Source organism: Eumetopias jubatus, unplaced genomic scaffold, assembly GCF_037043125.1.
Source record: "Eumetopias jubatus isolate StellerSeaLion01/CBP00866 unplaced genomic scaffold, mEumJub1_p1.0 scaffold_3, whole genome shotgun sequence".
NCBI lineage: Eukaryota > Metazoa > Chordata > Mammalia > Carnivora > Otariidae > Eumetopias > Eumetopias jubatus.
Window position 1 is genome coordinate 2,294,274 of NW_028274809.1, and position 69,228 is coordinate 2,363,501.

Sequence of the window (69,228 nt, forward strand, 5' to 3'; positions counted from 1 at the left end):
CAGTTCAGGGCCCATCCCAGATCTTCTAAGTCACTCTGGCTCCGCGGACTAGGACTCTGCATTTCGGTCGAGCAGGAATTTTCGATTTAGGGAAAAATCTGCTGAAAGACCTTCGTTTCCAGAACCGCATTCCCACCCTAGCATACAATTCCACTATCATTCCTAAAAGCTGAGAACCAAATGGAAGTTAAACGGTAGAAAACTTCGGGGGTTAAGAACCACGAGCCCGGCAACGTGCGATGCTAAAACCCTTCGGAACGTGAGGCTGGTAGGAAAGCAAGCTCGCGTTGAAGTCAACTCGTGCTGACCTGACCCCTGGGAGGACCGCAGTTATCCGAGAACCCACGGCGCTTGGGTGTTCGGGCGCCATCCGAGGTGTTACAGGCCCTAGCAGGCCTGGGGTCCCTCGAAACCCAGCCGGGAGGACGAGGACACAGACCCCTGCCCAGCACCCTGGGGCGGAGAGGCCACGTCCATCATCATGGCTGCCTCCGGGCCCTGCCCCGCCGGGTCCCGAGCTACCTCCCGGGCTCGGACGGGCTTCGGGCCACCGAGGGAGGTCCAGGTGATTTTCAGGTCTGCACTTGCCAGCCCGGGGTATGTGGGAGGGCGGGGGGCGTCCCGGGCGCAGCAGCTGCCAGCCCAGGGGAGGCCTCGGCTCCGCGCCCCGCACGACCTCGGAACCCCCGCAGAGGGTCTCCAGAGCCTCTGTCGCGGCCCCAGGCCCAGCTCGGGCGGCCGGACCCTGCCAGGCCCAGGCGGGACGCAGGCGGGGGGGGGTAGCGAGCCCCAAGCGGCCAGAGGCCGGGAGCCCACACCCCGCTCTTGGCGCCTGCGCCCGTCGCTCGGAAGCTCCCGGCAGGCGCCGCCCGGGCACCTCGGCCGTGACGTCACTGCGGCGCGCCGGCCGCGGAAGAGGACCCCGTCGCGACCGCGTCCCCTCGGGTCCTTGAGCCGGTGCCGACCGCGGAGCAATGGCCTCGAGGCTGCTGAGAGTGGTCCCCGCGTCGGCGTCGGCGTCGGCGTCGGCGCAGGGCCTGGCGGTGGTCGCCCAGCGCGTGGTGAGGCGGGGAGCAGGCGGGCGGGGGGTGGTGCTGGCCTGTCCTCCCGGCGCCGACCCTCCCTCATCTGCCCGGGCCTTTGGGCAGCGGCTCCTAGGGTCACTCTCTGGGGGACCCCCGCTGCCCTCGGCACTTTTGGCCCTGAGTGGCGGCAGAGCGCAAAGGGGCCGGGAGCTTCCCCAGGTCATGTTCTCCAAGCGGAACGCTGGCGACGGAGGTGCATCGGCCGCCTGGCTGCCTTGGTGTGGGAGGTCAGCTTGCAGGTGCCTCCGTGCAGTTGCGCGCTGGACGCACGAGCAGGTGTGGGTGAGCCAGGGAGAGCCTGGGGTGGTGGTGATCCACTGCTGAGCGTCGCGGCGCTGTCACACCCGGGTAGGGCTCAGCCCTTGCTATAGGCGCCGCGGGGATGTGACGTGGGGCAAAACCCGAAGAGGCTTTTCGGTTAGATCAGAACGGCTTAGGAGGACTTCCCACGGCAGACAACAGCGGGATGACATCAACGCAGAGGGAACACAAGCAGCAAAGGAACTGAGGCCAGAAACCTTACGAAACTTTATTTTATAACCGTGCTTGTAGAATCGCTTCTTTGCTTGCTCATGCCTGGCACTGCGTCCGTGTCAGATCGATTGTAAAGGGACTTGCTTGATCTCCGTGCTAAAGAATCTGTTCAAAGGATTTGAATAATAGTCTTGTTAAAAAGTCATATACGTGTTTTCAGGAGCTGATTCAGGCCACCAAAGAGGAGAAGCATAGAAAAGTGGTTACCTTTTTAATATCCAGTGTCCTGGGAATTGTGTTAGTGGAAGTGAGGGGCCCAGAATAAAGGGGATGATACTCTGCGGCAATGCAAGCACTAGACAGACCCCCTTGTAACAGTGTGTTCACTTCCTGGTACTTTCTACAGGGGATGTAGATGAACTTCAGTAAGTCCGGAGGAAAATGAGTAAGATGGAAAGGGTATATGCCTTGTTACTTAAATAGTGGAAGGAATTGGACATGTGTCATGAAAGATCTATTCTGCATGATTCTAGAGAGCGGTAAACAGGACGGAGGATGGGAAGTTATAGAGAATTGTACCATAACTCTATAAAAAAGCACTTTCTAAAGATTTCTAAAGATTTCAGTACGTGGCTGATTGCTTGATCAAACATTACTGTGCACCTGCTTTGTGCCAAATCTTTGCTATGATCAAGTCGTGGACACACATGGAAGCAGTTTGTACATGGCTCATAGGTAGCCTGGAGGAAAGAGTGATTAATTTGTAGGGTGCAAGGTACGTTATGGTTAACACCCCCTTACTCACCTCATCTGTTCCCTAGTCCACTTGGCATAAGCTGCACTGGCCTTGCTGATCTTGCAGTGCTCTTGCCCCAGGACTTTTCTGCTTACTGTTTCCTCTGCCTGAAAGACCCTCTTCCAGATGTCCACTTGGCCAGTTCCCTTGGCACCTTCCAGTCTTTGTTCAAATGTCACTCTTCAAAGGCTCCCTGGCCTCCCAGTATAGCCTATGGCCCATCCCATATGCCATGCTGCCCTCCACGGCGATTATTTAATATGCTGTGTACGGTGGACTCCTGAACAACACAAGTTTGAACTGCATGGGTCCACTTACTTGATGATTTTTTTTTAACAAGTACAGTATTGTAAATGTATTTTCTCTTCCTTATGACCTTCATGTTTTCTCTAGCTTACTTTATTGTAAGAAAACAGTGAATAATACGTATAACAAAATATGTGTATTCAATTGTTTATGTCATCAGTAAGGCTTCCAGTCAACAGTAGGGTATTAGTAGTTAAGTTTTTGGGGAGTCAAAAGTTGTACATGGATTTTCAAGTGCACAGACGAGAGGAGGTCAGCACCCCTGCTTCTGCATTGTTCAAGGCTCAACTGTAATTACTTCTTTGTTTTGTTGTCCGATTGACTCCTTTGGCTCATTTCCATATCCCCGTTGTCTAGAAAACATGCTTTGCATTGTGTAGGCTCCTAATAAATACTTGTTGAATGAATAAATAGTGAATATTTTTTTTGTATGGTTTTTGGCTATTTTTAATCTTTCAAAAGAAGCTGTGCATTCCTGTTTTTCCTTCTTCTATCAGTATTTCCCATTGATCCATACAGTCTATAGACGCTAAGGATTTTCTTAATTTTTTGCCTTTTGATTGTGTTTCTTTCTTGATGTGTGTGTGTGTTTTGTGCGTGTGGTGGTGGGGGTAGGTCATTTGCCTTTTGAGCAGAGAGTAGACTGGATTTGTTGGAGATAGGACATGAGGCAGGCATTGCACCGTAGACGAGAGGTGTGAGATGTCTGCAAAATCCTTGTGGTGGGGATAGGGAGGGGACGGTTGGCTCCAGAGAGGTTTAAGAGTTAAGGTCAGCAGGATTTTGTGAGTGATTATAGGGTTGGAGGAAGGTGGAGGATACCTAAGGTGATTCCCATGTGTGCTCCGATTTGCTTGCTGGAGAGTGGATAGGGAGCGTGGGAGGGAAAGCATATTCGGGGGTTAGGGTATGGATGTTAAATTTCAGTTTTAAGCCTGCTAGCTTTCAGATATTTTCAGGACCTCTAGATGGAGCTGTTTAAAGGCAGGTAACCGGGTCCAGAGCTCAGGATAGAAGTCTGGCCTAGAAAAATGCTCTGTTCCTTTCCTCTCTATTTCCCTTCCTAACTCCCTGCCTTCCTTTCATCCATCCATCCATCCATCCATCCATCCAACTTTTATTGAACATGGTCTGCATATTCTGTTCCAGGCCCTGTTCCAGGCCCTGAGGATTTAGCTGTGAATAGAACAGACAGTTCCCCTATCCTTGTGAACTTACACTGGGGGTGGGGTAGGGAGACCGGTAATTAAACAAGTAAATAGGTAATAAAAATGTAGGTGTTGGCATTTTTGTCACCAAGGGTCTTCTTGACATTTTTACCTAATAGCTGCAGGTGTCTGCAGTAACCAGATGCTGTTGTGTTTTTCAGGGAAGAATTCATACAAGTGTACAATGCAAGCTACGGTATGGCCCTTTGGCCTACATACTCGGCGAAAGAACAACCAAAAGATTCACAGAACACAGCAAAGTGATAACTGTAGATGGCAATATATGTTCTGGAAAAGGCAAGCTCGCGAAAGAAATAGCAGAGAAATTAGGTACGGACTTCTGTCTTGTGGAGTACCTTCCTCCCAGGTGCACGGTTGCTTGTCTGAGTTCGATTTTACTTTCACATTGACTAGGTAGAATTGGGCCCTGGGTACGTATTTTACATTTTTAAAATACATTAAAAGCTGTTTTTAATGTGTTAAGTTTAATGAACATTTAAAAAACCCCTACTGGTTGTCAGTTTGAATTGGAATTTTTTCTTCACAATGTCCGCAGAGCATTTTCGCATGAGCGGTCTTATTTGAGCTTTGTAGCATTCCTCTGAGTAGGGCCGTGATTACTGCTGTCATTCGCAGATGGATAAGAAGCTGTTGTCACACGGCTGGTTAGCGCAAAGCCAGGCTTTGAACCCCGTTCCCTGACTCCTGGTGGAGATGTTTGTCCGTTGTACTTTTCTGTAGTAGTTGACTGGCTGGTGCCCACTCATACACGAGGGGCTCCTGCAGCACTGGGCCTGCTCTCCTTTCGGGAGGGTCTCCCATGGGGGCACCAGGGGGACCCTGTAACGCAGCTGTTCTGGACACATTGTCTCCAGCGTCCTGTGCAAACGCAGGCGTGAGGGTAACTTTGCCCGGGTCCTAACCGACCAACCTCTGCGGTGTGTCCGGATGGGGCTTTGTTTCTGTGAGTACCGGCTGCCCGCGGAGGGCAGGTGAGGCGCTCATGTCGCATTTCTTCTTCTCAGGCTTAAAGCACTTCCCGGAGGCAGGGGTGCATTACGCAGACAGCACTACGGGAGATGGAAGGGCCCTGGACATAGAGCTCAGCGGCAGCTGCAGCGTGGAGAAGTTCTACGACGACCCGAGGAGTAATGACGGCAACAGTTACCGCCTACAGTCCTGGCTGTATGCCAGCCGCCTCCTGCAGTACGCAGATGCCTTGGAGCACTTGCTGAGCACGGGTGCGGCCCCTGTTTTGCAGTCCCGCCATGTTAGGTTGCCACTAAGTAGGGCTTTTCTTTGAGGGTATTCGATGAGGCAAGTTCTGTCTTCTTAATAAGATCATAAATTCCCCGAGGTTCACATCATTCCTGCTTCAGAATAAAGTGCGCTTACTATTACTTCATTCCTGTGCCCTGGGGTGAGGTTTATGGAGTGTCGGGAATTTCCGAGCCGCTGCCCTAGGCTTCCGGGGGAGAGGTATCCACAGATGCAGGAAAGAGAGCCTGTAAAGGTCTGTGACGAAGAGGAATCCCACCCGTGCGGTAGAGCTGTGGTCACGCAGAGATGGGACCCCCAAACGGGCCTGTTTCTGAGGACCAGAGCTGGGCCGGGATTCACTGTCCCCTGGTTGCAGCTAACCCTGGAGAAAGTGCAGAGGTGGGGAGGGAGAGCACACGGGGCCCCACGGGCCCGTCCAGTGAAAGGGGGGTGTGTTTCTGGAAGCCGGCAAGAACTGGGTAAGGGGGATATATGGGGACAGGCACTGTTCGGGGTCGGGGAGACAGGCGGCAGTGGTCAGGGCGTAAAGTCAGCGCAGAACAGGGTCCGGTCCGGGAGGGACGGCAGCATCCTGGGTACCCGCAGTGTGCGTTAAACTCGGCCCCTCCCGCGGAGCGTGCGGGGGCGCGCAGACACTGCCGTGCTTGGCCAGAGCGCCCAGGCCTTGGAGGCGCTGAAGCTGTGGGTGGCAAACGGTGTGTTTGTACGCAGGAGCCTTGTGCCCGCCTCTTACGGCTGTGGTGGCCACACCAGGGCGGCCGTCAGTTACTCGGTGAGCTCATTTACGGACAGCCCTGCTGCCGCCTCGAGGGTATGCTTCGTGGGTGTGAGCGGGAAGGTCTTGTAACGAGGGCCCCCGGCAGCGGATGGCACTGTTCACAGACCTGCGCTGAGCCAGTGGGGTCCCTGTATGCAGTGCGTGCCCCGAGGTGCAGGAGTCGCTTTATCTGAACACTTACAGAGGAGTCTAGTGACTGTCTCGCTTTTCCAAAATTTTCTTAGTGATACTTTTCCTCAGATGAACATAAGCCCTGATTTTGGTTAGTGCTGCTCCTGAGAAAGAATGCGGTCTCCCGGGTGCCTGGGTGGCTCAGATGGTTAAGCGTCTGCCTTCGGCTCAGGTCATGATCCCAGGGTCCTGGGATCGAGTCCCGCATCGGGCTCCCTGCTCCTCGGGAGCCTGCTTCTCCCTCTGCTTCTCTCTCTCTCTCCCCCTCTGTCTCTCTTGAATGAATAAATAAAATATTAAAAAAAAAGAATGCGGTCTCCCTTCCGATGGTCTGTACCAGGACCTGGCTCGCAGGAACTGCTTGGTCTTTAGACTTAATACTGAGACTTGGCTTACCCCAGATTCCTCTCGAAGCATACTTCAACCCTATCTTAGGACTCCCTATTTCTTAGAGTGAAAAAGGAGCACTTTAAATGAAACTCGTTTCTTCTTGTGTTCCACTAATCATTGCACATTGTGTGAGTGCCTGCCGTGGGCCAGGTGCGTTCTAGGAGCCCGGGCGGAGGAAGCGCAGGCTACTGCCTGCTGGAGCTGACACTGTGGTCAGGAGAGAAAGTGTAAATGTGCGTACGTTCAGTGTCGCGTCTGGGAATGAGAAGCTCGAAGGGCTTTGCGGTGGGGCCGGGGCCGTGCTTCCAGGTGGGGAGGTGGGTGAGGCCTCTCTGCTGACACAGCAGGGCTGAGTGCAAGGACACTGGCTGGAGCCCAGTGGGGACAGTGCTCAGAGCGGCTGTGGTCACAGGAGGCCACTGTGACGTGAGTGCCGTGAGTGGGCTGGGAGTGGATGGGATGGGGTCAGAGAAGTTGCCTGGGCAAGGTGGCTTTTCCTCTGGAGGTGTAAGCTGGCTCAAGCTCTGACAGTGCCCATCTGTTGCTGGGAGAGTGGCCGGGGGCAAGGGTGGAGGCAGGGCCTAGCTGGCGGCTGGGGCTGGGAGCTTGCCAGCAGCAAGGAGGCCTTGCTCTGGAGGGGGAGCTGTGGAAGCCGAGCACAATGGTCGGGTTCAAGATGTGGTTGGGGGGCACCTGGGTGGCTCAGCGGTTGGGCGTCTGCCTTCGGCTCGGTTCGTGATCCTGGGGTCCTGGGATCGAGCCCCGCATCGGGCTCCCCGCTTGGCGGGAGGCTTGCTTCTGCCTCTCCCTCTCCCCCTGCTTGTGTTCCCTCTCTCGCTGTGTTTCTCTCTGTCAAATGAATAAATGAAATCTTAAAAAAAAAAAAAAAAAAAGGTGGTTGGGAGGAAGCTGGTGGTTCACTGGTGAATTGGGCATGGGGCACAGAGGGAGAGTTGTGGATGCCGCTGGGGTCTGGCCGAGTGGTCGGGCCGGGGCGGGATTGGGGTGGGTAGACGGGATGGGAAAGCTGTGGTTTCAGACAGAAATACCTTCCTCCTAACTGGCTAGGTTATAGCTGACAGGGTGAGACAGGATGTTACATCGCCCAAACCAGTAGTGTTCTCGCTTTTGAAAATGATTTCTCACTTAGAAGAGCACGTCTGTGCTTTTGAAAATATTTAGCATGCAAAGGGTGTCGTAAATAACTTTTGCCTTTCTAAAATGAAGTTACTCGTTTCCAGTGCCTTGGTTTTTATCTGACTTTTGATTCTGTTTTCCTGTTTCTAACAGGACAAGGTGTTGTATTGGAGCGCTCCATCTTCAGTGACTTTGTTTTCTTGGAGGCGATGTATAACCAGGGATTCATCCGGAAGCAGTGTGAGTCGGGGCTGCAGGCGGGCCTTCCTGGATGGGTTGTGTCGCTTCGTAAAGGCTCTCGCAGACTTCCTGTGCAGTTAGTGTGCACTTTGCACGTCTGTAAAATACACGTATAGGTGCCATTACTTGTTACATTAACAGGAAGAAAGAGGGTTCCTTCCACCCTCTTTTCCTCCTAAATTCATATCTCCCGGTGAAAGCATAGGGGCTCCACCCACCCTTGCCCCAAATCGTGTCTCCCCGGCCCTGTCTCTCTTCAGCCTTGCCACTGTCTCTGATCTAGTTGAATTTCACTGAACTAACCAGTTTCTAGTGTATGATTTTGTATGTCATTAGGACGTCTATTTTTCTTGTGCCTGCACCTGCGTGACAGGCAGCATCTCGTTGTCTTTTCCTTCTGTCTGGTGTGGCCCTGCTCTGGTGCTTCCAGACATAGCGGCACCGTGTGGGGTCGTTGGAGGTCTGGCAGTGGCCATAGACAGGTTGGGGGCTGGTCAAAGGTGGCCTGACCGAAGAGTTAGGGAAGCATGTCAGGGTGGGGTCGGGGTGTCTAAGGAGGCGTGTGCCAGGGCAGAGCTGGGGGGCCCTGTGCTCGGTCCGCCCGTGGACATTATTGCCTGAGTGCTCGGTTGCCTGCAGCTGGCGGCCAGCTTAGCCCTGGGCGGCCGAGTCCGGGGGGCTGGTTAGTGAGTGGGGAGAGCCAGGCAAGCCAGAAGACCATTTGGGATTGAGGCGCTCCGCTCTGTCTGCTTCCATGTTCTGCTGTGAGGGCGGCTCGCCTGTGCTTGCAGAAGCAGCAGCCAGTGCCCTTGCTTCTGACCAGGGCACTGGTCCTCACCGGGCTCTCCGAGCAGCAGCTGAGGTCCGTTGGCCAGTGTTTCTGGGTTGCCAGGCTCTGACCTTGCTGCCAGGGGGAAGACGATAGAAGATAAGGAAGGCTCTTGACGTCCTGGCCGGGGTGGGCATGAAAAGCAGCATCGATGCCTGTTCCTCCAGGGCTGTGGGAGCTCACAGGAGGACTCTTCACTGGCCGGGAGACGGGGTGCTGTCAGCAGCGTCCTGGAGGAGGGAACCCGGGGCAGCAGGGCAGCAGGGAGGCGGCTTAGCTAGGGGAAGCGTGGCTGGAGGCGCCTGCGGTGTTGATGGTGGGAAGGGCCAGTGCTACCGGGGGGTGGCCCGGGAGAGGCAGATGGGGGGAACAAGGAGAGGCTTGTGCTCCCACGGAGGATGCTTGGATTTTCCCTGAAAGTACTGAGAAGCCACCGAAGGTGTTAGGTGTGGGAAGGATGTGGTTGTGTCGAGTTCGTTCATCTGAGGGATGCGTTTGGGGAGGGGAGTCAAAGGGAAGGAGACTTGAGGTGCGGGAGGTCAGAGCAGGACGGCGCACGTTAGGCTGATGGCCGCACTGGGCGGGCAGCTTTGCGGGAGGAAGGCGGGGAGTAAAAGTCGATTCACCAGGCTTCTTGCCCCGTGAATAGGGTGGGAAGTGGCGGCGGGCTGGGAGGGAGGTCCTGCGCAGGTGTGCTGAGTTTGAGGTCCCCACGAGATGGCCAGAGGTGAGATGCTGGCAGGTGGCTGCGTGTCACAGATGTGGTTTGGAGGGGTTGCCCTGGACCAGAGATGCACTCGTCCCTGGAAACCCCAGAGTGAGAGGCAAGCACTGAGGCCAGGATTCTTGGGCTTCTGGGTTTCTGGGGAGGGAAGCCTGCTGCAGGATTAAGCTGAGTGGGGTCAGTGAGGGTGGCAGGGGGACAGTCGTCACATGGAGTGTGCAGGGTCTCGTGGGACAGGAACTGAAGAGGGCCCTGGGGGAGGCCAGTGACCAGTGAGAGTCGTTTCTGTGTTGGGTCGGGGGGAACAGAGGACTTCGGAGTAGATAGTACCGCGAGGTGGAAGGTCGTCTCCGAAGTGGGAGCGCTCCCAGGAGCACAGAGCGGGATGCTTACCTGAGGGCGGGTGTGGCTGGCCTGGCTTCGGGCTACCCAGGCAGGAAGCCGAGATGAGGCCGGGTGTCTCCTGCGCAGACAGGAGAACCCCCACGGGAGCCGCGGTCACTCACTGTGATGGCACCACCCGTGTGTCTTTGTATTCCTCCAGCTCAGACCCTTGCTGACCTGGGTCAAAGGTCTGTCTCGTGTGGCCGCTGAAGCCGGACTCACTGCAGTGGTCACCTGAACATTTCCTCTAGAGCAAAATGGTTGTCTTTCTGTGGCTCCTAGTGTGAGCCCCGAAGTTGGTCGCTTCTGGAAGTTTCCACCATGTGAGCTTCTGCAGAGATGGCAGCTTCTTGATGTTGCTCTTGTGACAGGCGAGGGTGGTGGTTTCATTCCAGTGAGACCCAGAGTGTGTGCTGCCTTTCTAGTAAGGTCCTCGTACGCCAGAGGACGTCGAGGTGCAGTGTCCTCAAAACAGCACATGTGTTCTTTAGCACCGCAGGTTGTACGTGGCTGTTCTGCACAGCAATAACCCGGGGAGAGTGATCTCTCAGCGTTACTTGTTTTCTGTTCTATTTTGTGTTACTAAATCTGCCTCAGTAGGTAGTTCTGTGTAGCTGGCTAAGTTTACTGAAGTACATTGAAACCAGGTAAATGTAGCTTCCCATTTTTCAGTTGAGTTATTTGAAAAAGAAAGGAAGAAGGGTCTGTGCTCGCTAGAGAAGATACAGCAGGTGTATATGATGCCTTCCGGCCAAAGGCTACCAAAGTGGACACTCGTGTGCCCTCCCCTGGCCTTCTCTGTGGCCAAGATGCCCTTAGAATCTGGCCTCTAGAGTGTTCCGAAGACCAGCGTGTAAGTCGCATCATCCCGCTCTGTGGCTGTGACGTGCGGTCTCTGGGCCCGGTGCTTGCGTTCTGCGGGGATGAGAAGCGCTGTGGGGTGGGGGCTGCCGGGAGGGCCACGGGTGCCGGGCGCCATCCTGGGCACCTGCAGGGGGTCCTGTGTCGCGTGCGTGCCGCCCGTACTGACAGCTGTGCTTTCTGTGATTCACCGATCGACACGTGGCTCTGGGCACTGCGTCTCTCTCTGCCCTTTTACTCGCGAGGGCGCGTGTTGGGAGCGCCTGTGGTGGCCTGTACATGACAGACGTGCCTCTCTCTCGTGTGCAGGTGTGGACCACTACAATGAGGTGAAGAAGGTCACCATCAGGGAATATCTGCCTCCGCACGTGGTGATCTACATCGACATGCCCGTTCCAGAGATCCAGAGTCGGATTCAGAAGAAAGGCAACGTAATTCAGCTCTTCAGTTGCAGACCACGCTCTTTCACGTGTCCTCGTTAGCTCGACGTGTCCTTGTAGATCAGCCCTTCCTGGTGGTGGTCACGGCAGTTTGCTGTCAGGCGCTGCTGGCCTTCACAGAGATGGGCGGCCCACACAATGGGGCCCCTGAGCGTGGGCCCTTGTGCGGAGGATGGAAGGGGCCCCGGTCAGTCACTGCTCTCCAGCAGTGCTCTGCAGCCCCGAGCACCGTCCCGCCGTCGCCCCATCCCCTAAGCCACCCCGGGAAGAGGGGCTAGTGTCCCCGTGGCAGGCCCCCCTGCCCTGCACCTTCCAGTCCTCTAGCGGGGTTTCTGCACCCTATTTTCTGTCTGCGGATCGAATGTGATTTCTAGTATCCTTTCAGCTCCTCCCTCCTAACTCGGGTTGAGCCCCTCTCCCCCCTTTCCCTGCAGAGTGACCCTAGAACAGTGGGGCCTCGATCTCTGCACCATGTGGTGCTGGCTGAGCCTGCATTAGGTGGCCTGAAGCCGGGGATTGCTGTTGCTCACTGGCTTGGTGGGCCCGATGCAGGACGCGGAATACGAAGACGTCACTGCCGCTTGGTCTGGTTCTTGTCTGCAGACACCTCTCCCACTTGGAGTGTTTCTTCCTGGGACAGAGTGGAGCTTTCTGATGCTGTGATGCAAGTGTAGAGTTGCGTGTGGGGGAGGTCAGCAGCAAACAGGGGAGCAAAGGAATGTACCAGGTGGAGGTCAATGCCAGGAAGAGACGCGAGATAGAAGATAACACGACCTGCCCATAGCATTGCTACATTGTAAGAGGTTTTAGATATTGAGACTGGCTGCTCGGACGTGGAGGTCTCGGTTTCTGAATTTGGCTTAGCGCGCTTCAGGCGACTGGGGAGGCGAGACTAGGGAGGCGAGCAGTGGAGGAAGTGCGAGAGGTGGTTGGGGTGTGTGAGTAGTGAAGGGAGAAGGCAGGAGGGAGTCGGTGAAGGAGAGGACGGTGTGAGGGCTGGGGGAGAAGTGGGCCGGTCCCCTTGTGGCCTTAGCTGCCAGGCTGTGTGTGTGTGTGCGCTACGCCCCATGCCGTGCTGTACGTGCGTACTTTAAAAGGGGATTCTTCCTGATCCCGTTCTAAGCATGCGTCTTCACGTCTGTGAAAGGTTATGCCGTGGGATCCCCTGGGCAAACGTGGGTGCTTCGCTGTGGTACAATGAGGTTGACCCTGATCAATATCAAGGCCTCTTTCCTATAATCTCTGCAACACCCATGAGCTGTTCCAAGAAAACCGTGTCTGTTGCTTGTTTTCACCTTTTACAGGTGCACAAGTAAAAGAAAAAGCGAACGTTCCACTTGTTTTTTCCTGCTTTTTTTAGCCACATGAAATGAAGATCAGCTCCGCCTATCTGCAGGACATCGAGAACTCCTATAAGAAAACCTTCCTGCCGGAGATGAGGTGAGCTAAATGCACGATTGATTTCTATGACTGCAACGTCTCCACACATGGGTCCCTGTTCCCAGCAGCCCAGGAGTTCACTCTTACTACAATGGATGTTGTCTGGGGTGTTTTATTTTATTTTATTTATTTTTTTAAAAGATTTTATTTATTTATTTGACGGAGAGAGACACAAGCAGGGGGAGTGGGAGAGAGAGAGAAGCAGGCTTCCCGCGGAGCAGGGAGCCCGACGTGGGGCTCGATCCCAGGACCCTTGGGATCATGACCTGAGCCGAAGGCAGACAGTTAATGACTGAGCCCCCCAGGCGCCCCATGTCTGGGGTGTTCTAATCTCATGTTTATAAGCAAGAATGCCAGCACACATTTCAGCCTGATTGGTGGGGTTTTTTGGTTTTTCGGTTTGCTTATTTTGTCCATACTTCTTTGTTTTATTTCTAAAATCATTTGAGGCTGGAAGTAAAGCCATGCTGTATTCCACGACGGGGTGTTAGCATCAGAGAACTCCTGTGTTTTGACCTGAGGGGGCAGCCGGACATTGCTGCTTTCCTGGAAGGCTTGCTTGAAAAGTGCTCCTTGAATCCATACAGAGAATTCATGGAGGACAAGAAATCCCTGAGATCCTTTCAAAAGTTATTCTTGATGGTGGTTTGGACTAAATGAAATCCCACCGGGTCCTCCGGTTTCTTTCCTTCCTCCCGCTCTCATTGTTTCTTTTCTGAAAGCACAAAGGGAAGTGTTCCCCCACTCTGTCTGCTTGTCATCCTGTGGTCTTGGGCTGCCGGCGTGTGAGAGGGAAGTCGGGGGCCACTGTCCCTCGAGTCCCACCGGAAGGAGGTGTTTGATGTCTTCCTGTTGATCTCTAGCGGCTTGTCTGAAATTGTTTTAAACTTAAGCCTCTTGATGCCTAAAAATCTCATGCCTTTGTTTAAGACTTTAATGTATAAAATTGTGATTAAAAACAAAGTAAGTTATAGTAACTTTGGAAGAAAAGTTGTAAATTGAAAACTAGTTTTTTTAACCATAAGCATTGATGCTTACATTCCTGCCTCGCTCTTGCGCTGTTTCCTAGCAGCAGTACAGAGCAGAGTGAGCTCTGGGTCTCTGCCTTCCTGTTGTACTGCTCTGTTTGTAGGATCAGAGGTGTAGAAAAAAATCAGGTTTGTAAATCTATGCTCAGGAGAAGGTATAGACATACGTGAACAAGCAGAAGAAACAGAGATGGTTGACCCTTGCATGTCAGTTCCAACTCTTTGAGATCTTTGGACAACAAAACATCAATTGAGAAAGGGTGTTCTGACAAATTTTCAAATAGAATTTTTAGCGAATAATGCCTGAATTCAACTTGTCATCAGGGTGAGGTTTTCTTTTACTTTGCGGTTATTTTCAAGAACTTCTCGAGGGCTTCCTGATCACGAAGTATGTTTAGCGGCCATCGTAGGCGTCCCTTGCATCATTTGGTTGCTCAGACTTGATTTGCAGTGGGAGTTCGCTCCTGAAGCCTCACGCGCTGTGTTCCATGGCTCACGTGTGCCCCTCCATGGCCCAGGGGGGCGCCGCTTTCCGTGTTGGGCATCCAACTGCTTCCTCCTCGGCTGGGTAGCCCAGCTGAGCACGTTTCTCTCTGGCCAAATCCCTGTGTGGAGCAGAACAGTGCTCAGATCCTTACAAGTCAGGGCAGGCGATTCTGAGTTTGTTCTGTGTTTTGTGTTAACTACCACCGTAGTCAGTTGCAGGCCTTGTGGCTGCTCATGGAGTTCAGAAGTCATTGCTTGGTGCCCCCACCCCCTCTCAGTGTGCTGAGCTCCATGAGTTTCAGCACAGTGTCACAAATGCTGTCGGCCTGGGAGGTGATGTGCAGTCCTTCCCCACGGTGCCATTGCCCACAGGCCGCTTTGAGAAATCAGACAGGTCGGGGTGTTCCGTGCATCACTGAGAAGCCCCAGTTTGGCATTCAGAGTCCTTGTTAAGCAGGCAGTGCGGAGGATGTGAGGTGCTCTGGTGTGGAGTGTTGTGTTCTTGTGACTTAATATGGGGCCTTCACGGCCTTTGCTAAGTCCCAGTAGTACAGTGTGTTCCCCTCTGATGAGCAGCAGAGACTTGCACTTTGGGGGAAAGAGCTCCCCTCCTTTCTTCCCAGGGGGGTTGGATGTTTCTCAGGTCCAAGGGGCTCACGCCACCATGGGTCAGGAGGTTTAGACTTACATACGGAGAAAACGGACCTCTGTTTTGCATTGTAATCCTTACCAAGTTTCCAGGTTGCTTGCTTGCTTTCTTTGTCACCAGCATCGACCACCTGAAAGGGAAAAGTACACGTCTGAGTGGAGTGTCTGGCCATGTTTGTGGGGCTGGCACGCTCAGTGGTGGGCACCGAGTTGTGCTGCTGCGCTCATAAGCAGGCACGGTGTGGTTTCATCTGTCTCTGTTCCGGCACGGATACCTGCCCTGGTTATGTCCCCGCACGCCCGATGGTGGCGCGCTTGCTTTGGTAATCCTGTCTCGCTGTGCATCGGGCAAACCAAGGTGAAGGGGAGAAGAGGCACTTTGGATAGGTGTGTGTTTCTCAAGTAATGCGTGTAGCACACGGTAGCAAACAGGACAGGCTTGAGGTTATGCACTTGGCTCCATGAAAAGCGGGCACCTTTCCACGGCCGATGGTCACGCTGCAGACTGTAGCATGCTCACTCGAAGACCCCTTGCGTGGGCTGGCCTCCCGGCTGGGGACCATCCCCTTGCCTGCTTCAGGAGAGTCTAATGGAGCTCTGCTTTGAGCAGTTTGTATGAGAACAGTGGATGGATCTGTGAATGTCTGTGTGGGATTAATTTGATTTTTCCAAATGAATAGCATAGTATAGATTTTTAAAAGTTGTAGGTCACGCGCTCTCCTGCCACAGAGACTCATTATGCCACGGGCATTGGTTTCTCCCCTCGCGGTCCTGCTGTTGTCTGCTCTGTCTCCTGAACATATATATGGTCTGTCTGCTGTCGTAGCTCAAGCTGTGTGGAGTTACGGAAACCCTTACATTAGAGGTCATTTGTCGCATTTAAAAGGACACCTACGTGAAAGTTTCTGTGCAGCCTGTCTTACGTAAGTGTTCGATTGTAGACCAGGATCCTGCTTCAGCTCGGTGATGTACTTGCATCTTGAGGTTTTCTCTTGGAAGTTCACTGGGAAATTTGACTAGAACTAACAATTTTTACATGAAATTTTAAGAAACCTATCATGAATAGGTTATCTAAAGTTTATAAGTCTCTGTGTTTTCGAATTCAGGAGGTATTTCCCCACAGAAACCGTTTTAGATTTTCTAGGTTTGTTTATTTAAAGTCATTTAGTTACATATTATATATTTATAGTGGCTAACCTTAGAAGATAAAATTGTTAGAATATTAGTAATTTAGCATAAAATCAAAATTAAATAAGAGAAGGGTGTTTTAGCTTGAATGTCAGTATTTGAAGCAAAGCGGATTTACTGGGTATGATTGGTGGCCACCATCCGAGGGGCTCTGAATGCCTGTCTGCACCTGAGCTGGTCTCTCCTGTGTTAGCTCTTTTTTCACGACTGGGACGCTGTCTTGTTATGCGTCCTTTGTGAATGTGTGAAGAGCGGTGCGGCTTTGGCCAGAGTCATATAGAGAGATTTTAGGAGGCACAGTGAACTACCGTAGGAATATGTATTTTCTGACTCTGTCAACATTTATGCTTAAAATTGGTGGAGAATATGTTTTTTATCTTCATTACCTTGATTTTGAATGTATTTAAGTTTGAGTATAGCTGGGTTTGGCAAACATCCATGTATTCACTCGTGAAGAGACATTTACTCTGCTCTGTAAATGTCACCATCAGCAGTGCTGTTCCCAGGAGACCCGGCGGTTCCTGGGAGAGGTGGGCCTGGGGGGTCAGGTGGCTTTGAATTCACTCCTCAGGTCTTGACGGTGTCCCTAATCTCTGACACCCTTGTTGGCCACCCTCTTTGTTTCGGCCTCCCTTCACAGACAAGCCGGTGGGAGTGAGGGGTTGTTGTGTCCCGTGTCCTCTGTCAGTTTGTCTGTTACTGAGGCATTTGCCGTGGGACGCTGCTTGTTATAGGCACCCAGAAAATAAATGTTCGTTGAATCGAGTCACACGGAAGATGGAAAAGTTAGGCTATGAAATTGGCTCTGTAAGTTGTTTTCCGTAGATGGTCTGGAGTCCTGTCTTTGTCCCCCTTGCACACCCACGCAGCGCCTGCCGCCTGGCGGGGGCTTTGGAAATGTGCTGTTCTGTGCGCCGGAGGCACCTGTCACTGCTCTCCTGACCTGTCGTGCTCGTGCTTGGGATGGCTACTCCAGGGATGCCAAATGGTGAGCGCTTACGTGGCTGTGTGGTAGACAGTAATGCGTCCGTACCAGCCGGCCTCCCTCGGTCATCGGGGCGTGTCCACGACTCTGTCGCCTACACACGTGGTTTACGTCGGACTCCGTGTGGCTTGTAGGGGGAGATCACTGCCCTTTATGCCTTTCTCTTCAGCAACGGTGGGAGGCGCGGGCCCTTGGGGAGGAACTATGCTGAGCTCTCGCGTGAGGGGCAGCTGGTGCTCCAGCCATGAGGGCGGATTTCTGGCTTTATGGATCCAACGTCATTGTGCCTGCGGTTTCTGACGTTTTCATATGTCTTTGGTGAGACAGGAAATGCAGTGATCTGGCTGCAGCGAGAAACTGTCATCTAGTCGGACGACTTCCTTTGAATGTCTAATACAGGCGTTATCTGTAATCGCAGCACCTGAGAAGTTGGGGATTCGTTGGAGTCTGTAGTAGTGATACTGATCTGGGCGCTTTAGCTGGCACTGAGCTCATTAAGCCGTGGCCTGCCGACGGTGGCTCGTGGTTGGAGAAGTTGGATACCATTGTGGAGGGTCAGATGCGGATTTCAGGTTGAGCATAGCTTGTGAAGTCTTGGACTCTCTATGGATTTACACCCCATCAGTAGGGGGTGCTGTGCTGTAGACTCCTAAACGAGACAGTGTCCCTTGTGTAATCTCCTCGTGTGTGCCGTGCAGGGGACCCGGGGGGAGTAGTAGTCTGCCCTTGACATTCTGCTGGCCCCTTTGCTGGAAGGGGGTCAGACGTTTCTGCGGTGATGGGCCTCCTGGGCAGCCTCGCTGGCCTCTCTGGCCGGCGTCAAGGCCTCAGGTCTCCCACGGGTTGGTCTCGGGGTGGTAGCAGAGGCAGCCTCTTCATTTGTCGGGTACAGACTTACCCATCTGTCGGCTTCTGGTCATCTCCAGGCCGGGCAGCCAGCCGTCTGCGTCAAACGTGGTGGGGGCATGGGCAGAAGTGCTGGAAAGAGCATCCTGCTGTCCCCTTCTTTTCGGGACCTAGCGATGGTTTTTCAGTGTCCAGACGAAGGGCCAAGGACTAAGGGAACTGGGCTGCTGCCTTCCTGCTGCGGAGTCGGTTTGTCCCCTAGATTCTAGCAGCTCGAGTGCCCATCCTTCCTTCTCCACCACTTGGCTGCTTTCTGTGCCCACGTCTTGGTGAGGCACTGGGTGCCTTCGTCCAGTCTGATAATGGACCTACGGCGGCAGTGACCCGTGCGCCCTGCCCCCCTCAGCCCCTGGTTTCTCATGCCCGTGGGGTGGGGGCGGGGTAGCCAGAAGGGAAGTCGGGAGACACACCTGCTGTCATCACTGTCCAGTTGGTCGCTAGCAGGTCCTCCTCAGCCATTGAGGCCACGGGAGCAGCACACTGTCCCCTTCAAAGAATGGCCAGCTTTAATGTTTGTAGCGGTAGACTTTACTGTCATGTATTCATTTGTGCATTAGTATAAGCTTGGAAAATTTACATTGAATTTTTTCTTGCCTTTTCTTACAGTGAGAAATGTGAGGTTTTACAGTATAGTGCAAGGGAAGCTCAAGATGCAGAAAAGGTAAGAAATGGGCTGAAAAGTTTATAATTTTTTTAAAATTTGATTCATATATAAGGTTCTTGTAAATCAGGTAATCAGTTCAGCTCCTACTGGTCTTAGAAATGTCTGTATTTCATAAGCTAAAAGAGGTACTAAGGCACCCCACTGAGATTTTGATTTTCATTTAAATAATTCAGTTTCTAGGATCTTAAAATTGTACAAGGTACATTAGTAAGTGCATTTTGTAAAATTCAAGTCAATCTCCGTGCAGTTTTCAAGAGAACTTAACGAGTAAGAGCCAAAAAAATTGAAAAAGGATAATGCAGGAATATTTGCCTTCGCAAATACTAAAACATACCGCAAAATTATGGTGATGAAAGCACTGTGGTATTAATGCAGGAATTAATATGTGGCGTAATGGAACAGAACAGCGAGTGGAGAAACAAGTGTGTGTGTGACTTGACTTTGGTAAAGGCAGCGCTTAAAGAATAAGAAAAATGAAGTAGAAGAAAATGGATTATTTCTTAAATGGCGTTGAGGAAATGGATCATCCATTACGCAAAAAAAGTCCCCTATGTTATATATTAATCATAAATTACTAAAAAGCAAAACAAAAGGTATAAAAATTCTAGAAGAAAATGCCGGTTTTATGATGTGGGGTTGAGGCCTAGGAGGTGATAGGAAACGGCTTGCGGAGTTGACTGCCCAGCCGGCTCTGGGTGTGGGAGGAGGAGAAGACTACGGAGCGAGGTCTTTTCCACAGAGAGGAGCGCACTCCCGGAGGACCGGAGGCCACTCCGCAGTCCGGCTCCCCGACGGCTCTGAGGGCGGCACTCGGCCCATTCCGCTCGGAGGGATTACATTCTATGTGCTTCTGTTTTTGTGGTGTGGATGTGTTTGTGTTTAGGCTGTTTTTACACCCTGATAGTCTGTTCAGATGCCATGGGTCTGAGTAGAAGAATGCATTTGCTTTTTAAGACCGTGTTGTGTTTTGAGTTCATACTCAGAATTCCTGAAAGTTAGGAGAGGACCCTGAGTTTGGTGTGTTTGGGGACAGAATGCATCGGAAAAGACTGCCGCTCTGGGAGCTCAGCCTGCAGGCTGTGGGTGTGGGGCTGGAAACAGGTTTTTGGAGCTCTCTAGGAAATGCATCAATTTTTTTGTTCTCTTGTTGCTTTCAGTGGCCAGCTCTTGTGTTCTAGAACGAAGTCCCTGGGGAGGACATGCGTAGTCTGTCACTAATACTGGGTCCCCTGGTCTTGATTATTTCTTTGTCCTGGGCTGCTGCTCCTCGCCTCCCGTGTAATTTCTACACCACCCATGTGTTAGCTGGGCCAGGCGCCCACACTGAGGGTCAGCGCCACCCCCTGACCCCGGCACCCGCTGGGCTTGGTGCCCACACTGAGGGTCAGTACTCAGTCTCCTTTCTTCACTGAAGGCCATCTGTCCGACTTCCTTTCTTTTCAACTTCTGTGGTGATTGTTCCTGCTAGATATTTGTGGCTTATACTGTATTAGAATTTATCTCCTTTAAATTTTCAAAATGGGACTCTGTATTAAATTGGAGTTATTTTTGTCTCAGGTGGTAGAGGATATTGAATACCTCAAGTACGACAAAGGGCCGTGGCTCAAGCAGGATGACCGTACTCTTCACCATCTGCGGATGCTGTAAGTCCCGGGCTTTTGGGAACCGGCCAGATAGGATGAGGGGCTGGAGTTTTGAGTGTAGTCCCTCACCTGCTGTAGAAACTTAGAGAATTTTGAAGGAATTCTATTTTAAGTTAAGTGTTAACGGTACCACCAATGATGAGGTGTATTTCCTGTGCCCTTCAAACAGTCTCTTGCATTCTCCAGTCTGACAATTAATTGATTTCCAATATTAATTCAACAGATTCTTGCTTCCACCCTGTGCCAAGCACTGTTCCAGATTTAGAGGATTTAGAATCAAAACTCCTGCTTGTATCTCCTCTGGGCACTTTGTCCTCCAGCCCCCGGGCCCAGGATGGTGGGGAGATGGCTGTCAATCCTGTTGCTGGTTTGCTTGTTGAGCAGCTCCCTGACTCTCGCAAACACTCCACAAAGTGCTTTCTCCGGCTAGTGCCTTGACGTCCTTCAAGGGACCGTTCGCTGTTCTTTCAGGCCGGCTGCGTCAGGACAGTGAGTGTCTCACACGTGGGGCCATTGCCACACCTCCTGGGCCATGAAATGAGTTCCTTGGTCAGGCCACATTAGGCCAGTGACCGTGTGTGTGAGTGACAAGCAGCCACACGCTGGGGGTGATGAAAACAGTGGAAGTTTAGTCTCCTAGTTCGGGAGTCCGGAAGTCCGAAGTCAGGGTGTTGGCAGGGCCGCCCTGCTCTTCAGGTTCTAGGAAGAATCCTTCCTGCCTCTTCCAGCTCCTGGTGGCTGCTGGTGATCCTTGGCGTTCCTTGGCGTGTGGCTCCGTCACTCCCACTCTGCCTCTGTCCTCACAGGGCGTTCTTCCCTGCGTGTCTCTCTCTGTCTACATTTTTCTCTGGCTATAAATTCACCAGTCATGGGATTAGGACTCATGCCAGTCCCCTGTGATCACATTTTAACTTCTCTCTGCAAAGACCCTGTTTCCAAATAAGATCCCATTCACAGGTTCCAAGTGGACCTGAATTTTGGGGGGGACACTATTCAACTCAGTACACCATGTGTTTTGAGGGGTCCTGAGCGCAACCCCACACTCGGGAACTCCCTGGAAGGACTCAGGAATCACAGTAGATGGTTACGCTCATGGCTAAGGTTCTCACGGGGAATCAGCAAGGACGCCTAGCTGGTCGGTGAGGAGAAAGACACGGCAAATCTAGAGCAGTCCACTTGCAGGTGTTTGAGGCTCCCTCCCTCGCACGAGGGACGTGCCAAATGAGCTGCTTCGTTGGGCACGAGAAAAGCAGTAACATGGGCTTGGGCAGTATTTCTGCCCACAGAGCCCATCAGACACTCGGTGCCCAGAGTTCTTACTGGGTGCTGGTCTTGTTGGCCTTAGCAGCTGCTCAAGTTCTGACCTCCAGAAAGAAGGCTGGCGTTCCCCATAAATCACATTGTAACCTGGTGCCCAGTGGGTGGTGCCCCAGCCTTAGGGCAGCGTTTATGAGACACTGAGCCCTCCCAGCCGAGGGAGACCGCAGTTTCAGGCCTGCTCTGTTTAGGACCGTGGAAGGGCATTCCACGTGCACATGAGCTGGGCTTCTGGCAGGCAGGTCTTGGGCAGGAAGGCACATCTGAACCCAGGAAATGAAAGTTTCCTGGGAGGGTCAGTGGCTGCCCCTTCATGAAGGGTGGGACCCCGTGTTACTGACTTCCCCATTTGTCCTCAGGGACGGGCCGTGCTGGAGGCTCAGCATCGGCCTCTGCTCCACCACGCAGGACACACACAGTGGCCGGGCAGCATCAGTTTGAGGAGCACCAGTCTGAGTGTTGAGTCCACGGATGGTGTCCATCCTGCCTGGTGACCACTCTGCCTGTCAGCCTCGTTGGATAAGCTCTGGCAGAGCTGGGCCCCAAGGGTCAGAGCTTCCTCTGTGTGCTGGGGAGTTTGCTAGCTCGCAGTGTTTCTCTTGGTATGAGTGATATGCTTGGATGCACCCTAATGTCCGCATATATAGAGTCCATATATTTCAATAATTTCTCAAGTTGGACCTATTGATTTAGTTATTAAAAGTAGGACCTAACATTTTAGTCATTTTTAGCAGTTTTTTTGTTGTATGCTTAAGATGGAAGAAATAGCAGCTCATCGGAAAGATCCTGTGGTTTTGGGGTGGCCTCCAAAGGTGTGGCCTGGTGCTCCATGGCAATCCATGCTTCTCACGGGGCGGAGGGGTGTGAGCAGGGGCCGGGCGAGTGGGGATGTGCCTTGGGCATGTGGACGTTCTCTGACGGTCGGTCTGTCTTCCTAGTGATGGGCAGTGGGTCATCAAGCACAGGTGGCAGTTGTGGGGGGAAGGATGTGTTGGAGGTATGAGGAGGGAGCCAAGGTAGGAAGCATTGTCTAGGCGTCGGTGTGGGGAGGACGGACTGAGGCGGCGCGGCGGTCCTGACGTCCGGCGGAGCGGGCTGCTTTCCCGCAGCTGCAGCTCCCCAGGGGCCGGCAGAGAGGAGGCAGGGCTCTGGATTCCAACAGGATCGGCGAGTAGGAGAATGTACAAAACCGAAAGAATGTGACAGTGAGAGATTTGACGTGGGTGAGGCGGGGTGGAGAGCACAGAAAAGGTGGGTGGAAGCCAGTGGGTTAGAGGTCGGAGTCACGCCCGCTCACCTCACAGGCTCAGACCTGGTTCCCGTGTGGTTCCAGCACGTTGCACCTGATCTTGCTCCACGTTGGGAGTAAAGCTGAGTGCACCGGGTGAGGGCGTGTGCACATACCTTGCAACTCTCCGTGTATGAGAACTGTGCTCCGGAAAACACATGCTGCGAGCTTGACCATCTTCCCAAAGTCCTACACAGACCATGTAGTTCGAACAAAAAGCAGACAGAAACTTGTGATTTTGATGCCAAAGAGAAAAGTGCTGGCTTTACTTTGCATTTTATAAACACTGAACTTCAGTTTGTTTTTACTGCCCATTTATTTGTCCTTTCTGAATTTTCTCTTCACATTTATTGATCTTTTTAACAAAACAGCCTTTTGTTTTTTTGAATTTCTCTTACTTGTCTGTTTTCAGTCTGATTTCTGCTCTAGTTTTTATTATTACTACTTTTCAGTGGCCTGGATGCTCGGTTTCAGATCCTCATCATACGTGCCTCCTGTTTAATTGCCCTTGTGATCTGAGAAGACACTGTGTGTGATGTCTGCTTGTTTGCATGGGCGCGGGAGCTTTACGTGGTCAGGCATGCTTTCCTTCTAGATTCACGTTCTGGTCGAGCGTGAGAAGAATGTGCATCCTGCCTTGAGTGGGACGTTCTTTCAGTGTCGGGGAGACCAGGCTGCATTGCGGGTGGGGGTGTTCAGCTCATCTACGTGCCCCAGGCTTCTCTGCCAGTGAGGGAGGGGGTGGCGAGGTCTCTGGCCATGGGAGCCTGTGGCCCTTTCTCTGCTGACGTGTGTGACTTTTTAAGATTTTATTTATTTATTTATTTAAAAAGATTTTATTTATTTATCTGACAGAGAGAGAGAGAGCAAGAACAGGAACACAAGCAAGGGGAGTGGGAGAGGGAGAAGCAGGCTCCCCGCCGAGCAGGGAGCCTGATGTGGGGCTCGGTCCCAGGACCCTGGGACCCTGACCTGAGCCGAAGGCAGACGCTTAACGACTGAGCCACCCAGGTGCCCAAAGATTTTATTTATTTGACAGAGAGAGCACAAGCGGAAGGAGAGAGAGGGAGAAGCAGGCTCCCTGCTGAGCAAGGAGCCCGATGTGGGACTTATCCCAGGACCCTGGGATCCTGACCCAGGCTGAAGGCAGCCGCTTAACCGACTGAGCCCCCCAGGCGCCCCTCGCCTCACGTACTTTGATGTTCTGCTGTTAGGTGTTCGGGGTTGTAAGGTCTTGGTGGAGAACTGACCCCTTCCTCACAGAGCTCCCCGCTTCATCCCTCATGATTGTTCTTGTTCTGCAGTCTGTCGTGTCTGAATGGGTCATGCTGTTCCAGCTGTGGTTCGCGTAGGCGTCTTCCTCCATCCCTTTCCTTTAAACCTGAGTGTTTGCTTACCGCGGGTGTCTTGTAGCCAGCGTAGGTCTGGTCCTGTGTTTTTCTCTGTTCCGACGGTCTCTGTGTCTTAATGGCTGTGTTTGGACAGTTTACGTTTAAAAGGAGTATTGATGTATGTGGATTAACATTTACTGTGTCTCTCATGGAAGGTTTTACGTTTGTTGCATTTGTTCTTTGTTTCCTTCGTTTTCCTGCCTTCTCTGGTTGTGCCTGAGCCTTCTGGATGATTCCATGTTCCTCTCCCCTAGCAGAGCAGTTGCATTTCTCGCAGCGCGGTTGTCGTGGCCGTGGGGCTTCCGGGCTCCATGTGCAGTCATCTCGGTGCACTTTCCCATGGCCCTGCCGCCTCCAGGGTGGTGCGGGGACCTCGGAGCAGAGCGTTGCACTTCCTTCATCCACGTGCTGACCTCTGTCAGAGCTCTTCTTCCGAGACAAGTAGTTGATTTGCAGGCATGTTTTCTTGTTGTAAGGACGGGAGAGATGACTTTCAAGCTCTTTCCTTATTGGAGCTGAAACTGGAAGTCTCTGTTTTTGAAAGTTCTGGTTCACTTTGTCTAGATGCTGATGGATGTAAATGTTTTCGTAAACTTACCTAATGAGATTATACGTGGTATCGTTCTGACCCTTGCTGGAGATCCTGTACCCTTTCTTTAAGCAGCCGTGTAGTGTTTGCCTCTAGGTCTGAAGCCTCGAGGTGTTAGCCTCAATCACAGTTACAGGTCAGCGCTGTGTCCGGAGAGTGTTCCAGAAATATTTCCCGATGCCACGGCACTCCTGCCCGGTGGGCGCTCCCCTCACTTTACAGGGAAGCCACAGCTCAGGGGCGCTGACCTGCACGGTGCGGAGGGGCCAACCTGACCCTCCCTGCGGTCCAGCGCGCAAACCATGCTGCCTGCCCTCCTCTCGGCGGCTCAGGCTTCCATCCTGGCGGGCTCGTCACCTCCTCCTCCAGCTGTCACGCTGCCAGGACCCTCCCTTCCCGGGCGGCCCCCTTACCCGCACACCCTAAGTAACACACCGAGGACTGTGTGTTTGTCCCCAGCGGTTTCTCTCCCTCTCCTCTTCTTTCATGACTTCTGCTGCCTTTGGGGTTTGATCCCCTCATTCTTGATCTTTATCCTGCCATTAATTATTTCTTCCTACTGCTTGTCCTGTGTGCAACACACCCACCAGGCTAATTTTCATAAAAATGTCACAGTGGCCGTTTTCCCTTCACTCCGGAGCCTTCAGTGGCCCCACTTCTGTTTATTCACAAATCCAAATTTCGTTTCCGAGAAGTAATTTGGAGCCCTGACCATCTGGTTCTCCCTTTTCCTGACTCTGTTCCCTCCCCCACTTGCCCAGTAATTATCTAAGAATCCTAGCTTATGTCTAAGTCTGGCTGTATTCACCCTTTCCCCCACCGAATACCCTCTCTTCACCTCACCAAGATCTTGATTTTAGTAGTTACTTAGTTGTGTTTTTGTCGGAGCATAGAAAAGGATTCAGTAATTCCCTTGAAGTTTACAGATTATAGCATTCAATTCACTGTTTTATTTTGCTGTAAATGGGCTGTCCGCTCCTTCTCCCGGTCCATCACTCCCCTGCCCCCGCGCCCCGGGTATTTCATAACAGTGTGCAATGGTAATCGTGTTTATTTTCATGTGAGTGTCATTTCTTAATTTGGGGGACTCAAATGAAAATTATGACCAATTTTCTAAGATAATTACTGTAAACATGCCATTTACCAGTTATACTCATTTTGTCTAGAACCTGACCAAATTATTGGTTTAGAGCATTTTTGTTCCATCTCAGTTACATGTGCCGGTGTGTAATTATGTGTGTGTGCGTGTATGCTGAGAGACGGTGACTGTATTTGTCAACGTGGATAACACTGTGTGTTCCTATGCATACTCCATAACTTCCTGGCTGGTGTCCGCCTTGACCCATCTCATTCCTGGGTTGATGACTCTGGTCACCAGGCCGGGCTCCGCGTGTGCAGGGCTCTGAGCCCGTTCCTCTTGCTTTCCCCAGAGCCTGGACCACCCTCCCACTTCACCCTGTTTGCTTCATCACAGAGGCTTCTGTTTCTTGTGACTCTGGGACAAGTCCTTGTAGGAAATCCCAGGGCTGCAGAGTCTGTGGGGTATGAATTTGGTATCAGAGTGTAGTGTTCAAACAGAACTTTGTAGTTCAGGACAACCTAACAGACTGTGGACATGTTTTAGGAGCGAGGATAGACATTCTGTTAATTGGGATCCAGTGTGAGCCGTACAACATAATTTGCTATGTGTGTTTTCTGTCTTTTCTTGCCTCACTCTTTTAGAATATGCGGCACACCGCCTTGTGTTGTAAACTAGGCTCCACTGCACTTTATCTTCTTCTTCGGGTACTTTGGCTTATGATGTGAAGAGGATATGTTATCCAGTATTTGAATTCTCCTCAATTAGACTAAGTGCTTTGTGAACAGAATGTTTTCTTTCTCTGCTTTTTGCTCCCTGGGTCATAAAATGCTTCCCGTCATCTCTGTTCCGTACTTATCTTCAATCTAGAGTAAATTGAGTTGATGGAAGGTTACGACTCTTGGCGTTTACAGGAGACAAGACACCATGGGTTCATCCAGCAGTTGCCGCGGAAGCTCATGGGGTGTCGTCGACAGAGCGGTTTAGCCAAGTTTAAACAAGTTGTAGACAGTTGCAGCAGATTATTTTTTTAATATTCAGAAACAGTTGGAAGCCTATTTGTTGAAAGAGACAGTGTGTTGGGGGGTTTCACGGAAATGGTACTTCCGCCGGACGGGGTATAGATGGCGCTGCGCTCTGTGCGTCGCGCACCAGCTCCCGGCCGACAGGTTCTTTCCAATTGCCCAGAATGTCGTAGGCTTTTCAAACTATTGAGGAAACCAGTCATACTCCACCTTGATATCTGTTAACACTTAAAAACACTGATTTTCCTTTTTAGTGGAAATTGTTTATGCTGAGATCACTTTAAAAAATTATCTTTATAAAATAAGAATAATTCTATTCGTTAAAAGTAAAGAGGCGTGTACTTGTGCATTGTCTACGCTGCTTACAAAGCTCTGTCCTCTGAACAACTTCCTGGGAGGGCTGAGAACGAGCCCTGCTCGTGGAGTACGTCCGTTGTAGCCAGTTGTGTGATCGTGGAGATACGGGAAGAGACGGTTCCCCGGGTGCATTTCCTCAGGTGCTATTTGTTGCCAGATTATCAGTCCATGTAGGAGTGACACAGTTTGTACTGGTGACAAGCAGGACGTGCCCATTCCTGCTCTCTGCTCTTGTTCAACCTGCCGCAGGTTCTCCATGCACCACGGTCCTCGGTGGGAGGGGCCTGAGGAGCACCGGCCCCGGATCGGATCGGGGCGTTCTGACTGTGGTCGTCTGCCCCGGCTGCCAGGGGGCACTGGCCTTGGGAACGTGGGTCTGGACTCATTTTATCACAAAGTAGCTGAAAGCCAGATGCATTTAAAGAACTTCCATTTGGACCATTATAAACAGAAAACTTCTTCTGCCATCATAACTCATTAATGGGAAAGTGGTCGTTTAAAGTAATTATTTGCTTTGTTTTGAGCCCTTAAGAGAGGAGACTTTATTTAAATGTTTCTTTCAAAAAGCCCCAAAAATGCTTTTCATCTTCTAGTGGTCATATTCAGACTAAATTTAATTTGAAATAAGCAGTTATAGCACAGTATAAATATTTTAGTGTTCAGCAAAGTAAAATGGTGAAACAAGGAGCAGATCTGATAATTTGTATTTGTCGGTGCTGAGCGAGGCAGAGCGTGAGACCTTTCCAGGCGAGGGTGCGCCCGGCCGTCCTGTGTGGGCCTGCTCCACCCTGTGCTCCTGACTCCCCTGTGGCCCTTCTGCTCCTGGAATCTGCCCGGTAGGGCAGCAGGATGCTGTGTGGTAAATCTGGAGGGACTGGAGTTACTGGCTGCCTTTCCCTCAATAGTCATTGAATTTGCACGTTTACTGAGGGCTACCTAAGTGCCTGGCACCACTGTGGATGGCGTGGGGTGTGGTGTTTTATTGATGCTATTCTTGTGTGTAAAGCACAGTGTCTCCCAGACCTCATCCATTCCGGAAAGGTGGTCCTCTGTGATGGCTCAGGCTTTTGGAAGACTCTCCTTCAGGTTCTGAAGGTCACGTCAGAAAAGCAGCTGCACACAGACCTCATGGTCTTTAGGATGAAGGTTTGCGTCCAGAGGCTGCCTGGGGATGAAGGGCATTTATTTGGAGGCACTTTTTTAAAAAAAATCAGCTTTACAGCTTATTTTGTTATGTTTGTTTTGATGGTTTAGTCTGATCTCTATTTGTCTTATTTTGTAGGGTTCAGAATAAGCTGGAGGTGCTGAATTACACAACCGTTCCTATCTATCTCCCGGAAGTCACGATTGGAGCTCACCAGAGTGACCGTGTCTTCCAGAAATTCATAGAGGTGAGGTTTTGAAGCCAGGTGAGCTGTCTGCTGTGGGCCCCGTGACTGGCACCAAGGTCATGTCCCCAAAAAGTGGCTTTTGTTTTTTGCCTGTTTGTTTTAGTGAAAGAGCTTCCTTTTCATTGAAGTAATTCTCCCTTCTTCTCCTCACCGTTGGATCTAATGCTGGCATAGCTCCTCCCTCAGCAGGGGAGACGTGTGGCAGGCGGCCTTCTTTGTCAGTATGTTATCTTGATAGGGACATGCTGCCTGATCTCTAGCTCTCGTCTACATTTCTTCAATGTCAGATTGTACTCCTTATGGTATGTCCATGCATAAACAATGGAGACGTGCATGTCTGCAGGAGGTCTGCAGAGCCGGTGGGAGAGCGCAGGGGTGGGGCGCGGAGCCGGGTCAGGATGACGCAGGGCTCAGGAGGTTCTGCCTGTGTTACTGGTCTTCTCTGATTTTCATACCTTTTTAGTGAATTATTTGTTTTCAGAGTTGTTTTTGGAGAGTCATTTCAGGCAAAATTCATGAACTTAGAGGACACTTATAAGTTGTGTTGTAGAAGCCAGCAGATGAGGGAGAGATTTCTCTGGGAATCCTGACATCAGTGCAAGACTAAGGGCACGATCCATTTCTACATCAGCTGTGGTTGGGTTTGTTATCGGCAGATGTGTGAAAGGATTGTATTTAAATTAGATCACCAAGCTGAGCAGCCAACATTTAGGTAAGTTTAAATCTTAAATGTTTTTGCATTGCTACAATTCTCTGACGCTTGCAGGTTGCTTGAAGCCCTGATTGGATGTCCGAGTATATCCCATTGCTTTGCTATCTTACTTGAGATACTTGGCATTTTTTTTAATAGAAGCTCTTCTGGTTGTTTTGGAAGTGATTGTATTCACTGTAGGGATTTGGGGAAGTACACAAAACCAGAGGCTGTCACTCAGCAGTCCCCACAGTTGGTATGTTTGGAGGTCTCTTCTGACAACTGTCGGCGTACAGGTGCGTGGCACTCCGCAGGACGGTGGTGGCGGCTGTGCTGTCCGGGGGCTGGGCTGGCTCCCCCCTGCCGCTGGTGCCTCGTGTGCACCGACGTCCTGCTGAGCCCCGTGTACGAGTGGCCTCATTTTGTTCTGTGTCATCACGACTGCCACCTCCGTCTAGGCAGCCACCATGGTGCTTGGATTGGCGCTCTGGCTTCCTCTGCCTTCCCCATGTCTAGTGAGCTTGCGTGCAAAACCCGTGGCCCACCCTTCCGGCCCTGCCACCGCTCCCACCGCTGGGGCCCCCGCCAGGCCGTGGGACACTGGCAATCTGGCTTCCAGGGAGCCTCCTTCCCCACCGCAGCCCCGAGGGCGTCCGCCGCCATCCCCCGAAGTTGTTTGTTGGTCCAGAACACCAGTGCTGCGGGCTGTAAGGTGGCGCAGGCACGGAGGATTTAAAATCAGATAAATACTCAGTTACCTAGTGAGAATTTTTTGCCCTTTTAAATTTTTAAAAAATTCATCTGATTCTGTCAGTGTGTCGATTTACTGATAATAGGTCTTTAACGTCTCTTACTTTTGGTGACCTCACTTTTAAACGAGCAAGCTTAGAGATTTTGAAGTCACTGATATGTGGTGATGATGAGTAATTTTTTCTAATGCTCTCTCGTTTATGAGTGGTGCTGGCTTTCCACTTGTGTTACTGATAAGGTTTCCTCTCTAAATGTATTCAGTTTTTCTAAATGTAAGCAAGGGATTTGGCGTGCAGCTGTGACCCGAGTGGGGAGGGGCCTCAGATGAGTTGAGTGGCTGAGCTCTGCTCGCTGCAGGTTCTGTGGGCACCAGGCCCTTTCTTCTGGTCTTCCCACACATTCACAGCCTTTGTTCATCAGTGCAGTTACTCTTTCCACTGAACACTTTGTGAGAGCGCGCCAGGGGCCACACTTGTCCTAGACACTGGGGACATGGCTGCCCTCATGGGGTGTACATCAGAGTAGAAGGAAACAGTAAAACAGAGAATGTGTTAGATGATGGTGACGGGTGCTATGGAGACAATTCAGTCCCCAGAAGAAGGTAGGGCAGAGCCTGATGAGGTGGGGGCTGGATTTGGAAAGCCTGAGTCATGCTCCCGGAGCCCTGGAGAGCTGTGGGAGGTGAGGGGAGCCAGTGGGGTACGGTGGGGAAAGGCCCGGGTGGGGAGACGGGCAGGGATGGAGGTGAGGCATGGCATTTCCAGCACATTGCAGACACAGGGAGGAGGCCTCCTGGGCCAGTGTGAGGTCTCTGCAGCAATGGAGGGGAGGGTGTGTGTGACATACTTCGTAATGGGAACATTCTGGTTTCTAACCCGACACTGGATTGCATAGGGGCATGCATAGAGGCTGGGAGGCCAGTTAAGAGGCTTAATAGGAATGTAGGCCAAGGGGTAGTATGAGCTTGGACCATGATGGTCATCACAGAAGGTTCAAGAAGTGGTCAGATTATGGGTACAACCAGCGGAGTCTGTTGAAACTTCTTGGAAGAGAGGAGAAAGTAAGCTCTTTGCTGGGTTTTGGCTTCGGGAACCAGAACTCGAGTTGGAACTGGCAGGTGTTGCAAGACGTAGAAATACAGGTTTCGGGGAAGGGTGAAGAATTCGACGGACCTGTTTGAGATGCTTATGGTACCCACAAAGAGGTGTTGAGCAGGTGGTTACATGGGGTGAGCTGGGGTTTGCAGACAGGAGGGAGTTGTCAGCGTGTGACCAATGTTTGGCATCACGGTGCGGGGTGAGGTCACCGGTGGTGAGGACAGGTAGAGAAAGGAAGAGCGTGAGGTCAAGAGGTTGAGGGACAGCGGAGAACCAGACCACGGCACTGTCTTCAGGGAGCGTGCATTCGCGTGTATGTTTATTTCAGTCATTGCATTTACAAGTGGGGGATTGGTGGTACCTACAAGGAATTTCTTCTCTTCGTGGATGGCTGTTAGTGAAGTGTAGTTTTGTATATATGTCTTTGTGTATAAGCAGGAAAGAGTGAGCCGGATTGTCCCAAGAGAGTAGGACTGGCCCCCAGAGCACGTGAGACTCTCATCATCCTGCAAGGGATTGGGTGGGGGCCGTGCCCTGCCGTCGAGAACAGGTGGGGCTTGTGCAGCAGCCCAGGCAAGACCAGGTATGGCTCCTCCGTGGTGGAACAGCCTGCCACGCCATGGAGGGTGTTCTTGCAGTGGGTGGGACCTCCAGGCGGCCCTGCTCAGAGCAGGTAAACTCCCAGCTGAGCCCCAGGCCCAGCCATCGTAATGGACACACAGGGACTGTTAGAATTACCTCTGTATGGAAAGTGGACATTTAAAAGTCCCAGTATGTAAGAAGGAAAACAGGGGCATGCTGGCAAGTCATGACAGCTCTGTTTCTCCCTAATCTTTATACTGCCTTTTCTTCCCCTTGCCTTGATGGGTCTCTAGTTCATGGGCGAGTAGAAGGTGCGGCGGTGGCTGTCCCTGTCTGCTTCCTGCTCTCATGGAGGACGTGCTCAGTAATTCACCAGCAGGGGTTATGTTTGCTGTGGATTAACGTAGATGCTCTTTCTTAAGAACTTAAGGAAGTTGCATTTTATTATTAGTTGAATTTCGGTCACGTGTGGGTATTGAGTTTTATCACGTGTCTGCCCTGGATGATTCTTTTTTCTCCTTTTTCTGTTCACGTCAGTTATATTGATTGATTTTCTAATGTGAGACCAACCTTGGTTTTGTGAAGTAAGTCCCACTTTTGTGTGTATTATCCTCTTTGTGTGCAGCTGAACCTAATTCACATTTAAAAAAATTTTTTTTAATTTATTTTATTTTATTTTTTTAAAGATTTTACTTGACAGAGAGAAAGCAGGAGAGCATGAGCAGTGGGAGCGGCAGAGGGAGAGGGAGAAGCAGACCCCCTGCCGAGCAGGGAGCCCGATGTGGGGCTCGATCCCGGGACCCCAGGATCACGACCTGAGCCGAAGGCAGTCGCTTAACCAACTGAGCCACCCAGGCGCCCCTAATTCACATTTTTAATTTAGGACTTTTATACCTATTTTGTTGAGAGACTGGATGATAATTTCCCTTTCTTCTGACACGCTCCTGAGAGTGATCGTATTGTCTGCATCGTGCTGACATCGGCACTCAGTTGAGAGGGTACCATCATTTCTACTCTCTGGAGAGTTTGTGCAAGACGAGCATCACGTCATCCTTCAGTGTGACTAGGATTGACTGGTGGGGCTCCACTGGAATATTCTCCACTCTGGATTCAGTTTCTTTAATAGACGTGAACTATTCAGTATTCTGTTCCTCTTTGGGAAAGTCGTATTTATCAAGGCATTTTCTGCCCCCGTTGCATTTAAATTTTCTAGTTTCTTGCATGGAGTTGTTTAAAATGTCCTCTTTTGTGCTTTTAACTCGGTCAGGCCTGAGGGTGCCCATCGTCCCCGTCTTCATCCGAGTGGCTGGTCCTGGTGTTGCCCTTCTCTGCTCTCGGAAGGGGCTTGTCATTCAGGGACCTAACGGGTGTCACGTATGGTTACACATTCTGGTGCACTGATGACTGTTCTTTATTTTTTCTCTTTGCTGTTTTTCAGACTTCTTAAGATGAATAAGGACATCGTTGATTTTTCACCCTGTCTTGCTCTTGCACAGATGCGTTTCAGGCTGGACATGTTGCCCTCTGGATTTGGCTTGATCTCCTAAGTCTTGATGTTGGGTTTTCCTTATTCAACTCAGAATATTTTCTAATTTTAATCTGATTTCTGTTCTGACCAATGTGCTCATTTGAATTATACTGGATAACTTAAAAGCAGTTGGGATCTTTCTAATGACCTTTTTGTTACCTGATTTCTGGCTTAATTCTACTCTAATCACAAACATACTTTGTATAATTTCAATCCTTGGATGTGTTTGAGACTTACTTTTTGGATCAGCATTTGGTCAACATGGTGACATTTTGGGGTCTTGGAGGAGAGCGCCCCTTCCTCTGTGCTGTGTGGCGTTCTGCTGGAGTCTCGAGGTGACATATGTCGCGGTGTGGCCCACGTCGCCTTCCTCCGTGCTGGTCTGGGTCTCCTGTGGCCCTGCTGTACAGCCTCTGTGCAAGTCCCCCGCTGTTGGTGGACTGGTTCCTTCCCGTGGTTCTGCGCGGCTGTGCTTCGCACATGCCGAGGCCACGTGTGTAGATGGAGCGCTGCTCTGTGTGCCCTGAAGCCTCCCTTGTTGTGGGCGGCGCTTGTCCCCAAAGTCTGCTTTCTTCACTGCCAGTGCGGCGCCTTCTGCTGTCTTCCCTGGGCGGCCTTCCCGCATGGCTGTGTGTCCAGCAGGCGCTGTGCACCCTGAAATGCTTGTGCCTCGCATTTCATCCCGTCTGCATACTGGGACTGTCTCTCTGTCCACATGCAATGCAGCTGCTGATGGGCTTGTGTCTGAGTAGCTCCTCCTCCTCAGTGTTTTGTGTGTTTCTGCTGTCTGTGTTTTTTCCCTTCTGGCCCTCTTTTGGATTAGGGGGTTTTTGTTGTCATTCTGCTTCCTCCCTCTGTTCGCTTCCTAGCTGTCATTCTCTTAATAGTTTTTAATAGCCAGTCTGGTAATTAAATATCCATCCTTGATGTATTGAAGTCCACGGTGAGCTAGGTCTCTAGTTCCGGAACAGGGGTCTCGGGGCTTTTTCCTCTGTTTGCCCAGCTCTTGTCTTGTGTGCTGTTTTTGTCGTCTGTCTCACTCCCCTGAGCACTGTGGGCCCCGGAGACACGATGCTCATCATTGTCTGTGGTCGGTGCCCCTGCAGCTTTGTCCAGGGCTCCCCTGTACCCACCCCGTCCCCCTGCTGTCTGTGCTCTCACTCCACAGCCTGAAGAATCCTGGCTGACAGAAAAGTTTCTTCTTAAATGGTTTTCATGATCCTCGTTTTATCTGTTTTTTACTTTGGAATGTTTCAAATTTACAGAATTAACAAGAATAGAAAAATAACATTGGCTGAACCATCGTGAGCGCTCAGGATGCCCTCTTAGCTGCAGTCAGTGCAGAGGTGGTTCTCAGCGTGGGGTGCCTGCACCAGCCCCCCGCCCCCGGCCCTCGTGGGGACGCAGGCTCTCGTGCCCCAGGCCAGGCCTCCCGCACAGACCTTCTGGGGGTGGGGCCCAGGATCTGTTTGAAGGAGAGAACCATGGCTTTAAGGTGTCCTTCTTGCAGATGGACATTCTCCTTCACAACCGCAGTGTAGCTGTCAAGGCCAGGAGGCTCACGTTCATGTTCCTAACTCTACTCCGTTGTCCCAGAGATGCTCTGTAGAGCGGAAAGACCTGGTGCAGGAGAACTTCTGAGGAGGGCAGGACGGGCAGTGTTTGAAGGTCCCTCCGTTTGGTGTTGTTTGCTCTTTGCCCACGACTAGGCTTCAGCTGCCTGCCTTTTGTAGGAGCCTCATGGAATTGACCGTGTCTTCTCAGCCCGGGCCTCCCCTGGGCCCCTCACGGGTCGTGCCGATTCTGACCGCTTGGTAGAGGTGCTGTCTTCACTGTCAGTTGCTCTCTTACTTCTTGTAATTTATGTATTTTCAGGGGAAAGTACTTTGAAACTTGTGCATTTCCTCATCAGACTTTCACCCAGTGGCTCAGTTATTACTGTGACGGTCGCCAAACTGTCGCCTTCCTAGTTCTGTCAGCGCCCCTCCAGTACCACTTTGTCTCACTGTAAGCGAGTGCTCTCTCTTGTCCCTGGACATCCACTTACTTGGTTGTGTCGCCGCGGACTCCCAGGGTCGCCTCTTTGGCCCATACGCCTCTGTTGGCCTCTGCCTCCTGGGTGCTGGCGACTGAGCTCGCAGCAGCACCATCCGCCCCGGGGTAGCACAGCAGGGTCCGGCCTCCTCGTGCCCCACTTGTAGGCTGCTCACAGGGCGAGAGGTGTGGCGCCCACGGCCTCGGGGTATGTGCTACCGGAGGTCACCGGCGTGTGACCTGTGGCACACACGCTCATGTGTCATGGTGAGCACCTACGTCCCAGGCCCTGCATGTGCATCTCTACTTTTGTCTCTTCTCTGCTTGGGGTCCCTAACATTCTTTGGCTGACATTTGTCTCAGTTTCCAAAAAGACTTGCTGGAACCTCTCCAGTGTGGCCTGCACTCCTCTCCGAGCGCTCCCCTTCTTGGGTCCCCAGTTGGCCCTCTGGGCCTTTGTGCACATTCTGTGAGCAGGTGCTCTTCCGTGTGGTTTCCATCCTGTCTCTCCGTGAGCTTCAGCTGGGCATGTTCTTTTCATGGGGCTTCCAAGGCACTAGTCTTCCCAGCTCTTTCTCATCTGCTCCTAGACCTGCCTTTCCTTGTTTCTGTGTTTAATTGTAATCCTAGCCTGTTCGATTCTAGAATTTCCATTTTTTATTATGTCGAGTTATTTGCTGAAATTATTTTGTCCCCTGATTCCTGAGCACATTCGTCACAAAGTTATCTGGTAGCCGCACTGTCTGGACCTCTTTTCGATCCGTTTAAATTGCCTGGCTCTCCCCTGCTCCTTTCACGGTTGGTCATTCTGGCCTGTTTTTCCGTGTGCCTTGTTTTCTTTCCTTTAAGTGCCGGTCATCGTAAAGATGGCTGGACGCTCTGGATGGCATTCTCTTACCTTGAGAGGATGCAGGCGCTGTCTCCTGGCAGCACTGAACTTTGGGCAGGTTGCTGGAGGCCATCCCCAGACCAAGCCACCTGATGCCCAGCGTAGGTTTGTGAGGTCCGCTGGGCTTGCCCTTTGCGCTTCCTGAGGAGGGTGAGCTCCGTGGGGCCCCGCCCTGGGGTGGGTCCTGGCCTGGCCCCCTGTCTCCAGCGGCCCTTCACCTGTGGGTCTTTGGGCTCCCAATTATCCCTGCAGGAGTGGGTGGGTCCTGGGGAGGGGGGCCTTGCAGGGACCAGGCAGCCCGTCTCTTCTGCCTTCTGGGACCTGGGACCTCCCTGCCTTGGTGCCTTTGCACAGGTGCTTTCCACACGGTGCCCATCTCTCCTCGTGGCTCAGGAGGGGCGCGTCTTCTGCATCGGTCCCCCAGGAGCTGAGTATGTTAGCCATTTTAACCACAGGCATGCTGGGGGGATTTGGCAGTTTTCCATCATTATTGTGTTCCACGTGTTAATGTCTTATTTTTAATTTGTGAGTATTAAGATAATCTATTCTATTGGACTTATAATTTTAGTTAAATGCTTAGAAATGCTGAAATTTTTAATTAATCTTTAAAAATTTCTAAGCATTAAAAGAATTTTAAAAACATGTAAGCATGTTAAAGAAGCACTTTTAGCACAGTGTTAGATTTGCAGAGAAGTTGTGAAGCTGCTGGAGAGTTCTCGTGTACCCCGCACCCCGTTTCCCATGCTGACGTCTTATGTGAGTGTGGTGTATTGTGGCAGGGGACGGACCCGCGTCTGTCCAGTACTGTTCACTAGAGTCCATACCATATTTGATGTCTTGTGTCTCCCTAATGCCTTGTTTCTGTTCCAGGACCCCATCCAGGGACCACAGGACTGAGTTGTCATGTCTCCAAAAGCTCTGTTTGGCTGTGGCCGTCACATTTCCTTGTGTTTAGTCTTTATGACAGTTTTAAAGAGGACGGTCAGGTATTTTATAGGCTGTCCCTCAGGTGGGGTTCGTCTGACGTTTTTCTCAGGATTAGCCCGTTTTTGTTTTCAGAGAGGTGAAGCCCCGTTCCTGTCACATCACGGACCGCACACACACCACGTCACTGCTGGTGTCGGCCTTGACCCCCGGCTGCAGCCGGGCAGGTGCCGCTCCCTTTGCAGGAAGTGACCGTGCGTACCACAGGCTTTACAGGTGCCCGCTGAGTGGGAATTGTGTGAACCTTTAGAGGAATGCTCATGTTTCCAAAGGAAACTCAGTTGTTTGATATTAAAAAAAATGATAAATTGAAATTAGAATGTAAATAACAGTGACCATTTGTCCTCATTCGCAGAGTGTTCTGTTTGGACATCCGTTGTTACCACGTGTCCCTCTGGAGAGCACGTGGTGGGGATATAGTGGTGAGCGACACGAAGCCCTTGGGCTGATCTCACACGCAGCTGCTGCGGGGCTGGGGAGATCTGTGGCTCCCAGAAAAGGGGTCCCTGGCCAGAAAAGGGATGCGGAGCTCCCATCTAGAAATGCTCGAGGAGGCCGCAGGTACGGCTGGTCTGCCTCTGAGACACCTGACACGCTGGTTGGTTTCCTGCTGGCAGACAAGTGAGCGGTGTGGGGACGTTCCAAAGAATCGTTTCTTTCAAGAGGAGGAATTGTTTGGTGTTGGAGCGGAGGCCATTCTGTGGCTGTTTCCTGGAACAGGTGCGATGGTGGGCGCCCTTACGGCGTGGACCCTCAGAAAACGACTCTCTTGCTAGGCTCTTTCTCATTTTCTAGGAAAAAAAATATTTTTAACGTTGAAAATGTGTTTTAGTCAGACTCCACCAACAGCATGAAAAGTTTCTATAAACCTGACTCACGTAATAAAGGTAATAAAATTACTAAAGCCACATCTCGTAATTTCACGAGGAACTTAAAATGTATCTGCAGTGTGCTTACATAGACACTTAGGAAACAGGAGGGTGGTGCTCTGCCGATTGTAATACATCCATGACGTATTCATATTTTATAGTAGACTATGAACTTGCTGGTACTTGTGGTTCAGAATTATTGGAGAGCACTTCTGATTCTTGGAAGCAGGAGCAGTGTGCTGACCTTTTTTTAATTAAGTGTTATAGTCTCCCTTTCTCTTTTAGGATGTTTCTGCTCTTTCTGCCTTTGCTCTTTTGGGTCGGGGTTTAAATTTCTTTTTTACTTACACCAGCACTTTCTGAATCTTGTGGATGGGATACTATTTCTTATATTTTTCAACGGCTTCTTTTTCTTTAAGCATCTCAAGTATAGTTCCTTCGTCCTGCATCTGGTAATACCAGGTTTGGAGGACCTTCGGACTGCGTCATTTATTGTTTCCTCTAATTCTTACCTATGGGGGCTTCTTCCCTTCTGTGTTCTAGAGACTCTGGACACTAAGTTCTTGCTTTGTGGGCCTCTCTCCGTGGGCACTTAGTGAGAGTCCCTCCTAAATACAGGATGCCCAGTTAAGTTTGAATTGGGAGAAACAATGATGCTCTTTTGGTGTGAGTATGCCCCTGACATTTCATGCACCGGGGCATCCAACGCTCTTTGGTAGCTCTGGCCCTTCCCACTCCTGTAAGGGCAGTTTGCTGCTGCCAGCCCCGAGACTCCTGACCAGCAGGGGCCCCGGGCCCCCGATGTGGTGAGACTGGAACCCCCACCCCCGTACGAGGACAGACTGTGGCCGCGGGTTCCCCAGATGGCAGCTGAGGTCTCCTTGCAGGGTGGGGGCTCCCTTCCCTTCTGCCTTCCACGGAGGGTGCTGCCCTCCAGGAGCTGTGCTTCGGTAAGGAAGCCCCTCCCCGTGTCCCACCTCGCACGGACTGGCAGCTTTGCCTTCCGTCTCCGGGCAGCTCTTCCCACGTCCCCAGGGCCATGGAGGCTTCAGCTCGCCACTCTGGTTTTCAACCTGCTCTTCATTTCTAGCCCCTTGTGATTTCTTGCAGAGCTCAGCAATGCATTTAAAAGCATTTCTAGAGGTTTTATATCAAGGGCTTTTTCAGGGCTTTGGGGCTGTTATTTTGCCGGAAAGGGAAAGCATGCCTAGCAGGGCATGATCAGAGGGGGCTGTAGGGAGTGCCGTGAAGCCCGGGTTGACGTTTTCATGAGGCTGTAAGCCAGTGCGCTGTTTTGAGAGAGAGAGCATCTGAATTATGTGCGGGAAGGATTGCTCTGCTTGCCAGGTTGGATTCTGAGGGTGGGGGCAGAGAAACGGAGGGTGTTCGGGGAGTCTGCGTGAGAGACTGGGGGGTGGGGAACATGGCTGTGACCCCCGGGGCAAGCCACGTTCCCTTATCCAAGAGCCCCTGTATACAGTGCCAGTGTTGCCCTTTCCCCAGAGTCAGATCTGTTCTTATGGTCAGGTTTACAGCTAAATAAGCAATTGTGGAAGGTTCCAACAGGAGGGTGCTCAAGGGAGGGACGCGGCTGCAGGGGTGGGGACGGGTGCCTCGGCCGGTGCTGGGCGTGCTGTTCGTCTCACTGCTTTCCTTCTAGACCTGTGGTGGGTACAGGGCTGGGAGCAAGTGTAGACACACTAGAAACTGTACTCTAAAGTGGACGGGTTGTGAGGTGCGAGCTGGGCTGACGGATCACGGGGGTTTGTAAGAGCAGAAGCTGCTTGTTCGGACGGTGGCTTTCATTGTGGGGCCTCAGGCACACTTAATCATGGACATCCGTTATTGACCCTATGTTCACTGAATTCACTGATGAACTGGATGAACCCAGAAAGGGTGGCTCGCTAGGGAACTTTCCAGCGGACAGCCTGACACCCTAGACGCCTGTCCACCCCGTCCGCATGCTGGAGTGGCGCTGTGGTCCAACCCGCGTGCCGGCCACGTCCTGGTTGTCAGTGGCACCCCCCGCAGTGGCCGTCCCAGGCTTATAGAGTATGAGGACCGCTGGGAACGCAGGGCACCGCCCCCACCCCCGGCCTTTTACATCTGCCCCCGTGCTTTATTTCAGCAGCCCACCCGGAGCGGTACAGCCCAGGCCTCCTTGTCAGAGAAAGACTCCGCCGCTTTCATGACATTTAATTAGATTCTGCAGTGACAGTGACAGGTGCTGTCAGCATAGCTGTTTGAACCGACTGCTGACCCATTCGACGCGGGGGGCTTGGTGGGGAGCAGAAGTGCCGGGGCCACCAGAGCAGCTGCCCCTTCCCCCCCCACCCCACCCCCGTGTGCCAGCCTGGGGCCTGGGCCTGGGCCGGTGGGCTGGTGGGCCGGTGGGTGGGCAGGCCTTCCTCCTGCGCACTGTGCCGGAGCTGCCGCAGGAGGGGGAGGGAGGGGTGGGTGAAGCGAGCGAAGCAGGGGAGCTCCCAGAGCCCGCAGGCCCTGCCGCCCCCAGTCCCTGCGGCTGCCAGCACGGCTCCTGTTTACATGCCACGGGCAGGTCAGGGCAGTGCAGACTGCTGGACCTTGAAGGGAGAGTTTGGATAGAGTGGTAGAAATAGGCTTTCCCATATTTGGTTGGGCCGTTGTTTTATTTTGAAAGGCTGAGACGTTCTCAGTCCGTTTATAGGCCAAAGGACGAGAGCCCGTAGGAAGTGAGGGAGAAGGTGCAGGAGGGCCAGAGGTTGCGGGGGCCCGGAACGGATCCCGGGCGCGCCAGGCGGGTGTGGCCGCCCCCGGAGGAGTGGCACAGAGTTCCCACAGGGCCGGCCCACTCCTGCGGGAGGAGCCACCGAGAGGGGGAGCGGAGCCCCACTCCATTAGACCAGGGTGGAGCAGGCTCTTGTTGCGTCAGAGACACGCCCTGCTGGTAGAGAACCTGCCGGCGGGGGAGCGAGGGGCCCAGCAGGCTCAGGCCAGCGCCCGGCCTGTACGTGGGCTGCTGGTTCCACAGTCTCTGGTCCCTGAGTGAACCTCACTGGCGCTCCTTCCAGCCGCAGGGGTAGAGGGTAGATTGTAGCTGTTTGACTTCCTGCAGTTACATTTGCGTGCGTGTTTAGCATGGTGTCCACACGTGATGTGATAGCTGAGGAGTCTCTGGGGATAGTTTCCCAGAAGGCGTCTTGACGAGCTGTTACAGGTAACACTCTGCAGCTACGGAACGTTCCTGGTGTCACATTTGCGCGGTGGTTTGTGTCCCTGTGGATCCTGTCGCCTGTGTGGCTTCTCTTGGAAGCCAGTCAGTGGGGACGACAGGAGGGCAGTGCTCACCCCCCCACACAGTGGCCGTGGAGGTGACCCCCATAGACTCTGGACCCTTGCCCCATAGCTGGCCTGCCTCAGTGTGTTCGGAGGGGTCAGCTTGAAGGAAAGCAGGCCCGTGATGGCCAGCTGTGTCCGGCTGCCTGTTTTGGGTTCCCCAGCCTGAGCCTCGCTGCCCACCTGAGCTGAGGGAGACCCTTGGGGTGAACATTCCCACTTCCTCCCATGGCTGGGCAGACTCTGTGGCACCAGGGCCCGCGTCTGGGCGGTGTCCAGGTCACGGGATTCGTTTTGCTTCTTGGGGTTTTGTGATTTTTACTTTTGCTTGTCCTCGTAGAATCTGAGGTGCCATTTGTCCTTGGGCACAGCAGTCTTACACCCCTAGAAGTGGCCTGTGTCTCGGGAGCTGATGGACTGAGGGTTCAGCTCTGTGTTTCCTTCCTGCTCTGACGGCCTGGAGTCAGGCACCCAGTTTCCCACTCAGCACCGAGGATGGAGTTTGTGCAGCCTGTGTGTGGCAGGGCCGCCGCTCACTGCAGAGCAGCCCGTCGCCAGGAGCTCTCCTGGGCCAGTTGTCCATCTGGTGCCCCTTCGCTGCACAGCCAGTGCAGATACCATGCGGAGAACTCAGGGACAGACCCAGTTCCTGTGCCCTGCAGGCTTGCCGACCAGTGGGAACCACACACACGTGAGCATAGCACATGCTGTAGTTCTCAAATTCATGGTGGGGTTCAAGTGTCAGATGTCAAGAATCTCGAGATTTACAGGATGATGGTTTGCCAAGTAGAAGAGGGGCCTGGGGTCCCTTTCCAAATAGAAGAGGGGCCTCCCCCCTGTTTTGGGGGAGAAGGAGCAACATTTGTGAAGGCTGGAGGCAGGGTGGCTGGTTTGGGGGTAGCGAGTCATGTATTATGTGAAAGCAAAGGAGAAGAGGTAGAAAGGACTTTTATCAGTCCTAAATCTATGATGATCTGTGGGCTTTATTTGGGATTACTCATTGATTACAAGAAATCCTCTGAGGTGAAGCAGTGGGGCCCAGAGGTTAGTTAGCTCAGGGTAGCACCCTAATGAGGGAAGATGTGGAGGACAGAAGTTCGGGGTGATGGTTCGGAAGACGTTGTCCTGGCCGGTGAGGGCTTTCCGTTGGCAAGTAGCAGGTACGCAGCACGGGCTAGATTCTTGGAGGGCCTTGATGCCCTCGTGCTGGTTGGCAGTAAGAAGGAGAGGACCTCTGGAGGGGTGGCTAGGATGGAGGGGGGTGCATAGGACAAGGGGGGCCTGGGGCAGGGATGAGAGTAGAGAGGCAGGGCTGACGGGGAAGCTGTGCACAAGGACAGCCAATTTCGAGTGTTGGTGTATGGGCCTCAAGCTGCTGCCACAGGAAGGCCGGGTTATTCTTTCCAAGTGTGAGTGAGCCGCCAGGCGCAGAGAGGCTGTCTGAGCTGGAGGCCAGAACGTTCCCTGGAGGGCACATATACCGGGCTCCAGCCCGTTGCAGCCCCTTGTGCACAGCAGCAGAGGGCTTGCTGGGGCGGACGCCGTGTGCGCCTGGGTGCGGGGTCCGTGCGTGACAGCGTGGGGGGTGAGCATTTCCTGCTTAGCTGTGTTGGTGACCTAAGGGTGCAGACGAGTGAAGCCAGACCTTTTCAGGACAGAAGGGATCTAAGATTCCATGTGAATAGGATTTGTAAATTTTGGTTTTGTGTTGTTGATCCTGTGACCTGGGTGTTTGTTCCGCTCTCTCGCTGCTCTGGCCGGAGTCAGGGTGGCTTTCATGCGCCCATCATGCTCCAGGTGACTGCCTGGGCAGTCTTAGGTTTCTCCCGAAGGGACGTTTGCAGAGGGACACGAGTGTCTGGAGTCTCAGAATATCTATCCATACGTTTCCCATTCACTCGGCCCCTATTCTGTCGTTGGAATGGACCTGTGAACACTCCCGTGAATGCTGATGTGTACATAGCAGCCTGCTAATTTTTTCAGTCATTTTTCAAACACTGTATTTATTGGGTCACTTTTTATTTCTGTGCAGTCCTGTGAATTGGTTTCTGCTTTAGCGATTCGGTGTCTTTTCAATTTAGGGAGGCCAGATGCTATTAAGATACTGTGCTCCCTCCACAAATCCGATTGTGTCCGAGACAGTTGCCAGGACGACAGAGTCTTCGCTTTCTCTCCTGCTATTTTTATTTCTTTACTATCGCAAGTTGTTTTTGTCTCAGCACCAAGTTAGCATCGTCTAGAATAGCGATGCTTCCTAGCTGGAATATGTTAACGCCGTGTGCTCTTGCCTCTGTGGGGTTCACTTGGATAAAGACAGACTCGCAGTAAACGGGAAGCCTCGGGGTCAGTTGACCTTAGCCTGCTGACGGAGAAAGCTTCCTAGATTCCTCTTGACGTTCAGGCCTCAGAACTTAATTTGGTACCTGTTTTTTGTGTTAAATTACGGATTCTCCGTTTAGAAGTTGTTCAGTTGAGTGTGAGAGGAAATGCGTGGGGTCTGTAGTTGCCCTTCGCTCGCTGGCCTGGAGGACATGCTCATGTATGCTGCTTCTGCAGCTCTTTGCGGAGCGCGGGACTGAGACTCATCGGTCCGCGTTCCCCGTTGTTTAGCTTCCTGCGTGTGGAAGATAACATGCATCCCCTGGGCAGGAAAGTTAGTGTAAAACATGGACTTCTCACCGGGTGCTCTGGGTTGAGTGTGGTTGCGGATTATCACGTGCTGTCTGGGGCTCTGCTGGTGCCAAGTCACAGGGTGACGTCCTCGCAAACAACCTGACAAACCACGGGTGCCCGGATTTTGCGGTGTGCGCCCTCAGTTCTTCTGTTTGAGAATTTCTAGAAAGAATACTGTTTTCAGGTATTTAAACAAGGGCTTGAGTTATGAGCTTTTCCACTCACAGCTAATATGAGTCATTTAAAGTATACGATACTGTAATACTTACGGCAATGGATTTGGCAGCTAAATATGGATGTATTTGTAACAAACCGTGGTGTTTGTGCTAAAAATAGAAGATACTTATTCTTAAAAAGATGGCTTTTGAAAATTGTCCTTGATAAAACAAGATTGGGGGGTTGATTTCAGAGTTTTTAGACTTGATTTATGCTTAGCAGTAATGGAAAATCGGGGAAATAGTGTATCAAAGAAGTGACTTTACTAAAAAATTTCTATAATGCTCTTTAAAATTAATGAAAAATTCTTAGGGCTCATTAGCATTTATATGCAATAATGGATAACAGAAGTTGGAAGTTGGAATCCCCAAGTCACTCCAAACTTCCTTAGCCGTTTGAGCTCCTCAGAGCATCTGGAAAGAGCAGAGTCTGTTGTACCTGATACAGCCCACTTCCTACCCCCAGTGGGGTGAAACAGATCCAAAACAGGAAGGGTTTCATTTGACCCTTTTTAAAAAAACTCACCTTTTTACAGTCCCATAACAGAGGACTTGATGCTGGAATTAACACATCTATTTTAGTTCTCCAGGAGAACTCAGCTAAGGAACTGTGAGCTCCCGTGAGCACCCCTGACACGCCTGCCTGGAGCCAGAAGTTCTCCAACGGGACTTTGCAGTCAACCTGAAAGGGGGTTGGAGACCCTGAGAGCCCACCCCCCAGGCCAGCGTGGAGTGGGGGCCGGGCCCTGAACACGCCAGGCACCTCACAGCTAGAAACTGGAGAGCAGAGGTCCAGACATAACGGACCGGGGGGCAAACGGAACACTGGGGGGAAGGCATGGAATTCAGTAAAAATGAAGGCAGCGTGCAGGTGAGACAGACAAAGCTATTACGTCATTTCCCAAAGTTACTTCACACTAGGTATTGCGGTTTAATTTTACTAATCTGTATACGGTGTCGTGGAACATATTCCTGGGCTTGAGACTTGAGGGTCCAGCCTGCTGCCTGCAGCTAGGTGGCACGGGCAGGTCACTTGACATCTTCCCAAGGAGAGACAGCACCCACCTGCCCCTCGTGGCATCAGCGTGTGTGAGGTGGTGCTGGTGGTGGGATTGGGTGACTGCCCGCTCGCATTGACAAGCAGGCAAGTGACTGCACTGGGCGCTGAGAGGAGAGACGAGGGAAGAGAGGACACAGTCACCCTGTTGGCGTCAGGGGGCTCCTGGAGGAAGCGGCAGGAGCTGGGCAGGAAGAACTGGCCACTGGAAGTGTCCCCAGAAGAGCAAGGGGCGAAGACGAGGCAGAGGCTGGAATAGCCGGTCACCTGCTCGCTCAGGGAGGGCTGCCTGGGGATGCTTGAGAACCCGCTGCTCGGCCGATGGGGGGGTGCCTGTGCCAGCGCTGGGGCTGGCTCCCCGCTGAGGGCGTCCTGTCACCTGTCCTGGGCCTCTCCGAACGCTCTTCCCCGGCGTGATTTCTCACCAAGCGGCGGTTTGTGCCGCACGTCCCCGCAGAGGCCGTGCTCGAGGATGGCGCCGGCTAGTGAGCGGGGCTGCGAGAGCCAGCGGCCGTCTCGGCAAGAGCCAGAGCCCTGGCCCCGAGGGGTCCGTGCGTGAGTGGATGATTCGGCGGCCTTTGCCACCGCCCTCTGGCCCTGGGGGAGGGGCTTCCCTGGGTAGGGGCGAGGGCTCCTCGAGCGGGGGACCTGCTGTTTCTCACCTCACACTTCAACCTTGTAACAAGTGAGGTTCAGATTTACATCTTTTCTCTTTTCCTGGTTTCTTTTGGCTTAATTGATCATCTTCTTCTACTTTATTTCTGCTGCTAACTCATTAACTGCACCTTCTGGTTTCACCGTTCACGACTGGTCTGGGCTGACAGTGCGTGTCTGTCCCTCGCCAGTGTCTGCTCACGCGTGGCCAGTCACATCCCGCCAGCTCACACGCAGTGGGCTGACTTCTGTCCAGCTCCCCTGGCCTGTGCCATGGTCAGTTACCTTTAAAACAAGCTAAGGTGTTTTTGTGACCTTTGGCCCTGGCTCATAGCTGTGCTGTGTGGTGCGCCATCTCTGCAGGCCCAGGCCTCCGTGTGGCGGCTCTCGGGCGGCCCGAGTCACCTCCTGTGGCAGCTGTTCCCACCGCCCAGGTCTGCTGGCAACACATCGTTAGCTCTTGCTCGAAGAAGATACCCGTACTTCCGTTTGGTTTTCGGAGATGGAGTTACCCAGTATAGACTTCTGAGTTGGCCGTTCATTTCCTCCGACACCCTGAGACCCCTCCTGGACCCCTGGCTGCGCGGCTTCTGTGGACAAGCGTGAAGTCCTCCTGTGTGCCATCCTTGTGCCTGAGGGACCTGTTCTCTCTGGCTGCTTTTGAGACTCTCTCTCCATCTTTTTATTACTACTTCCCCGCCACCTGGTGACCACGTGCTTCCAGGTGGTTTTCTTTGTGCTTATCCTGCTTGGGGTTCACGGAGCGTCTCTGGTGTGAACAGTCCATCATTTCCATATTGTATGTAACTTGTTTAGTTATGATTTCTCCAGATGTTGTTTCTTATTCCCTTTTGGGGACTCTTGATAGTTCGCGACCCACAGGTCACTGAGACTCCATCCGTTTGTTTTTGGCCTTTTCTTTTTCTTTGTTTTTTCTCTTGGATAGTTTCTGTTGTTCTGTCTTCAAGTTCACAGATGTTTTCTTGTGTATATATAATGCGCTATTAGTTACATTGTGTTTGAGTCCTCTGAGAAAGGCAGCCGAGATAGGGTCAGAGGTTGAGGAGACTTTGGGGAAACACCTGTGGAGGGTCAAGGGGAGGGATGTGAGGTGCAGGGGAGCCCGTAGTCCTTGGTGCCATGTGACATCTGGGACAGGAGAGGGAGGGAGGCAGCAGTGCCGGTGGATCTGGCCAGGCCAGCGGGGTGGCCCAGGGCCGGCGGGGTCCTGTGTCCTGCAGGCGGGTGCCTTCCGTGGGGCATGGCCCTGCGTGTGCGGGGGGTGGACACGGGGAGAGCTGGTGCTCTGGGCATGTCAGCAGCATACTGCTGCGGCCGCCACACCCATCCGGTGGCATTTTATTTCAGAAGTCCTGTTTTTTTGTTTTTTTTTTAACTCTAGAAGTTTTGTTTCTTTTTATGTTTTCTGGTTTTCTTATTACTTTCACTTTTCAGTTAATTCCCTGAGCATACTGAATCTTTTTATAATAGCTGTCTCAGCGGTCTTGTTTTCTAATTCATCATCTTTGTTACCTCTGAGTCGGCTTGATCTCTTCTCCCCTGGATACGGGTTACATTTTCCTCTTTCCAGGGCTGGAGACTTTACAGTGGTCGCCGTCCATTGTGAGGTCTCTGTTTTTGCGTACTTGATCTTGTTTCGTTCCTTTGAGGGGCATTAGAGTGTATACTCTGGCAGGGAGCTAAGATACGTGGAAATCAGCTTAAGCTTTTGGGGTCTGGTATCTTAGCTTTCTGGTGAGTCTTGAGCAGCCTGACTTGTAGGGAAGGGTTAGCCTGGTACCTGGGTGTGTGGTGAGCCCTGGCTGCTGGGAGCTCAGTCCCTCAGCCCTAGGGGAGCACCCAGCAGCCCCCAGGAACGCTCTTTCCTCTGGGGTCCTCTGCCCGCCTCCGGGAGCATCACCCGACACGTGCAGGGTCGTGCGCAGCCACAGACCAGGTGTGTCCCCTTCAGTTTGACAGGCCTCCTTTTCTGCCCATGGCCCTCTAGCTCTCCGCCCACGGATGCTAGCCAGCCTGACCTGTTTGTCCAGTGTCCTTGGTGGGGGAAGCTGTGGCCGGTACGTGGCGTGGGTTGGTCTGGTGGCCCTCACGTGGCCTGTCCCCAGCAGAAGAGCTGCGGCCAGGGCTGCTGGGATCCAGGTGGCTGCGGTCAGTGCGGCTGCTCCCACAGGCCGTGCTCTGCACTGTCTTGTCGCCCTCACTGGCCAGCTTGCCCCCTAAGCCACTTCCTTCTCTCTGCTGACCACATCCTGTCTGTACCTGAAGCCTCTGGTCAGGCCCGGTTTCTCCATCCTCCGGCACCTCCGCTTTCTGACTAGCTTTACGTACTCTGTATTTCATGAGGTTAGAGAAAATGGGATTTATTCGTGCCCCTCAAGACCACTAGGACACAGTGTGCTTCACATGTAGAAGGAACTCAAGAGTTTTTTCCCAGGAGAGTGAGTGAATGTGTGTAATGTACTCTCATCTGGGTCTTTCCAAGCCACTGGCATGTGAGGCTCTGTGGAGCGTCCCCGCTGTGTGCGAGAGGGAAGCGACTGGGAGAAGCCTCCGTGTGTCACCTCCAACCTCGTTAGCCACCTCAGGGCACAGATCCCAACCTGGCTTGTAGCACCTTTGCATACAAAAGGTACCTGTTTCTGCCACCTCTGAAGCCTCCCCTGGAGCTGCCTGGCTCACTTGTCCCCTAATCTCCTTGTCACCTTGGTCACTTTCTCTTAGGGCAACGGGCATTTTTTTTAAGACGAGCCAGAGAATAAATAGTTGAGCTTTGCAGGCCCCGCCCCCTCTGTCACAAGGACGCAGTTCTGCCGCGGGGTGGAGTGCAAGCAAGTGGCAGGACCTAGCCCCAGCGAACCTTGTTTGTATAGAACAGTCGTCAGCCGGATTTGGTCTGCGGGCCGTAGTTTGCTGACCCTGCACTAGGCAGTAAATAACAAGGGAACGTGGGAGCCCTGACTCACCCACACAATGTGAGCAGAGCGTCATCATCTGGACCAGAGTCTTCTGCATATTAAAACCCATTCTGATTGCTGTGTCAGCATCTGTTGTTTATTTTCTCCTTAAGTAAGCAGTTCCAGTTCTACAAGTTCACCTTAAGCACATAAATCTGGAGGGGCACGTCGAAGGGTTATTTCTCATCAGGAGCGCTCAGAGCAGGGGTTGGCCACTTGGGAGGTGATGGGCCCATGGGTGCGTGTGCGGGGCCAGCGGGGCTGGCGGCCTAGTGGGTCGGGGCGGACTCAGAGCCGGAGGACATGGGTTTGCATTCTAGCTCCATGGACATTCTAGCTGTTGGCCTGGACAAGCTACTCAGCCTTTCTTTTGTGGAAAAGGAAGAATGAAAGAAAGAAAGAAAGGAAGGAAGGAAAGGAGGAAGGGAGGAAGGAGAAAGAAAGGAAGGAGGGAGGGAGGGAGGAAGGAAGGAAAGAAAAAGAAAGAAAGAAAGAAATCTGTGTGCTAGAAAATACGAAACGTATGAAAAGTATGCAGTTAGCACTAACTGACCTTCCTTGTCCCCCAGCCCCCAGGGCCCTGAGAGGCAGCCCTGCGAGAATTTGCTTCTGCATGTGCCCTCCCAGGGCTGGTGTGCCAGCTGTGCGTGCGTGTGCGTGCGTGCGTGTGCGTGCGTGTGCATGCGTGGCTGGGGGTTTTCCAGGAAGCCGTCGCGTGCTACTTACCAGGAGGGTCAGGGATATCGCAGTTTCCACAGTTGTAAATGTTAGTTGAAATTAGGCATGACCTTTGAGACACAGATTTTGTACAATTAAATAATCTGGGGAAATTGGGAATGATTTTGCAAACACTGTGGTGCCCTGACTCTTTTCGTCTGTCCTGTGCCAGTCAGGATGGTGCCACCAGGAGGAGACTTGACCCTGGGGAGGAAGCTGCTGTGCATCCAGGCTCCTGGTCTCTGGGCTGCAGGGCTGCATGCCTCCCCCACAACCCTGACGGGGGCCGCGCAGGGGGACCCTGGGGGGAAGCCCAACCTCATGCCCCTCCAGGAGAGCAGCGGCCTCTCTGGGCGGCCCCCCGGCACAGGCTGCTGGGCTCATGGGGGCGTGGGGCCCACTCAGCACGGAGAGCCCCAGGTGGGCCAGTTCACCACCCTTTTGGGCACAGGGCAGCTTGGCCACCCCATGGACGAGAGATGTGAATCTGCATCTTTGTGGTTTGCCGAGTTTTTCTCTTTAGTAAACTCACTCTTCGACTTTGAATGGAAAATGGGGAAGGTGGGGAGACAGCCTCCTGAAAGTATTAGACTGGGCACGGTGCCTCCAAGTCAGATGTCTAGCGCCCTTGTCCTCAGGTGCTGTGTGCCACGTGGGACTGCGGACAGGGGGCGCTGGAGCCTGGGCGGCCTTGGTTGTCTTCCTTCCTCCCTCCCCGGTGTCCCTGCCGCCGGGCCCAGGCCACTTCAGTGTGCGCACCCCTCCTGCTGCTCCTCCTCCTTCCCTTCCCTGTCCACCTCCTCCTCTCTGCTCCTGCTCCCCCCCTCTCCTTCCCCCTTCCCCCACCCCGCTGCCGCCTTCCTCCCCTTCCTCCCCTCCCCCACTCCCCTGCTTCTCTAAACACGTCATAAGTAACCGTTGACGTAATACTTCCACAGAGCTTTTGAATGAAAACCTGTAGGTAGTGAAGAGGGGGCCTTCCACTAGTCAGAATTTCTTCTGAAATATTTTCCTGTGCAAGAAGGAAGAAATTAAGATTAGAAGTAAGTTCAGCTGGGAGAACCAAAAAACACAAGCTAGAATATTTGTGGCTTGAATAAACTAGGTGGTTATTTCTCCTGCACAAGGCTGGCGGCCCGTGCTCTGGAGGCACTTGGCAGCCCCGTCCCACAGAGCTCTCCTGGCTGTGCCGCAGCGCTCGCCAGGGGTGGCCCTTGTCTGTGTGGGCGGGCCGGTGCCCACCTTCCGGGGAGCGGGTGAGGGGCCGAAGGAAGAGTAGGAGGTACGGAGCGGGGTGGGCTGACGGCCCTTTCCCCAGCAGCGCACCTGCAGGCAGGTGTGCGGGGAGGGATGGTTCCTGAGTGCTGCTCCCCGTGTGGGAAGGTGGCGACACACTCTCTTCTCGGGATATCACAGGCGTGTTCTCTCATGTGACAGGTGTGAACCGGGTTTTGGTGGTTTGCAGGTTTATTCAAATGAGCAGATGCGGATAGGAAGTGTCGGAAAAGAAAAAGCTTATTTCTGCATTCCCTCGGTATGAAATGTTCCGAACAGAAACTCTCCCTGGGGTCTCTGTTAGCTTAAACGTGCTGGAAAGGGACCCTGAGGATCTGGGAAATCAGAGGCCAGCGAACCGCCAGCCCGAGTGGTCCCGGGAGCAGGTGTGTGAGGTCGTGCGCAGCTGCTGCTGGTCTGCCCGCTTTTAGTTGCTCGGTGGCTTAAAATCCGCCATGCCAAGACGTGAGCAGAGCCCCGCTGCTGCTGCTCGCCAGCCCTTCCTCTCGGCTGCGCTCTGGGACATCTCAGAGCCCCGGGGACTCCACTGATGGAGGCTGGGGACTGCTGCCGCTCAGCGGCTCGCCGCAGGCATGGGTGACATTTGAGAGCCTTCCCGAGCTCTTCCCCTGACAGGTCAGCTCTCTGTTCCCTGCACACAGTGCCTGGGGGTGGTCCTTCAGGAAGAGAAGTCCCTTTCTGGTAGGCCCACTGTTGGGACGCTGCAAAGCCACACTGCTCTTTCCTGCTGGGGCTGTTGTGCCGTGGCGGCCGTTTGCTGGGTGTTCCTGGATGGGGGCCCCGGGCGGGGGCGGGGGGCGGGGGGCGTGAGCCCAGGGCGCTCCGGCCTGCCCTCCCTCCTTAGCCTGTTCTCAGCAGGCTGCCCACTGTCTCCCGCGGCCGGGGCCTCTCCATCAGCGTGCCCCATAGTGTGAACAGAAGTGCCCCAGTGTCTCCATCGCGAAGAGCAGAGCATTCCTATGTGTGCCCTGGGAAGCTGCTCACCTGTGTTGTCTCAGGGCTCCGGAGGTCGGGAGTAGGAGATCAGGGTGTTGGCCGCGCTGTGTTCCTTGTGGACACTTGAGGGGAGGGTCTGCTTCCTGCCCGCTTCCAGCTTCTGGAGGCAGCTGCACCCTGTGGTTCGTGGCCCCATCACCCGGCCTCTGCGTCCGTGGTCTCATCTCCTCCTCTGGTCTGACCTTCTCATGGGCCCCTTGTGCCGACCCTGGGCCTTCGTGGACAATCCAAGTGATCCGCAAAGCCCCCTGTGCCGTGTGAGGTCTCGCAGGCACAGGATCTGGGGGTTGGGGCATTGCTCTGCCTGACAGTTCCCCCTCCCTGGCACAGGGGCTGTCACCCCCACTCTTAGGGTGCGGACACACTCGCTCTTAGTCATCGTCATAGTCCCAGCTTCCCCGAGCTGCCCCGTCCCTGCCCAGACCCTCTTCATCCACAGGTCAGTGTCTCCATGCAGCTTCCCTGCACTCTTCCCCGGGCACCCTCATCAGTTTGGGTGGCGTCCCCTCTGGGCTGCTGGGTGGTGGCAGCGTACCCGTGGATCCTCAGCACAGCCCTGCCTCTGCAGCCTCAGACAACTTTCCCGCTGCCCCTCACCTTCTCCACGCAGTGTCTGCAGCCAGGTTGGGCGCTCATCTTCCCTGGGGCCACCACCTGCCCTCCCCCTGCTCCTCTGGTACGCAGGGCTTCCCGGGGCCCGAGGAAGCCAGACACAGGTGTTAGTCCCTGTGGCCCTCACCCGGGCGCACTGCGGCGCCTGCACCCACCTTACTCCCAAGTGCATGTTGGGATCAGAGAGCAGAAAAACCGACATCTTCCTAACACTTGCCGCATCTTGTGGCCTGTACAGCAACCCGGGCACCTGCCCCCACCCCCCCAGAGTGCCCCCCTCTCTGCGGGCAGCCACACGCACACGCCCCCCGCTGGGCTCCCTGTGCTGCTGCCATGGCCGTGGGGCTGTGAGGCCTGCTCCCTTGCCAGTCTCTCCCCAAGACTCTGGGCTCCTGGGGAGCTGGGTCTCATCTTTTGTCTTCCTTTTGCATTCCCAGAATGCTCCTGGCACGTTGGATGGCCCCATTAACAGGGTCTCCTGGGCCAAAAAGCAGCCAGCCTACACTGGTCCTCCGCTCTGAAATGCACAGGCTTAGCACCTCCATCAGCCCCCCGCCAGCCCCCCGCCAGCCCGACCTCCTCTGCGGGCTACAGAATCCCCCTGCAAACCTGCGTGACCCGCATGGGAGAGGGCGTGGGTGCGGGGCCTCAAGCCAGCCAGTCGTCAGAACTCAGTCTGCTCTTGGTGGCGTGCGGAGCCCCCGACTGCCCTTGCTGTGGCTGCACTTGGATGCCTTTTGCTGAGTAGGAGAAGGGGAGACTGATTTATTTTTTTAAATACTTTAGTACTTAAGGGCAAAACGTGGAAGGTTTTTGTATGTAGTATGTACAAATCTGTTTATCCACATTGATTTGAAAATATGAAAAAGTAAATTCAGTGTTTTGTTCGCACTCATGTAACATGGCAAAACAGTGTGCTCGAGTGTTTCCCTGGCCGTGCGCAGCTCCGTTGCAGGCCCACCCTGCGCTGTGGCCACCAGAGCCCACGGCCCCTGGCTCTTGCCGCAGACTCCTTTGCCTGTGGGAGTGGGCCTGAGGCCGTGTGGCATGGTGTCTTGGGGCACCGTGGGAGGGCCAGCAGGAGACCTCTGTCCTCCCAGTCCCGTTGCCACCCCGACAGACAGTCCTCCCGGGTCCGGTCCGCTTCCTCCCCCGCTCCTGGGAGCTCCCACTGAGCTGGGGCCTGGTGTCCACCACTCTCCTTTATCCGCTTCCGTAACCTGCCCCAGAGATTGCGGAGGGCGGAGGGCCCCGTGGTGAACTCACCTGAGCTCTCCCGAGAGTGTGCTGTTCCAGCCAGAACGCTGCCGAAAGCAGTGCCCTCCGCAGGTGTGAGTAGGTTTTTCCAGTCATGACCCTCAAAGCCTGAGAACAGACATGCTGCTTCCCAGGCCAGAGGCCACCCAAGGCAGCTGCATGTTGTGGGCGCGCGTGGGCCAGCTGGGCTCTGTTCCCGTGGGGAGCTCACACTCGCAGCGGGATATGCCATCGAGCAGGCCGCTGCGGCGAGCTGGGGGCTCGAGTGCCTTGTGAACCCTTGTGACCGTGGCCTTCCCTCCCACAGCTGCCGGGCCGCAAGTACTGCCCCGGGTACAACGCGGACGTGGGCGACAAGTGGATCTGGCTGAAGTGATGGGCCGTCCTCCATGGTCTGCATCCCGATGGCGAGGACACTCCCTGTCTGCCCCGCTCCTGTGGACTCCGTGCTTTACAGTGTGAGGTTAGGGGGCGGGTAAACAGCCCGAAAGCGGCACCGTGGGAGAATTGGCCTGGCCGGGAGCAGGCTGCCCTGTAGAGTAGCTGGCGAGGGATGGGGCCTCTTGGTTTAGGAGGCTTTGCGGCCTTCTGGCTTTATTTGGCAATGATCCATAATTATCACTGGGAAGAAAAATCTGCTATTAAAGACCAGATATTACTGGAAGAATTTCGTTTCATTACAGTTGTGTTGTGGGTCGTGCAGAGTTGGTACTTGGTTTCTTCAGACATCAGGAAATGAAACTGATGCCACGGCGTTTCCCTCCATCCTCCCTCTGCACCCGCACGCGTCACATAAGTGTGTGCACACACGTGTTTGCTTACACGTCTCTGACTGTGTACTATGATGGGTTTGCTTTATTGAGACGGAGGCCAGGACTCCGAGGGTTTCTGAAGCGCTGATCCCACCTGATTTGGCGGCATAGTCACGGCCGGGTGAGCGGGGACGACGTGAGGGGGAGAGGCCAGAGCCGGGAAGAGGTCCCCACGTGTTTACGGAGCTGGCCTTGACATTCCTCCCTGGGAAGGGAGCGCAGGTTCAGGAAGCACAGGAACGAGCTCTGGACGGAGAGGAAAACTTGTTGCGAGCTCCTTGTAGAGGTGAGTGTTTCAGGGCGGCTGGCGGCTGTGAGCGGAGAGCCCTCTCCCTTGGAGCTGCCCCCCCCCCCCCCCCGGCCGCTCACAGGCCCCCGGCCGCCCGCCCCCCGTTGAAATTCAGGTACTTGAAGTTCATGCAGCATAGAGTTCGGTTTCTCGGCCACACGGGCTTCACTGGCCGCCGCTTGGGCACCCGCTCCCCGTGCTCGCCCAGGTGCTCAGTGGGCACCCGCCTGCTGTCCAGTAGTGCTCAGTGCAGAGGCGCCGCAGACCGCTCTCCGGCCCCTCCCCCTCCCTGCCTTCCCTTCCTCTGCTCCCCTCCCCCTCCCCTCCCTCTCTTCCTGCCCTCCATCGCCCCCCTCCTCCCTCCTCTTCTCTCTCTCCTGTGTGCCCCTACTCCTCCTCCCTCCCCTCCCCTGCTCTCCTCCCCTCTTCTCTTTCCTTCCTTTCCCCTTCCCTTCTTACTTTTTGGGGAGAGGGTTTTTAACAGTTGAAAAGAAAGTCTCCCCGCGGCGTCTGAGTTGGAGTCAGACTTCAGTGTGGAAGCTCTGCGTTTCCCTGAGACACCCTGCTTTAATTGCTGCATGGGAGTGCGCGGCACCCAGCCAGCTGTGGGGTGTCTTTGGACTGAGTGCCTCACAAACCATTAAGGAGAGGAGGAAGCAAAAGAAAAACATCTTTAATTATCTTGGCTGTCCCTGATGTCTCGGCCGTACTGAGCTCGCTCTCCACGGCAGCATCCCCAACGGCTGGCGGGCCTGCCGTGGGGTCAGGACTGCTGGGGCGGGAGCCGGCTCGCTCCGAGCGCAGACTCGTCCCTCCCAGCTTGTGCGCGCACGGCACCGGGGGCCGCGGTGGGGCCCGAGTCTCACCCCTGGGGTGCGCGCTCCCTGCCGGCCTGCACACTTGGTGGTTTGCAGGTGCTGAGAAAGGCTCCATGTCACTTCCCCGTGCTTCCCGTGTGAGTACTGGGCAGGGAAAAGCAAATAAACAGTGACCCAGCCTTCTCTCCAAGTGGAGACCTGGAGGGTTTCGTGGACGCCCGTGTCAGGTCTCCTTACTTCAGAGCAGCCATGATTTAGTTTCACAAAAATGCTATAACGCCTAAAAGCTGCAGAGCTGAAATAACGTCACGTGTGTTTAAATACTCCGTGTTGGAAGGTTCAGTGCTTCAAGGACCAGGAGCGATGTCGGTGTGGCCATGTGCTTTCAGAGGGAATTAGTTACTTATGTCCACCTCGCAAGCAGGCCTCGCCGGGTGCTCCTGAGGCCGCCTGGCTCTGCCAGCCCCGCTCCTGCAGACGAGGTGCGTGGCCAGAGCAGCAGGTGAGGAGGCTTCCCCCTCAACGAGCAGGTGTGGCAGCAGACTCTGGTTACGTTGGGTTCTGGACTACAGCAGAGACAAAGGAAGCTCCTGTCCTGCTTGCCAAAACCCATCTTGTTTGTCAGAAGCCCAGGTTTTTCAACAGCCGGCTGGCCACTCATTTGGCTTGGGATCTGTCTGTGTCCTGTTTACCAGCTACCCATTTCTGGATCGGTGGTTCGCAGCCATGCACATGTCGGAACAAAGAGGCAGGCGGGCAGCTGCTTTCTCATAGGAGGGCACGGTCCAGTCTCGCACCGGGTGCAGATCTGCAGGATTTGGGGGCTTGGCAGAGTAGGGGTGGAGAACGAAAGCCGCAATTTCTGTCATACATTTGGGCTTTTAGAGGAAAGATGTGTAGGCAGCAGCCCCTGGCTGGTCAGGATTCGATGAATGGAAGTATGTGCCCCAGTAATCTAGGTTTTATATCTGGACAGAAATAAAAGCTAGGAACTGGGGGCTTTGCGTTAGGAAAATCACGAGCCAGGAAACAGAGGCAGAGACTCTCAGTCATCACCCCCATCAAGAGAGATCATCTAATACTGTCTTGGGTTTCATAAAGCAAAGGGCACTGTGACGTGATGTGTTCCACCACTTGAACAGGGACATGTCCTCAGGGAAAGGCCTCCCCTCCGTCCTCCCTGGTCCCTGCCTGGGTTTGTTCTGATGCCCCGCGTCGGGGACCCCCCCCACATTCCCCCGGGCTGCAGAGCCCCGTTAGAAACCCCTCCCCAGGAGGTACCAGGGGGGCTCAGTCAGTGATGCATCCGGCTCTCGATTTTGGCTCCGGTGGGATCTCAGGGTCCTGAGCGTCCCCCACGTCGGCCCCGCGCAGCAGCATGTCCCCCACGTCGGCCCGCGCGCAGCATGTCCCCCACGTCGGGCCCGCGCAGCATGTCCCCCACGTCGGGCCCGCGCGCAGCATGTCTCCCACGTCGGGCCCGCGCGCAGCATGTCCCCCACGTCGGGCCCGCGCAGCATGTCCTCCACGTCGGGCCCGCGCACAGCATGTCCTCCACGTCGGGCCCGCGCAGCATCGAGTGCACTTGGGACCCCCCTCTCCCTCTGCCCTCCCACTCCTGTGCACATGCTCGCTCCTCTCTCCCTCTTTCTGAAATAAATAAATCTTTCAAAAGAAAGAAACTCCTGCCCAAAAGAGCCTGAACTTTCCTCGTGTAACCTGTGGTCATCTATGTGGCTCGCTGCCACTGGGCCGCGATCTCTGAAGGAGGCTTATGTAAGAGTTCTTCTAACGGGAAACAGTAAAATTTTATCTTTAAACGTGTAAATGCATGTCATTTGTCCATACTACTGAATTGAAAGTCTTAAGTAGGAAATTGTTTTAATCAGAATTGTACCCCATTTTCATCAGTGACACTTCTAAGTCAGCGCTGGGAAGCTCCCTGGTTAGATCCAGCCGTTCATTGCATTCTGGAAGCACTCTGTTCAGTGCTGTGTAGTTTCATGCCATTAACCTTTGTTAATGTTCAGCGCAGTAGTGAGCCCTCTGCACGGGTGCGCACGGAGCCTCCTGTGTCTGCAGCACTGCATGTGGGAGCGCATGCAGCCCAGGCATGGACTTGCAGGGGCTGCAGTTGCGGCCTGGCCCGAAGGCTCGGATCACTCGCGTGCTGAAGCCATGATCGCCGTGAGGCCCCAGCAGTGGGGTGAGCAGGTCAGGCCTGAGCCTGGGGCTGACACAGAAGAGCCGAGTGGCTGTTCTGGTGGATCCAGATTGGGGGGGCGGGGGGCGATGGTGACATGGCCTCAGAGCAAGCCGTGTCAGGAGGTGGGTAGAGACAGGGCCATGGGGGCTCAGCCAGGGACAGCAGAATGAGTGAACGAACTGGAGGGAGAGTGGGGTCCTTTCCAGCCAGGAGCTTCCTCCTAGAGATGCAGTCCAGCATCACCCCGTGCCAGAAGTTCATCCCCATCCCTGTTGAGCTCTGTTCTGTCAGGGAGCGCAGGTGGGATGCTGGCTGGGCCGCCTGCCCTCCTGGAGGGGAGGCTCACCACTGTGGACACCTACTCCCCCACACTCTGCAAAGTGCTCAGGCCAAAGGCACCACGTTCCTCTGAACATTGCGGTGTCAAGTGCACGACTCAGACCCTTTCACGACTTGAACCCTTCTGTAAGAAGCAGGAGGCTCAAGGATCATTGTAATCTTTGTATTGCAGACACATGAGCTGAATCCAGGGGCCCCAGCCCTTGCACCGGGTGGACAGGGGTGTAAGGACGGGCACCGGGGGCCGCGGTGGAACCCGAGTCTCACCCCTGGGGTGTGTGCTCCCTGCCGGCCTGCACACTTGGTGGTTTGTAGGTGCTGAGAAAGGCTCTGTGTCACTTCCCGGTGCTTGGCCCAGCCTTGTCTCCCGATGGAGACCTGGAGGGTTTGGTGGACACCCGTGTCAAGTCTCCTTCAGAGCAGCCATGACCGACTTTCATGTCAGGGCTGTGCATAGCCCGGCCTCCTGTTCGCGCTGGCTGCTCATGGGCTCTCACTCTAGAGAAGCTGCCGCCGTGTGCGATGAAGATGCCCATGTCTTTGAGTGTTGTACACCTTGCACACGGTGCTGTGGGTGATGGGTCCAGCCTCTGAGCACAGTCAGGGGTCCCCTGGGGCCAGTCAGGTTGTGGGGGGGCCACTGACCAGGGTGTGCCCCTCCATGGGGTAGCTGCAGACCCCGACCAGAGGTCTGGTTTCTCCTGCTGCTGCCTGCCCCTCTCCTGTATCCATGCCTGAGGAGTCGCTGCAGTGTCTGCCCCTGGATTCTGCCTCCTGCCCACCTCCCGCCCTTCAGCGCGGTAAAGAAGTCACGCTGTCTGCAGGGCTGAGCAGCAGTGGTGTCCAAAGCCACCACCTGTTCATCTGGCCCTTGGTTCAGTGCTGCGGCTGCCCCCTCCCTAAGAACCCTGTCCCGATCCCGCGCCCAGCTGCCCCCACCCTTGGTTGTCCCCTGAAGCCCTGGCAGACCCTGCCAGCCGAATCTGCACGGAACTGTGCCCAGACGTGGTGGCCACACCTTGTGGAGGCATCTGGTGAGGCCTGGGTCCCACGTCGACGCGTACTGCCCCCCACCCCCGTGTCACAGCTGCGGTGCTCCGGAACACCTGTGAAATAGGACCTGGGGTTGACCTTGGTGAGGACCACGGAGCCACGTCAGGACAGTGCTCCATCCTAGTGCCAGCCGTGGGACAGTGAACCTCCGGTCCTGTTGATGTGATCTCTCCTCCATCCCGAGGCCTTGGACACCTGCCGGATGCTCCGAGGCCCCGCTGCCCTTGTCTGCCCTTCACACTGTGCAGAAGGAACCTGGAGTCCTGGCGCCCAGGCGCCCAGGGTGGAGCTTGCTTAGATACTCTGTTCTCAGGACGGCTTTCCGTGTGTATATGGTCTCTAGTATTTGTAGACTTAACATGAAGCTTGCTTTTGCAGTAGATACATGTAATAACCTCATTTCTGTTGCAGTGAAAAGCAGAAGGAGCTCGCTATGCACCGGCCAAAGCCGAAATTAAAATGAGCCCCTCCTGCGAAGGGGGAACCAGCCTTGCTGAGAGGATATAATTTAGCTGCAGAAAGAACTCCCGCTGGCTAGAAATCCCACCGCAAGGAGCTGGCAAAACGAACCCTTTGTCTGAGGCGGGGTTGCTGTCCGCGGCGGGAGGAGGTGGAGGGACGGGCGCTGTGATGCGTGGTGCTCAGGGCCTCCCTTTGCAGAGTTTGTGGGGTGCTGGAGGTCAGGTAGTCAACCACCTACCAGCAGCCTGTGCCGTATGAGGGCATGGTTGCACTTGCTATGAGCACAAAAGAATCGAATGAAAGTTTTTACCTTGAGAGACCCTTGACCTTTTTTTTTTTTTTTTAAGTTAGCCCCTTTTCTCTCCTCCAGCAAATGTGTTTGCTCGTCTAGTGGGCACCGTGGGGTCCGTGGGGCCCTCCTTCAAATTGGCTTTGGCCCCTCAGTGCCCTCTGCCCTGAAAGCTGCTTGTCCACGAGCCCCCCAGGGGATGGTGCCCCGAGAGAAGGGCTTTCCCTGCCGCAGTTCCCGAGGGGCTGGGCCTTGGCCTGCTCGTAGATGCCGGCGTGTGTCGCCACAGCAGAACGTGCTCGGAGTTTGCAGTTGTCGAAGTCGGCGCCGGCATGCTGTGTGCACGTGGGTGCGGCCTCAAGGCCTCCTGCCTTTTTAGAGGCCGACCTGGAAGCGGAGAGGGTAGCGGGGGTGTGCGGGCCCATGGGTGCTCTGCGAGGGGGTGTCGGAGCCGCCGCCCTTCTGAGGAGACTGGTCGGGCTGTCTGCAGGCTCAGAAACGTGTCTGTGACGGCCCGAGCCCCCCGTGCGCATCGGCCTCTGGCCCTCACCAAGCTGATCCCTGGGGTGATCCGCGCACACCTCCTGGCAGGACGTGACCAACCCCGTGAGCTCCACGAGGGCTGGAACCCGCTGCCGGGAGCCTTTGCTGGCTGTGGACATCAGGAGCCTGACATCGCGGTGCTGCCTGGGGGAACCTTCCAGAAGCTCGGAGGGAGGCGGCTCCCTGGCCTCGGCCCCTTGGCTCTCGGACCCCCTGACCCCAGCCGAGCGCTGCTTCTGTCCTCACGTGTCCTCCGACTGTCTTCTGAGGATGCTGGGATGACATCGACCCCGCACAGCATCAGGACCATGCCCACCCCAAGATCCTTCCTCACACCCTCAAAGTCCCTTGTGCCACCTCAGGTCACGAGGTCACCAGTCCTGCACTCAGGCCTTGTCGGGGGCTGTCCGTCTGCTGCAGGCCCCCGAGACACCATGGGGAACTATGGGGGCGGCCCTGCCAGGTCTGGCGGTTCTGCCCCCTCCTGCCTCGCCTCCCGAGGGGCTCTCCACGGAGAATGTGCTCTGTGTTCCCAAGCGCACGTCCCTGGCAGCAGTCCACAGCTCCGCACAGGTGTGACTCCGGCCCGCCCGGCCCCCTGGTGCAGAGCCGTTACTGTGCGGCCCCACCAGGGAGGACGTGATGTCAGTCTGCCCTGTCTCGGGATGCAAGTGAAGGAAAAGCCAGCGCCCTCCTGCACCTGGCGCAGCCTGTGGTCAGAGCACCCCTCACACCTCAGAGGAGAGCCCCTGACCCCAGCTTTCCCCCCCATCCTTCCGGCAGCTCTGGCACTGGCCAGAGGTGGTGGCCTGGACTGGGGCAAGAAGGGTCGGGGGCCGCAGGGGGAGAGGGTGCCCAGCGACGTCGGGACACCGCGCATGCAGCAGATCCTTCCTGTTGGGCCTCCCGCCTGCTTTGTGCAGTCAGGTTGTGTGATCCGTCCCTGCAAATGAGCACGGAGGCCCCACGCAGCCCCTCCACACGGCCAGGACGGTGGGAGGCTTTGGTGAGGCTCCAGAACAGCCGTGGCCCATTCCCACCCTAAACCCTCTGGCCTGCATTTGTGGGAGATGGATAGGCGGTCTGAGTTGCGGCCTCCTGCTTGGGCTCCTCCACCCTGGATGGTGGGAGCCTGACCCCTTGTCTAGGCTCCTCTACTCTTGAGAGCCCTGAGGTTCAGAGAAGTTATGCAGGTGTCCAGGGACACACAGTGAGGAAGCATGAGGTCTGGGACTCCTCGATGGGGCTGTGTGACCCCCACGCCTGCAGGGCCCTTCGAATGTCTTTTTAGAAGGACAGCACAGGGATTCGCTGACAAGGCCCAGGAGGACATGTGGCGTTCCTGACCTTAGGAGGAGGTGTGCTCTTCCTGCAGCCCGAAGCCCAGGGCCTCACCCTCCCCCGGACCGGAGCTAACCCGATGGCGGGGAGGGAGGGGATGGGCTCCCTTCTAGTCACTTATCTGCCTCCCTCCCTGGCTGGCAGAGCCCGCCCACGGGTGGTAGGGAGGCCGTGGTTTCTGTGGTTGGGTGGCTCTGGCTCAGGTCACGGAGCGGCTGTGTGGTGGCTGCTTCATCCATGAGCCTGTGTTTCTGCTGCTAAATGGGGGTGGGGAGAGCGTCGTTTTCACGTTTTTGTGAGTGAAGTCGGTGACCAGCATTTACCTAAGAAGCAGGTGACACGTACCGCTGTCATCACGTGTGCATCAAACCTTCCTGGGGGCCGGCAGGGGCCAGGCTTGGCTTTGCTGGGGGCACGGAGCAGGGGGGCGGGCGCAGAGGTTTGTGGGGAGGCTGGTCATCAGCCATGAGATTCTGTCATTGATGCGACGCTCCATAGAGAAGGGGAGAGCCTCTGGGTTTGGCGGTCTCAGGGATCTGCCCTGGGTCCTGGGGAACCATGCCCACGCAGGTGCTCGCAGGAAGGCTCTGGTGCACAGCAGGGCCGGTTGACCCCCCAGTGGGGTGAATGGGGTGGTCCTGAGAGCCAAGCCTCAGCGTTCCTCTCTTTGCTCTTCGAGCCCGTAGCAGCGACCAAACCCAGCTTGGGGGCGCGTCCCTCAGTCAGTGTGGCCTCGGGCATGGAGAGTGGCCAGCGGGTGTGAGGAGCTCAGCCCCAGACAGACAGACAGATGGACAGACAGACGGAGCTCAGCCCGAGACCCACTGGACCCTGGAGCCTGCAGGGGCTCTGGGCAGCCAGGGGGCGGTACACCCGAGCTCCTCTGGGCCTCAGAGTTTGATCTTGTTCCTGGAATCCCGGGCTTTTGTTGAATTGCAAATCGTCGTTCTTGATCCCAGTAGCCAGTTCTGGTGAAGAAACACTCAGAAACACCCCCAAATGGGTGTGGTGGAGACTGTACCTCCCCAACTGGTCCAGGCCCCGGCCAAAATAATGCAGGAGGGAAAGCCCACTTCCTGGGGCCCCTGATGGCCACACGCGGGCGGGCGGGACCCTGGAGCGGGCCAGGCAGGGGCTGCCAGGCCTGTGGGGCCCAGGAGGTCTCCGTCCGCGGGGAGCCTCCGTCCACAACGACTGTGCTGCAGGGCCACAGGGAGCTGCCAGGTGGGGGCCTTATTCTGGGCACTCACGGGTCCTTCTGTCTGGCATCAGGAGTCCTCGTAGGGGGCCCACGGTGCCAGGCAGGGCTGTCCTGCCTTTTTGCAGGAGCCAGGGTCTGGCTGTCAGGAGGGTGGCTCCTGTGTCCACCCCTACACCAGGCTGGTCCCCGGGGGGGGCATTGCCGAGGGGGTCACCAGCTCTGGGGGCAGCCTCTTCGGAGGGGTCGGGGGCAGTGGGGTGACAGCCGAGCTTACCCCTTGTCTCCCGCAGCTGTTCCTTCCACAGCGGAGGCTTCCAGAACCTGAGCAGTTGCTGCCCGAGCACCCGACAAAGAAAATTACTCTGGGCCAGGCTGGGGTTGGGGGGGTGGGCAGCACGGAGGCCCAGCCCAAAGTCAGGTCCCTGGGCTAACGCTCTGCGCCCAGGGACCTCAGTGATCTCAGGGATCTCCGCAAGGCTGGGGAAGGTGTGCAGGGGTCTGGGCGAGGGGCCTGCAGGTGGGGAGTGGAGGGGACATGGGTGCAGGGAATTCCCAGGCCCTTTCCTGGAGCTGTCACATGTCCCAGCAGCTCCCTTGAGGCCCCAGTGTCTGGGAGCCCCGAGGGGAGCCCTGGCCCGGCCCAGGCGTGGGGTTTTCACAGCCCGCTGGGAAAGCGAAGGGCTACCGTCACCTTCACTGCCCACTCGGGAACACTGGGGAGCCCATCAGAAAACCCCTTCCTGTCCTGTATGACTGACAGCTCGGGGAGGTCACCGTACCTCGGAACGGGAAAACCCCATGCCCGAGGCGGGGCCTCGGAGAGGGGGCCGCATGGGGCGAATGCTGTCTCTCCTGGTTCTTGCATGATATTTATGATGTTCCTTTATCTGACAGGGACAGAGAACGACTTTGCCCAATCCAAAGAAAAGTTATGTTAATGGATGGAATGTCCTCAGTTTTGTGTTTACCTTCTGTAGTGTTTTTTTTTTCTTAAATCTTTGGTGCTGCCCCTGCACCTCATCTAGGCTGACGTGGTACCCCACTCACTGGGCTCCCCACAGCGGGGCAAGGAGGAGGCAGGGGGCAGGCTGGTCCCCGGGGACAAGGCCTTTGGGGGAGGTCACTTGGGGCTGCACCTCGCTTTCCTGAGGAGCCCATGTCTCACCGTCCAGAACGTGTGCAGGTTGGCACCTGCCTGAGGGAAGTCTGACTTCTTGGTCTTCGTGTTCCATCTTCCTTTTTTGATCTAACTTGTGTGCCTTTCTTGGCTCTAAAGAACTAGCTTTTCCCTTCTCGGTGACAGTCACACTGTCCCCAACCACATACATTCTCAAGGATTAAGATTTGTCCCCACTTGTGGGTGTTCAAAAAGAATGTCCAAGATGGCAGAGCGAAGTTGAATTTCAGGATGTCCCCCTCCCATTTCCTGAAAGAATGGACAGGAAGAGATTAAGTAAAATTAGAGAAAGAATCCCAGCAAGATGCCAACAAGGTGGTTTAGAGACGGGGGCAAGGACAGAAGCAGGGGTGCCACAGCAAAGCAGGGGTGCAGCCCTGTGGGGCCCAGGCCGCTCTCCGGCCCAGAGCTGCACGGTGCGAGGAATCCCTTGCTGGAGCTTCAGTGTGGGGTCAGAGCAGCAGTCCTGCAGCTTCTGGCAGAAACAGAGCTGGACGGTGGTCACCCTCCGGAGGAAGTGAGGGCTCCGGACATACGGGCTGTGGGGGGCCCAGGTCAGGAGGGGACACACTGCTCTCCCCAGCGGGCCCAGGGCAGTTCATGGGATTTCAGGCCGGCGCCCCGACCGAGCTCGGCTGAGCCCTTCCTCCTGCTGCCACCCTTGCAGGGTGGGAAAGGTGTCCAGGACACAAACTCTGCGCCCCAGGCTGGAAAGCAGCCCCTGCCAGACCGTGGGGGCCTGGTGCTCTGTGGAACTCAGGGTGCTTGGACAGAGTCGCTTAGGGTCAGAGAAGGTGGGAAGGGCGAGGGGCAGGGCAGGCGGTGTGCACACCAGCCCGGGAAAGCAAATGGGTAAACGCCCAAGGAAGGGTCACAGCGTGCGAAAGATGCCTGCACCCCCACGCGGAAAAACAGCCAGTGACCAGAGAAGTCTCCTCCCGTGCTTTGCCTGAGAGCAGAGCAGGAGGAGAGCACGGATTCAGCAAAAATATGCATCAGAAATACAGAAAAGATCAGAAGATACGATTCCAGGCCTCAGAAGACAAATTGAAAACCAAAGCAGTATCAGCAAAGACGCAGTAACCGAATTACAAACTGCGAGGAACCAAGCAGACAAGGTGGACGGGGGTGCCACGGGTCTCTGCGTGTGGTCGCGGGTGCTCGTTCGAGGCACGTGTTCTCGGTGCCTCCAGCCCTCCTGCCCCGAAGCTGCAGGGGTGGGGCCCGTGGCCTGCTTCCACAGCCTCTAGGTGGTACTGGTGCAGCCAGAGGGTGCGAGCTCGCAAAGGAGAGGCTTCACAGAATCACGGTAAGTGACGGTAAGTGGGACACACAGATCCAACAATTCAGTGTTTATCAAGAACTTCGTGAGCTAATGTATATAATAGACCAAGCCAGCCAACATAGGGTGACGGGTGTTCTTGAGGTAGTGCTTCCAAGCGGAGTAGGAAGGATGTCCCTGTGTGGACGTGTGTGTGATGTATGTGTCTGATGTGTGTGCGTGTGTGCATGTGCGTGAATCGTGTATTGCACGGTATCTGTGCATATGTGTGTGTACATGTGCATACGTGTGTATGTGTGATGTGTGTGTGCGTGAATCGTGCATCGTGCAGTATCTGTGCATGCATATGTGTGTGTACGTGTGATGTGTGTGCATGTGTGCATGTGCATACGTGTGCACGTGTGATGTGTGCGTGTGTGCACACGTGTGTACGTGTGGTGTATGCGTGTGTGCGTGTGCATACGTGTGCACGTGTGATGTGTCTGTGTGCGTACGTGTGTACATGTGCATGCGTGTGTACGTGTGATGTGTGCATGTATGCATGTGGGGGGCCCAAGGTCGCGGGGCTCCGAGTTCCTGGCGCTCTGTCAGAGCTGGGCTGTGTACACCCCTTTCTCATGTGTTTGCTGAGGTGTTGCGTGCCCTCCGTGCTCACCCCCTCGACAGGCGGCCGCTCTGCAGTTGGGCTCTATTCTTGCCCAGAGTTTCATGTGTGCAGATGCGGTTATGGATTCCACGCCTCCTTCTGCTCTGTGTGTTTTTCTGCTCAACACCGTCCACGTGGCTGCAGCACCTGGTGAGGTTGTGTCCAGCTGCTTTGTGGGGTCTGTGACGGTGTCTTGCATGACTCACACCCTTCTGCCGTGTGGATGCACAGACCACCTCCACTGCAAGGCCAGCCCCACAGTGTGGGCATTATTGTCTTTCCATGTTGAGCTCTGCTTTGTCTACACAACATGCTCCAAGTCACTGGATTCCAGCCTGTCACTGCCTCTGAACTATCTCACAGCCCCACGAGGCTTGGGGAGCCCACAGCAGCACAGCGTGCGGATTCTGCCCTAGCCAGTGGACACCCCACTGGCACCGTCCCCTGGGGGGCACCCACTGGCACCATTCCCCGGGGGGACACCCACTGGCACCGTCCACCCGGGGGGACACATACTGGCACCGTCCCTTGGCGGAAGGACCAGTTTGCCGCCATCCACACTATGCTCCTTTCAGTGTCCTTCATGGGTCAGGGTTGTCTGTTGTTTGGGCTCATTTTCCAGCGGGTGATAATGCAGGTCTGACCAAGGACTGAGCAGAGGGTGGTCGCTAACTTGCGTTCTGTCTCTGAGAGCCCTGGTTTCACGTCCTTTCTGAAAATGATCTCGCCCCCTCGGCGACACATGTCTCCTTGCAGAGTTGTGTGAGCATTTCTTAGGGAAACATGTCAAGGAATGAACTTGCTGGCGGGCCTGTTTCCTCCTTCCAGGGCCTCGGAGGACCGGCTCCCCTCCCCTCTGGCCCGGCAGAATCTCTTGACCTGCTCAGGCCCCTGGACCATGCGTACGGGAGACTCAGCGTGTCCAGGCCATGGGAGGGGAGCCCTGGGGTGAGATTCCGACGCCTTGTGGTCCCGCTTCCCTGGCCGTGGGCACCGGCAGTGTTTTAGATCAGGGGCTGCCAACCGTAGCCCCCGGGCCACCTCATTTTCTCAGTGAGGCTTTAGTGGAACATGGCTGCTCGCTCTCACTTGCGCATCATCTGTGGTTGCTTCTGCTCTGTAAGGGCCAACTTGAAGCCCGGCCAGAGGGACCGTATGGCTCCAGTCCTTACTGCTTGGCCCTTGACAGGAGAAGCTTGCTGACCTCTGCTCTAGATGGTGGGGCCTCCATCAGCTGCCCCCCTCGGGCCCCGTGGGCAGCAGAGCCCACTCCCAGCCCCTGTTGGATACCTGCGCCAGAGACAGCCTGTAGCCGGGCAAGCCGCTGTGACCCGGGGGTCTGCACGGCACTGTCCCTGGCTGGTTCTGACTGCGACGGCGTGCCCGCCAGCCCAGTGGGGCTCCTGCTGCCCACACCCCTCCCCGCCTGCGCTGGCCCCTCCCTAACTGCTGCCAGATGAGGGGGCAAGGGATAGCCCGGGTTATGATTCATGATTTCCTGTTCACTAATCTGTTTGAGCCTTGTGTCATGAACTTGACTCTGGGATTTCTGCCATGAATGGCCGGCTGCGTCTTTCGCCCCTTTCTGGTGCGGAGACCTGTCCCTTGTTGACCTGGAGACATCCCTTTTCTAGTCTGGAAATTGTAGACATTACAAATGTCTTTGACCATTTCTTAAATTTTTCTGCGTGGCTCTCATCCTTTATAATGGACTTGTACAATTTTTACCCCTAAAAAATGTGGTTTTTCTTAGAAATACCAAAACAGAAGTGTGGCAAGACCAGAAGTGCTTTACGCAACGGCAGATATACACTGGAGTAGGTGAGCAGCCCCCCCGGGGAATGCGTTTGAACATAACAGCGTCACTGCCTCGGGTAGAAGCATCACCAGTTTGTATTTACACGTTTTTGTTCCACAGAATTCTGCTGGCCTTCTCCCCGCCAAACCCACACACATGCTATAGCAGTTGAATAAATCGCCTCCTTGGTAAGGTGCCAGAGAATGCTGGGGTGCCTGGGACCCACTGGGGCTGAAAGGCTATGCACCCCCGTCAGCCACCCCTGTTCCCGCTCCGTTGGGAGCCAGTGAGACTCTGATGCTCCCCCGGGAGGTGCTGTCAGCCGGGGTCCTCGCTGCTCACCGACCCCCAGACCCCCGTCTGGGTACTTGGTGTCCAGCTTGCAATTACCCATGCCCTGAAAACACGAGCCATCTGCCTGGCAAAGCCTTTCCACCAAGCGGATTTCTCCTGGCTTTGTGGTTGAACAGGAACCCTCGCCAAGGAGAGACACGGACACCCGCGTTACGCTGTTTGTGAGTGTGAGTGGCTCGCACACTCTCAGACTGGTGCTCGCAGACACACCAGCCCTTCTGTCTCCTTGGCGTTGTTCAGACAATCTTCATCTCTCCCGACAGGCCCCGTGAGGCCAGCCTTCTCTTCCCCGTGGACAGGATTGATGGAGGGAGGGCGTCCCGTGGGAACCGGGGCCTGGCCAGCACCCCTGCGCCTGGGCATCCCAGCCGAGCCGCCCCACGGGGGCGACATCCACACGGCTGCTCCCGAGTAGAAGGCGTCCAGCCAGCATGTCCTCCAGCCACACAAACGCGGGACGCTCCCTTGCTGTGTGCACAGCCTCTGACAGAACAGGAAGCGGGGGCTCTGAGCAAGTCCCGGAGACACACACGGTCCCCTGTGTGCTCGAGAACTCGCGGCCCGCGGCGGGTCTGGTGGCAGGTGATGGGCCCCGTCCAGCCACTCCCGGACTAATAGCTGTGTCACCGCCATGGCAGCCACACGGCTCGGGGTGCCAGGCCTGCCCTCTGCGCACTTCATCCCAGCCCTTCAGGGGTGAGCCTTTCCTGCTCCCCTTTCTAGGTGAGGAAAGCGAGGCCCAAGAGCAACGGTGGGGGCCTGCTGGCTGTGGGGAGCTGGGTGATACCCGAGCACCCGGTACTGTCTCTGTCCCTGCAGTAACCGTGGCCCCGCAGAGACAGCACATGGGACACGAGCAAGTCATCGAGGCACCATTGGGGATCTGGTGCGGAAGGGTT

At 54.5% G+C, this 69,228-nt stretch overlaps 1 protein-coding gene across 1 annotated transcript; it reads left to right on the forward strand.

Annotated features, from left to right (window-relative positions):
- The first annotated feature begins 916 nt into the window (after positions 1–916).
- Positions 917–54,386, forward strand: NDUFA10 (NADH:ubiquinone oxidoreductase subunit A10). Its single transcript, XM_028105189.2, has 10 exons — positions 917–1,061; positions 4,031–4,199; positions 4,895–5,110; positions 7,780–7,866; positions 10,974–11,095; positions 12,465–12,544; positions 18,392–18,446; positions 20,007–20,092; positions 28,420–28,528; positions 54,027–54,386. The coding sequence occupies exons 1-10, from the start codon at positions 975–977 to the stop codon at positions 54,093–54,095; spliced, it is 1,080 nt and encodes a 359-aa protein (XP_027960990.1). The 5' UTR covers positions 917–974; the 3' UTR covers positions 54,096–54,386.
- Positions 54,387–69,228: the final 14,842 nt, after the last annotated feature.

What these genes read in the sequence shown, in the direction of transcription:
- NDUFA10 (XM_028105189.2), top strand. Translation starts at nt 975, where the DNA reads ATGGCCTCGAGGCTGCTGAGAGTGGTCCCCGCGTCGGCGTCGGCGTCG. An exon ending in CGGTGGTCGCCCAGCGCGTG is followed by an intron (nt 1,062 to 4,030) that starts GTGAGGCGGGGA and finishes TGTGTTTTTCAG; the next exon opens with GGAAGAATTCATACAAGTGT. An exon ending in AGAAATAGCAGAGAAATTAG is followed by an intron (nt 4,200 to 4,894) that starts GTACGGACTTCT and finishes TCTTCTTCTCAG; the next exon opens with GCTTAAAGCACTTCCCGGAG.